The sequence below is a fragment of the Hibiscus syriacus genome, unplaced genomic scaffold, assembly GCF_006381635.1.
Source record: "Hibiscus syriacus cultivar Baekdansim isolate YM2019G1 unplaced genomic scaffold, ASM638163v2 tig00003398_pilon, whole genome shotgun sequence".
NCBI lineage: Eukaryota > Viridiplantae > Streptophyta > Magnoliopsida > Malvales > Malvaceae > Hibiscus > Hibiscus syriacus.
The window spans coordinates 1999944-2072032 of NW_024061969.1; the positions used below are offsets into that span (position 1 = coordinate 1999944).

At 34.6% G+C, this 72089-nt stretch overlaps 1 pseudogene; it reads right to left on the bottom strand.

Moving 5' to 3' along the window:
* Window positions 1-15759: 15759 nt before the first annotated feature.
* LOC120176223 lies at window positions 15760-25759 on the bottom strand (annotated as a pseudogene).
* Between the last annotated feature and the right edge of the window lie 46330 nt (window positions 25760-72089).

Sequence of the window (72089 nt, forward strand, 5' to 3'; positions counted from 1 at the left end):
CACTCTGGTGGCCCTAATGTGACACCCAGATCAGATCGGGTTAGCCGTATCGATCTGAAGGGTTATATTTAGTGGTATCAGAGCATAGGTTTGAGTCAAAAATTTTCCAAATAGACCGGTAGGTCGAATTTCAAAAGATGTTTGATTAGTACATGCCCTGGTACTCTGAGCCGAAACTTCAAGGTCGAGTCCCTATTTGTAACGAGCAAACCTAAGTTTTCTATCCGTTAGGACTCTACTATTGCATAAAGGAATACCGGAAACGTCTGTCTAAATTCTGTAAAGTACCTCACGAGTAATGTGACAGATTACTCATCTGAAAAATTCTGTAAAGTACCTCACGAGTAATGTGACAGAAATGAAATTAGGATATGTTACTGCTCTATGAACCTATTCTCGTAAGCAAGGACAAATTGTTTCCATAAGGATAATTCTGTTCAGATTCTTTTATTGGGAATAAGGGAGAGTTTTGACAAGAATGTATACTTAGTTGTTTAAGGATTAGTAGGGGGCACATACTTCTGTAAAAGCTACTTGAAGATATGAAAGAACTGATGGAATTTTCATTTCTACAATTATATGACATGAATGAATTTCGAGGACGAAATTCTTTTAAGGATGGGAGAATTGTAACACCCCAATTTAGGGGTTAGATTTTAGAAATTATAAAGTAGTGAATTTAATTGAAATTTTTCTTTAGGTGAGAATTATAAACTCTCTAATCCGTTTGTTTTCCAGAGAGTTTTTCCCATTTCCCTCCCCCCATTCACGTTTCTTTGAACTCTGATCTCTTCACCAGCGTATTCGTTGTCAACCAAAGAATAAAACCTCTCGTCATGAATCAGTGTGGTTTGTCGTAAACCACCACCATTTTTGACACCTCCCACACCATCATGTTCCTTTCATTGTTCCGAGTCCACCGATGCCATTCTTGTCTCCAATGTCGTCGGTACGCGTGGGAGGTTAGGAAGTTTAAGTTTTCGATGTTTCGAAATCGAGCTCTCCACAGTTTAGAATATTTCAGGGCTCTCAGGCCACCGCACGCGCCCTAACGTCCCACACCTGCGTATGGGGAAAGTCCAACGCGTGGGGGATAGATTTGAACCGGTTTGACCCCATTTGATCGGTCCAACCCAACCCAACCCGATCCGATAACCCGACCCGACTGTGAGACCCGACCCGTTGACCCGCTGACCGACTGTTAACTGCGTTGATCGTTGACCACCTTTGACTGGTGTTGACTGGCCGTTGACCAACCATTGACTTTTTCCGGGTATATCTATCTTGGTGTTTTTTGATGTTTCGAGTTTGTTTTTAGGATTTGTTTTGCCAAATTCAAAGCTGATAAGCTGTTTTACTGATTTATCACCCGATTCGATCCATTTTTCGTAATTAAGCTCCGTTTTTGATGAAATTTCTATTGTTATGTATTTAAGGAATTATTGGAAGTTGAATTAAAGATCGAGGGTGTTCGAATGGAATTTAAATGGTCAATCAGTATGACACAAACATCGATATAATACATTACTACCTTTTCATGCTTTATGGAACATGTTGGTATTGGTAAATGCATGAATGAAAATTTTTGGTCTCATCTTTGTAATTAATTAAGTTCTACACTAGATTCAAATACGGTAAAAAATCAGTAACTGAATATGGATCAGATGACTAATATAAGAAATTGAAGGACAATTTGAATTCAATTACAAGTTATGGGATTAAGTGATATATGAATCAACACTGGATATGTAATTTATAATTTATCTCATTAAAGGTACTTGGATGATAAAGTATGAAAATACTTCGATTAGGTAAAATTAAAAAAATACCCTTATGTTGTAAAAAGACAATAATTAACCCTGGAAGTTGGATGAGAAGTTTTTTAAAGACATTGATATGATGAAACTACCGATGTGTATAGAAAATACTAGTTTTGCTTAAAAAATCTGGATAACCGATTTCTAAACCCAAGAAGGCTTGTACAAATTCCTCTAAGTTCAGAGATTATCCAGGAAAGCAATTAACCTTAGGATCTTTAAATTATATTTATCCTTGTTAAGAGTTTAACATCGAAATTATCTGGTTATGAAATTATGAAAATGCCCTTTAGTGGTATAAAAAGTCCGAGTTGACCATGAATGAGTAAATATCTGAAAAATAATTTATTGAAGGTGATCCTTTATTAGAATTGTTCAAAAAGACTGAAGTAAATGATAAGTTTGAATTAAATGATAAGTTTGACGGAAGGAAATGATTGAAATACCCCTAAAATGGAAATGACCCAAGAATATCACCAAACCCATGAATGAATGGATATCCTCAAGATTTGAAATGATTGGAATAACATAGAGCACCAAAATGACCAAAATACCCTTATGGACTAGACTAAGAGAATGTATTGGAAAAATTAAGGAATCTAAATAAACATGGGTGTTGTACTACCCTTAAAAGTTTTGGAACACAACTTAAGTGAGCCGATCAATCCCAATGATATGTCAGTACCTGAACGACATATATATCACTTGAATGTGTGTTCATATTCTCAAGTTTGGCTCGATGATAATTTTTGAAGTATTCAGCTCAGCTCAACTCTAGATTGTATTTTGGTATTAAGAAGTGGATATTCGTTAGACAAATCAACCACAAAGACCAAATTGAGTTGAACGAAAGTACAATATGTATCCGAAATTCAGAAACGTCCGAATTACTCTGGAAAACTCTGGAGTAACCTGGATAGACTTGACTACTAAATAAATTAAGTAACCCTAATGAAGGAGAATTTAGTAGGTGTTTGGAAGAGTCTAGTAACACAAATGAACTTGTATGATGTATGGTCCCTATGGATTATGAACCAAGAATCAAATACGTCGACAATTCTTGATATTGTTGCAATGTGGAAAGGAAGTAAAGATTGTTGGGATATATGTTCAATTCCTTAAGGTATATTCAGCGATGATTTTGAAGATGATTTATGGACAAGAATTGTTGGTATTAAAGAGTGAATACCCAAGAAGGGCAATGATTTGATCGATCGATAGACATTAGTTTTAAGAGTTATTCATCTCAAGTTGTTCGATAATCCGATCGATTGACATGGATGTTAAGTACCCTGAATCTTCGTTTCTCCTTTATTAGCTCAAATTACTTCGGTCATTCCTGAACATTTTCCTGATGCACATGAAAATATAGTGGGATTCTAAAGTATCAACCTTAAATGTCTGATTAGATCGATTAGTAATCGATTCTCTTTAATAGTACCTTGTTCCTAGAATCTGATCAAATTGCACAAGTTTCATGTTATCTATACTGATAACTACAAAGTGCCTCTAAAAAATACCCGGATTCTCTAGTGTGTTTCACATGTACTACATGATGGTTTTATATGTTTTGAAATGAGTTTTAACGAAAGTATTAATTTACTGGTTTATGAACTAAGACAACATGGTATGTGATATCCAATTATGGTTTTCACCGAAACTATGAATTGTTTATAGATTTATGGAATCATGAAAACTACTGTTTATGAATTATGGTTTTATGTTTCACTGGTTATACCCGAACTGCTTTATTAGGATATTATATGGGTAGACTAGAGGTACAGCTCTGATCAAGCTGGAAATTTCTTACTGACCTAAGGGGATCCTTGGGTAGGCTCTCAGGCCCCAAGGTACTCCCTTGGGTTTGACTACTTATGGTGTACAGGTGAAAATTGGTTATACGATTTATTTCATTATCACTATTATGACATATTACTGGATCACGATCGAGGCATTACGATTTACAGATAAACCGATTTCTACTGAATTTTTATATGGATAGGATTCTGAAGTATGAAGGCACTGCTCTGATCCAGCTGGTAAGACCTTACGGACCTAAGAGTACCCTTTGGTAGGCCCATAGGCCCCTAGGCATATCCTTAGGTTGGTTCTCTTTGCTGTATGCTTAGGGTAACCCTACGGATCTAAGGATACCCTTGGGTAGGCCCATAGGCCCCAAGGAATATCCTTAGGTTGGCTCCCTTTTGCTATGTGCTTAGGGTAAGCCCTATGGACGCAATTCTGGGGAACTGCATAATGGAGTTTGGTTGGGGGTTCAACTATGGTTTTAAAAAGATTTATATCTTATCACTGGTTTTCATTGGAACACACTAGACATCCTATTCGATATCCTGAAAATGTCGTACTATGAATGCTTCCTATGACCTAAGATCTTCATGGCTTTTACTCATTGAACTACCAGTGGAACCCTAGATTATCCCGAAAATTGGTATACGTCCGATTTAATAAGGAAATTATATGGCTTTTCATTTATCTGCATGTCCTGTAGCATCATCTGGTAGTTCTGTATTATTGAGCGTTCTGAAGCTCACTCTATTACTTATCATTGCAGGTTAAAATAATTGTACCAGTACAGCTATCAACATCAATATGGTTGTTCTTCCGGCGTTGCTTGCAGAGTATGGTACATGTGATTAGGGGCATGTAGGTTGTACTTTGTTTTAAATATGAGTCTGAAAATCTGGTTTATTTTTTAATATTGATAAATCATTTTATTGGTTTACATGTTTAATAAAAGTTTTAAAGTTTCCACTATTTTTACTGTGGGTCGCTCCGGTGGCCCTAATGTGACACCTCAGATCGGATTAGGTTACCCGTATCAGTTTGAGGGGGTTACATACATAGTAGAGAAGCCTTTAGAAATGGTCTTACCCTTGCACATAGCAAAGGAGCCTTCAGAAATGGTAAGGTCTTACACTTACACATAGCAAAGGAGCCTTCAAAAACTCCCTCCAAGAATACACCTAATGACAGTAATAAACATGTATGTATTCAAGTGAAAACGATAATTAATCCATTATAACATGAAATTATTTCATGATTGGAACTCATATACAAAAATACAGTAATCAGAAATCAAATCAGTAATATACAGTAAATCATATGTTGGATAAGCAGTATTTAGAAATCAGGTATTATGTCGTAAAATTATTCAGAATTATCACAAATTAGAAACAATTGAAATGGATAGTTTAAACAACAATGTGACACCATCAGGAAACACCCCTGTATCTGTCTGAGTAGTCTGATAAGGAAGCCCAATACTAAGTCTATCGATCACGATCAGCTACATCTCTAGATCCTACGAATCAAAAAATCCATATAAGAATACTAATATGAATAATATTAACCTTTATTTAAATAATTTATGGAAACATATGGGTAACTTTTGTAGAATGCGAATCGAGCGGGTTTGACTGACAAGAAACACCAGACCTAACTAACCCTCGGTCAGGTGAAACATGAATACCTTCATAAAAATTCTTATATGATCAATTCCATAACCAAATATCAAATAAATAAGCAAAAATGCTAAAAATACGAAGTAGTTTTTGGTTACAAGCCTGATTCGGGGCTTTTGGGTTAGAATTTGGAAAATCAGACTTCAGAATCAAATTTAGGACGCCGAAAAACATAAAATATGACTTTTTGTTCAAAGTCAACAGTCAATGGTCGGTCAACATTAGACCGGGTCGGGCAGGCTAGTCAGATTAGTGGATCAGGTCAGCAGGTCTAGTCGAACACGGGTAGGGTCGGTTGGGGTCAGATCAGCCCACTTTCAAACAGTCCACCAGGCAGTGGACTTTCCCCACTCTCATGAGTGGCTCGTAGGGGCGTGTACAGGGCCGTAGAAGGTCGAAAAAAAATTCCTAAACGTGTGTTTAAGGGGTTTTGAGACACATACCAAACTCGATTCACAACGGTGAATGAAAGAGAGTTCGATTCTGAAACATTAAAAACTTGACTTTCTTCACCCCCTCACACGCCGACGACAACTGAGATAAGAAGGATATCAGTAGACTCGGGACGACACAAGGAACACAATGGTGCTGGAGTTGTCGAAAATGGAGCAAAGGTTGATGATGAATTGACGATCAAATGTTTCCTTCTAAAAAAGTAAAAATTTGGTGGGAGAGAAATTAATTAAAATTTCCCCCATATTTGGGGTTATATAAACCCTTAAAAAGAAAAATGGCAAAATCATACCATATGTCCTCTATCTTTAATTAGTTTATGAATTTGTATCTAAATTTAATCAAAATTTCACTTCGGTCCTTGAATTCAATTAAAATTCAATTTAATCCTCAAAATTTACATCACCCAAATAGAATCCTTTTTAAAGGAGTCTGAGAAAGACCAATAACGAAGTCCATCGTAATGTGCTCCCATTTCTACTCAGGAATCTTAATTGACTGTTATAATCCAGACAAAAGTTGGTGTTCTACCTTAACATGCTGACAAGTTAGACACCTCACCATAAAATCTGAAATATTTTTCTTTATACCAGTCCAAAAGTAGCACTCCTTGAGATTCTTGTACATTTTATCCCCGACAGGATGCATAGCATAAGGACTACTATAAGCCTCCTGAATAATAGCTCGTCTTAAGTTATCATCTTTAGGGACGCAGTAATGACCGTGAAAGCACAAAATACCATACTGATCAAAAGTATACTCTGAACTCGATCCCTGCTCCACTTGTTTAATAATGGGAAGCAAATATCTATCAAGGAGTTGTTTGGCCTTAATCTCCTTAGCCAAAGTGGGTTTAACTTGCAACTCTACTAATAAACTGTTTTCATCAAATAAACTAAAGCTGGCGAACAAGGCTCTTAGATCAGATATCGCCTTACAACTCAAGGCGTTGGCCACCATTGATAAGCACTTAATTTAGTTAATATTTTTATTTTAAATTACTCCTTAATGATTGGTTTTTGTGGCTTAATTGCTCGTTTTGATTCATTTTCTGTGTAAGACGACAGATTCTGGAAATTACACAAAAAGGATAGAATTATGCAGTTTTGTTTATTTTCGGAAACAAAGCTAGATTAGTGGGCATGAAACATATGATGAGGTGATGACGGCACCTTCTAGATCTATTCAGCGTTTCTAGAAGCAAGAATGGATTGGCCGCACATTTCTGGAATTCGGATTTGGATTAAACTCAAGTTTTAGGATAATATTTTAAACATTATATTTTATCTTTGTTTTAGGTATTTTAGTTTAAATAGGTTTTAGTATTTTAATTAAGTTTTATGATATTATTTTTATATTTTATCTATGTTTTAGGTATTTTAGTTTAAATAGGTTTAAGTATTTTAATTAGGATTTAGAATATTATCTTAAATAGTATTTTTGTTTTAGGTATTTTAGTTTAAATAGTTTTAAGTGTTTTAATTAGGATTTAAGATGTTTTAGCTTGTTTTAGGAATTTGAAGGCTATAAATCCCTCTCAGGGTAAGCCTAGAAACATATATCTCTCATCTGAGAATAAAATCTTCTTTTTCTCTCTAGCTTTCTCTTAATTTTCGCATACTCCTTTATTTTTATTTAAATTTCATTTTCAAGAATTGCTAAATATGACTTTGGTCATGATTAGCTAATTTTCTTTCAAGCCCAGGGCTAAAGCGAAGTCTCAATTCCAAATGTGATAATTATAAGGTACTTAAATCGCTTCGAATTTCTCTCTCTGTTTTTTGAGCTTACTTTTCAAATATAAACGATTTCGACATTGGTCCGGATGTTGTTATGATTAATGTTTGAAGAAGGATTTGCTTATTGAAGCATACTCGACTTCACAAGAACACACTTAGTAAGATTGTTTGCTAGGAGGAAACTGAGATCAGAATCAGTTATTGTTGAAACGACACAATTCGAGTTGACAGCAAAGAATTGTCCTTGTAAGCCGACGTAAATCTTGAAGTAAAAATATGTTTCGATGATCCGAGGAATTTGAGACAAAGTTGAAGTATGAGGTTACTTTCACAATTCTTATCTTTTATTTTGAAAAACATATTTTAAAACCCCTTTTTTAACTTTACTATTATTATTTTCCCTTTTTATTTATTATTATTTATATTATTATTATTTTTTCTAAAAATTATTATTTTTTATTTTATTTTATTATATCTTTTTAACTTCATCTGGAATTTTACCCTCCTCTAAATCAAAGAGTTTTATTAAATCACAAAAACCATAGTCCTGGTGGATCTACCCTACTTCTCAATACTACATTTTCCTTTCTATTTATTAAAAGCCGAAATTATTTTGATAGCAAAACAAAGGTTATCAAATTGACACCATTGCCGGGGACTAACGGCAAATACTGATTTATTTTTCTAGTTTTTGATTTATGACCAGAAGAAACCTAGGTGAATTAGTAGATCTCGATCCGGAGATCGAAGCACGAGCATGAAGAATCCACACACAAACGCTTCGAGAGAAAAGAAAAAGACAAGAAGAACAACCAATACCTCATCCTCAATAGCAAATACAAAAACCTTAATTGGAGGAACTCATAGGAAAGTTTGCAATTTCAAAATAAAAGTTCATTGCATCCAAGGAAAAATTCCAAAGTCGAACCGATACACATCTTCAAGAGTTAGATAACCAAGTAAGCCGACTAGCTCAAACTGTGGGAAAATTAGAATCACAATGAAGACTACCTTCTCAAATGGAGTTAAATCTGAGAGAGAATGTTAGTGCCATCACACTCCGAAGTGGAACAGTTATATCACCTGAAGTTCCAGTAGAAAAAGTCGTACATCAGAAAGAACAAGAGGACACACCACCTTCAGAAATATAAGGTACGTCTGACTCAAATCCTTCTTTTTCTTCTCATGAAATCACGCCACTACCTTTCCCATCAAGGTTGATGAAGCATGATAAAAGAGCTGAAGAAAAGGAGATCTTAAAGGTGTTCCAAAAAGTTCAAGCTAACATACCACTTCTTGAAGTAATTTGACAAGTGCCAAGGAATTCTCGATTTTTAAAAGAACTTTGCACTAAAAAGAGAAAAATAATGGGGCACGAAAAGGTAAATTTCAGAGAACATGTTTATGCAACTTTTCAAGGAAAGCTCCCACCAAAGATGAAGGATCAAGGTATGTTCGTTATACCTTGTAAAATAGGTAATTTTAAAATTAAACGTGCAATGTATGACTTTGGAGAATCAATCAATGTTATGCCATTTTCTATTTATAAAATGATTACTAAAGAGCCTTTGAAGGAAACAGGAATAACCATACAGTTGGATGATCGATCCGTTATCTATCCAGTGGGAGCAATGGAAAATGTCATAGTGAAGGTCGATGTATTATTTTTTCCTGCAGATTTCTATGTAATTGACATGGAACATGATAGATCGGATTCTTATTCGGAAGTACTCTTAGGCAGACCCTTCCTAAGCACTGCACATACAAAGATCGATGTTAGAAGTGGTATACTAACAATGGAATTTGACGGTGATATCATTGAATTTGATGTTTACAAAGAAATGAGATACCCTGATCACGTTGAAAGAATCAATTCTATTGATATTTTAGATCATTTAATTGATAAATATATTGAATCTAATCTTTCCATGGATCCTGAACTTTGCCACAAAGAGGAAAAAGGGAAGTTTGAAAATATTTTTTCAATCAATTATGATTTATTTTACCTTCCTCGAAAACTAAAATTTTATCTTCTATTTTGCAGGCCCCTGAGGTAGAATTGAAACAATTATGAAACACTTAAAGAATGCATTTTTAGGAGAAAATGATACTTCATCGATTATTATTTCACATAAGCATTCAAAGATAAAAATATCCGAAGGAAAGCCTATGAGAAAGCCAAAATCTATAAGAAAAAAATAAAATAATTATATGATCGTAGAATTTCTCATAAGGATGTTCTTTGTTGGAAAAAGCGTATAAAGTGGAGGAAGTATTTCTCTCGAAACCTATAGCTTGAATCAGGTCATCAAGCTAACGGCGTTAAACAAAGGTGCTTCATGGGATGCAACCCATTAATATTTTTATTTTCCTTTTTTCAATTTTTATTTTTATTTTCAATTTTATTTTTCTGATTTATTTGTGTTTTCTTTAAATTTTCTAGGTACCCCATTATTCCTACTTGAATTTTAGGCAAGATATAATCAAGAATTATTAAAAATGAAAGCCAAAAAATGGCGAAAACCCGACCCCAAGGCGTGAAGAGATCATGTGGTAGCAAACAAAGGAAGAATAATTCGAAAAAAGTAAAAATTTTAATATATCTTCTGGTAGCTTCTCGATTGAACATTCCACTCTACAACAACTCGTCTCGATGTGGCCTTGGCTGCGATTGCCATTAGATTGGGGAGTATTCTTTTTCCCTCTTTTTGTTTTTCAATTTAATATATGTTTTGGGGCAAAACGAAATAAGTTAGGCGGGAAGGATAAGCATGTCATCAAATTTTTTCCTTGAATTGTTTGATTGTTTGAAATTAAGTTGTTCTGATAATGATATGTTAGGATCGTTAGTTGCTAGTCTTGAATTCTACTTTATACTCTTACTTCCTTTTGGATTGTGATCATGTTTTGATCGAATTTAATTTGCATGATTGGTGATTAGCTAGTGAATATTTTGTTGAGTATTGATATTTCATGCTTATGTCGATAGAGATGAGCTTGACTCAATGCACATAAACTTTTCTTGTGAGATTTGGGCCTAACGAACATATATTTTCTTTCTTCCTCATTGTTTGACTTGTGTGTGCCGAACTAATTAGGATGTTCTAGAACTTGTAATAACAAAGCATATCGAGACTACATGTTGAACGTAATGTTTTAATGTAATAGGGGCACCTAGGATAAACCCACTTTTCCCAAAAACCCTACCGTTTATATATTCACTACTGAACCATACTTGAGCTTATTTTCCTTTCCTTGTTTTACACCTCATAATTAAACCCGAAGCCTTTCTTTTCATTTTTCTCTCTTTTCACACCCTTACCGAGACTTGAGATCTTGTATCACTCTTGTTCCACGAATAAAGAAAAAAACAATTTTTTTTATTGTTTCAAAAAATATAAAAACACAAGTTGTTCACTGTTTCGAACAGTAAAAAAAACTTATATTTTTTCGAAAAAAGGGAAGAAAAAATCGATCGTTTCAATTGTCTTTCATCTATTCTTTTTTCCTTGTTTTGTTCTTCATTATACTTCATGTTAATTCATGGATTTTTCTTATTTATTTTGATCTCTTGTTTCGGTATTTTAAACTTTTTTTTGGACATTTTCCCAACCCTAACCTATGCCCCGTTACACCTTGTTTAAAGACCCCTTGATTATTGCATTATGTTCATATTTTGTAGTGGAGTCTTGATTGGATTCTATGTCTATGGTAATGTTTTGGTTAGTTTCGGTTTGAGTGATTTTATTTACCCCATACACTTTGAGCAGATATGTATAAATCATTGTGAGGTATTGAGTCATGTTTCATTGAAGTTGACGATTAATTGTGATATCTTGCTTACTTTAAATTTTCTTGGTTGTATCTTTTCTTGATTGTAACTTGAATTCAACAAATATCATTAACTTAGTTTGATTGGAAGTTTGAGAAATAAGTTGAAATTCAAGATGACAAGTTATGATTTTGATATGTTAATTGATAAATGCTTGAGGACAAGCATTGAATAAGTGAGGGGGAATTTGATAAGTGCTTAATTTAGTTAATATTTTCTTTTAAATTACTCCTTAATCATTGGTTTTTGTGGCTTAATTTTTCGTTTTGATTCATTTTATGTGAAGGACGTCAGATTCTGGAAATTGCACAAAAAGACAGAATTCTACAGTTTTTTATTTTTGGAATCAAAGCTGGATTAGTGGGTATGAATTTGGACATGAAACATCTGTCGAGGTGATGATGTCAACACCTTCTAGAACCAGTCAACATTTCTAGAAGCACGAATGGATTGGTCGCACATTTCTAGAATTCAGATTTGGGTTAAACTCAAGTTTTAGGGTAATATTTTAAACATTATATTTTATCTTTGTTTTAGGTATTTTAGTTTCATTAGGATTTAGAATATTATTTTAAATATTATTTTTGTTTCATGTATTTTATTTTAAATAATATTAAGTGTTTTATTTAGGATTTAAGATATTTAGCTTGCTTTTAGGAATTTGAAGGCTATAAATACCCTCTCAGGGTAATCCTAGAAACATATCTCTCTCATTTGAGAATAAAATCTTCTTTTCTCTCTAGCTTTCTCTATATTTTCGCATACTCTTTTATTTTTCTTTAAATTTAGTTTTCAACAATTTCTAAGTATGACTTTGGTCATGCTTATCTAATTTTCTTTCAAGCCAAGGGCTAAAGCGAAGCCTCAATTCCAAATATGAGAATTGTAAGGTACTTAAATCGCTTCGGATTTCTTTCTCTATTTTCTGAGCTTAGTTTTCAAATAAAAACGATTTTGACATTGGTCTGGATGTTGTTATGATTAACGTTTGAAGAAGGATTTGCTTATTGAAGCATACTCGACTTAATAAGAAGAGACTTAGTAAGATTGTTTGCTAAGAGGAAACTGAGATCGAAATCAGTTATTGTTGAAATGGCATAATCTAAGTTGGCAGCGAAGAATTGTCCTTGTAAGCCGATGCAAATCTTGAAATAAAAATCAGTTTTGATGATCTGAGGAATTTTAGGCGAAGCTGAAGTCTGAGGATGCTTTCACTATAAGTTTCTCTTTATCTCAATCTCTTTAATTTGTTTATTTAATTATTTTCCTTATTTAATTCTTATATTTTATTTAAAAAAACTTCTAAAACCCCTTTTTATCTTTACTACTATTATTTATTATTTTATTATTTCCCTTTTTATTTATTATTATTTATTTTATTATTATTTTTTAAATTATAATTTTTATTTTATTATATCTTTTCAACTTCATATGGAATTCTACCCTCATCTAAATCAAAGAGTTTTATTAAATCACAAAACTAGTAGTCCGTGTGCACCGAACCTACTTCTTTATACTACATTTTTCTTTTTATTTATTAAGAAGCCGAAATTATTTTGATAGCAAAACGACGATTATCAACCACATTAGCCTTCCCTAGATGATACTCTATCTCACAATCATAGTCCTTTAGAAGCTCCAACCAACGACGTTATCTCAAATTCAATTCTTTCTGAGTAAGGAAATACTTCAGACTCTTATGATCAATATAGAGATAACACTTTTCTCCATAGAGATAGTGTCTCCAGATCTTCAAAACAAAAACCATGAATACTAACTCTAGATCGTGAGTAGGATAGATGCGCTCATGCGGCTTTAACTGACGTGATGCATAAGCGATAACCTTACCATCTTGCATCAAAGCACATCCTAATCCAAAGTGAGAAGCATCACTATAGATAGAAAAATCTTTCCCATACTCAGGCTGAATCAGCACTGGGGCTTGAGTTAGAACAGTCTTCAATTTCTCAAAGCTAGCTTATTTGTTCTCAGACCAAACAAATAAAACATATTTCCTCAATAGTTTCGTTAGGGGAGCTACAATAATTGAGAACCCCTCAATTAAACGAAGGTAGTAACCAGCTAAGCCCAAGAAACTACGGATCTCAGAGACGTTCTTGGGTTGTTTTGAGTTTAAAATAGCTTCCACTTTACTCGGATCCACCTGTATACCCTTAGCATAAACGATATGTCGAATAAAAGTCACTTCGCTAAGCCAGAACTCAGACTTGCTCAATTTGGCATATAACTTATTTTCCCTTAAAGTCTGCAAAACAATCCTTAAATGCTCATCATGTTCTGGTTCAGTTCGAGAATTCACCAGTATATCATCAATGAACACACTACAAACTGGTCTAGATATGGTCGAAACACCTGTTCATCAGATCCATGAAGGCAACATGGGAATTAGTTAACCCAAATGATATCACTAAAAACTCGTAATGCCCAAGCCTAGTACGAAAAACAATCTTTGTCACATCAGAATCTTTCAACTCAAGTTGATAATAACCAGACCTGAAGTCTATCTTCGAAAATATAGAATCCCCTCAAAATTGGTCAAACAGATCATCAATCATGGGCAAAGGATATTTTTTTTAACCGTGAGCTTGTTCATTTTCCTATAATCAATAAAGAGTCTCAATGTCCCACCTTTCTTCTTGAAAAAGAGAACTGGGGCTCCCCATGGTGATACACTGGGTCGAATAAATCCTCTATCTAACAACTGTTGGAGTTGGACTTTCAGTTCCTTAAGCTACGGTAAGGAGCCATCGAAACAGGGGTATAATTGGAAAAAACTTCTATCTCAAACTCAACTTCTCTATCTGGCGGTAATCTATGCAACTCTTCAAGAAAAACATCGGGAAATACCTTAACAATATTCCAGATGCCTTCAATATCAGATCAAGAACTACTAGTGTCCAAAATATAAGTAAGAAATACCTCAGAACTCTTCCTGGTCATCCTCTCAGCTACCAATGTAGACACACCATTTGTTATGAATCTACAATGTTCCCCGATCATCAAAATCTTTCGATTATCCAGGGTCTTCAAAACAACTATCTTGGTCTCACAATGAATATTAACTCGATTCTTGATCAACAAATACATGCCAAGAATCAAATCAAACTCCTCCAAAGGTAACTCCATCAGGTCGGCCAGAAATATCTCCCCATTGATCTCTATATGACATCCTCTAAAAATACGATATAACTCTATGAACTGACCAACGGGACTTTAAACTATCACCAAAGTATCAGCATTCTCAACAGGAATATTAAGACCCCCAGAAATGGAATGTGATACATACGAATGGGTAGAACCATTATCAAACAATGCAAAGTAGGGAACTTAATGAATAGTATCAGTACCTGTAATCACATCAGGTCAATCGCAGTCCTGTTAACGTCTAACAGTGTAAACTAACGTAGACTGTCTGGCCTCAGATTTAACTAGACCCCTACACTAAGATGTTTGGCCTCTACTAGCCAATCCCGATGTTCTATCTTGAGTACGACTTACTGCAGGAGTCCGAATTGTACTCTGAGTACGAGCGGGAGTATGAGTTGGGGTCTGAACTATAGGAGTTGGCTCTGGACAATCTCTCAAGGGATGATCACCAGAACCACATCTTAAATAGATACTTAATTTCCTCATGCATTCCCCAACATGACGTTTCCTACAATGCTCACATGGTTGCAAAGGATGCAACTTAGAAGAACCACCATGTCTAGAATATGGAACAACTAAAGAACCTGATGCCACAGGCCTGACACTCGTACTGTCTTTCTGAAAATACTCACCCTGGCCTCTCTTACTGGGGTGTACAGAAGAATCAATGGAACCAGAAGGCTTTCTTATCGGTCTCGATCTCGATCTCTCTTACGCTCTATACCCACTCGCTTGATCTCCTCGACAGTCTTGGCTGTCTCAACCAAAGAATCAAAGTCCTTTTCCCGGTAGGTAGCAACTCGACTCTTGATCTCATACCTGAGTCCATTCTCGAACCTCAATAACGATCTGATTTAGTGTCAACAAGTCCAGTAGCATAGCGGCTCAGTTTGATGAACTCAATCACATAGTCCATAACAGACATATCACCATGCTCCAAATTCTGAAACTCCTGACGTCACTCATGTAGATATCTCTCTATGATGTAACGACTCCTAAAACGTGTCTTGAATAGATCCCAAGTTAACTGATTTCCCATAATACTAACGAAAATTGATTTCCACCACCAAAAACTCTCATTCTTCAGCATAGCCAGGGCCCCCTTTAACTTTTGCTCAGGACTCAATCCATCTTATCCATAATCCTCTCTGTATCCTCCAACCAATACTCAGCGTCAGTCGGAGGTCCACCAGTAATGCCTTCGAATGAACTACTCTAGTAGTTACCAAAGACTTCGAAATCTCAACAGTAGACATATTATCATGGACTTAAGCAGTTCTCCTGAACATGCGCAATATAGCTCTATTAATTGCGCCCTCATCCATACCAGTGTCCTCATCCTCAGTGATGGGAGGGTCTCTCGCAGCAGTAACCAGGTCATCTCTAGAAATATACAGATCTATGTGTGGGACAGAAGGATCTCGAGGTGACATTAGATTATCTATATTAACAGAAGGTCGAGTCACTCGCCCTCGTCCACGACCACGCCCTGGCCTACGACCACGCCCTGGCCTACGACCTCTAGTAGCACTCATCAGATAAATCTATAAGGCTCTATAGAAAGATTTTGAACCTAAATTAGAATAGCATCAGGGATTTGAAATATATTTAAAAATCATAAAATAATGTGACATTTATATGATAAACATATATGTATACATATGTCAAAAACTGTATAAAACATATACATATCAAAATACCATAGAAAACCGTATAAAACATTTACAGAACATTATATCGGTAATGTAGATATATCAAGATATAACTGAAAGGCATATAGAGATATACAGTAGTACAAAAGTAGGAGTAGTTAATCCTTCTGATGCCAAGTCTGCTAGCCTAGTCTGTTATTATCTAAAAATGTTAAAATTTACAGAATGAACTAAAAAGCTCAGTGTGCTCCTTACGGTGTATAAAAATATACAAATGAAATATTTCTGTAAAATCAATTTATCAGACATGTTCTAAAAACATAAACACTACCCCCGTCTGATCACCAGAATGTGTAGGTTCTCAATAACCATACACCCACATGTACACCCAGTAAGGACTTACCCTATACACAAAACAGAGGAGACTATAGAAAGCGGTAAGGTCTTACCCTTGCACATAATAGAGGAGCCTTTAGAAATGGTAAGGTCTTACCCTTGAACATAGCAAATGAGCCTTCAGAAATGGTAAGGTCTTACCCTTGCACATAGCAAAGGAGCCTTCATAAATGGAAAGGTCTTACCCTTGCACATAGTAAAGGAGCCTTCAGAAACTTCCTCCAATAATACCCCCAATGATAGTAATAAACATGTATGTATTCGAGGGAAAACGATAATTAATCCATTAAAACATGAAAATGTTTCATGCTTGGAAATCATATACAGAAATACGGTAATCAGAAATTAAATCAGTAATATACGATAAATTAGATGTCTGATAAGCAATATTAAGAAATCAAGTATTATGTCGTAAGAATATTCAGAATTATCACAAATCAGAAACAATTCAAATGGATAGTTTAAAATAGTAATGTAACACCATCAGGAAACACACTTGTATCGGTCTAAGTAGTATAATAAGGAAGCCTACTACTTAGTGTACCAATCACGATCAGCTTCAACACTAGATCCTACCAATCAAAAAATACATATCATAATCCTAATATGAATAATATTAAGTTTTATTTAAATAATTTACGAAAACCTACGAGTAATTTTCGTAGAACGCGGATCGATAGGGTCTAATAGACAAGAAACACCAAACCTAACTGACCCTCGGTCAGGTGAAACACGAGTACCTTCATAAAAATATCTTATTGGATCAATTTCATAACCAAATCTCAAATAAATAAGTAAAAATGCTAAAAATGCTAAGCAATTTCTGGTTAACGAGCTCGATTCAGGGCTTTCGGGTCATAATTTGGAAAAAAAGACTTCAAAATCGGACTTAGGATGTCGAAAAACATAAAATATGACTTTTCAAAAATTTTGACTTTTTGTTCAAAGTCAACGATCAATGATCAATCAATGGTCAACAATCAGTCAATTTTAGACCGAGTCGGATTGGGTTGGGCATGCGGATTGGATTAACGGGTCGGGTCATACGCGGGTCGGATCAGCCCACTTTCAAACAGTCCACCAGGGGGTGGACTTTCCCCACTCTCAAGGGTGGCGCATGCAGGGCCGTAGAGGTTTGGAAAAATTACGAAAAAATTCCTAAACTTGTTTTAAGGGGTTTGAGACAATTACCAAAGTCAGTTCATAACGGTGAACGATGAAGAGCTCGATTCCGAAATGTCAAAAACTTGATATTCCTCTCCCCGTCATATGCCGGTGACAACAGAGATAAGAAGGATACTGGTGGACTCGAGACGACGCAAGGAACATGATAGTGCAGGAGGTGTTGAAAAACGGAGCAACAGTTGACGATGAATGGGCGATCAAATGTTTCCTTCTAAAATAGTAAAATTTTGGAGTAAGAGAAATTCATTAAATTTCCCCCAGATCTAGGGTTATATAAACCCTTAAAAAGGAAAATGGAAAAATCATGTCATAGGTCCTCCATCTTTAATTACTTTCTTAATTTGGATCCAAATTTAATCAAAATTTCACTTTGATCCCCAAATTCAATTAAAATTCAATTTAATCATAAAAAACATTTAAGATAAATTTAGGCCTTATTTTGGGGTGTGACATATTTTGACTAATTGTATTTGTTACCATATTTGTTAGAACAACCTTGTCATGTAAAGTATATTGTGACAAAATTCTGTTTGTTACCATTTTATAGTATTTATTGTAACAATGAAATTTTGTTACTATAATTAACTTATCGTAATAAAAATATGTTTCAAAATCAATTAATCATTTCGTCACGAAAACTACATTTTTTCATAACTAACTTATATTTTAACATCAAATATAAAGAATTTTTGTGCCGAAAATAAATACGGTAACAAAAATTATTTGTCACAGTTTCTATTTCATCACAAAATGTAAAATATAGAGACAAAATATTTCTTAAATTAAAATATTTATTTTATCACAAAAAGTAAATTTTGTCACAATTAACTTAAATTATGACATCAAATTAAAAAGTTTTCGTGATAAAAAGACATGTTACAACAAAATTTAATTTCTCACTACTTTTTTTTTCGTCACTAAATATTTTCTATAATTTTTTTTGTGACTAAATAATTTTGTTACAATTTGTTATTGTGAAAGTCACAATTTTTTATATTGAGAAATTAATATTTGTTATAAAGTTTTATTTTTGATTAAATAAATTTGCACAATTTTTATTTTTACAAAATATTATGATGAAGTAAATTTGACATAGCTTTTTATTTTGACTAAATTTAGTGTGTTATTGTAACTAAATAAATTTGTTATAATTTATTAGAGTGATACTGAAAGAATGTTATTTGTCATAATTTTTTATATTGAGAAATTAATATTTGTTATAAATTGTTATCATGACTAAACAAATTTTGTCAAAAAATAACATAATTTTTATTTTGAGAAAATATTATGACGAAATAAATTTAACATAAAATTTTATTTTTATTAAATTTAATATATTTTTTTATTAAATTTAGTATGTTATTGTGACTAAAATCACCACTTTTTATCCATATATACATTAAAAAGAAAAGAAATCCAATACAAATTTGGGCCATTTAAATCCCACTAATAGTCCCAACAATGACTCATGAGCAACCCCAACTACTAAGCAACACACCAACAATCTTCCTCTCATTGCCATGCATGCAAAATCAGTCCTTATCTGCCTTAAGAGCAGGTGCATCCCATGCCGGTTCCCATGCCCTTTACTGCTAGTGACCATGCTCTCCCCGTACCTGTTAGCAAGTTTCTCACAAGCAAACTAGAAAAGAGCAGAACAAAGAGAATCAAATCAGAGGAAGAAAAAAAAGATTTTTCATTTCATTATTTGATTTTTTTATAATATAGAGGGGCTCCAAAAAACTTCCTCCGAAACGCATGCAAAAGGAGTAGGCTCTCCCTTGATGAAAAAAGAAAGGAATACAAACAACCATATATGATGGAAGTAAACCTATGAATGTACTTGAAAAAACCCAATACCTCTTCAATCATGATGTCCCCAACTTTAGTTGACTTGGATGATCTTCCATGTACTATTACCTTCCTAAGATAATCTGCTAGTATAACATCAAATAATAGAAATAAACTACGAATCAAAACTGTACCGCACCACAAAATCCTTCAAAATCTCTTCTTTGATATTTAAGAAATTCAAAATAAACCAAATTATAATCTTAGCAGAGCAAAAAGAATTTGATGGGCGCCCTACATTTTTTATATGCAATGCTCAAGAAAAGGGCAGTATGTGATTGTTTGACATGAAAGAACTAGAAGAAAAATCTACGCCGAAGTTGATAATTGCATTCAATGGCAAAGGTGAAGGGTGACATTGGGATGGAACAACCTAACTATCAACATGTTTTAGCTCATAGGTAATAAAATCTACTTCAATCTTACAGAACTTAGTTTTGCTTGATTCAGATCAACAAATATGCGACAAATAACACAAAAGTCCTAGCATAAGTATACTAAATCCATCATTCGTTCAAAATTTAAAATCTTGTCTCCAAATTGATTTTATCAAGATGTACTAGTTAACTACCTCGCTCTGTGAAGATATCAGCAATTGATTTATGCTCTCCAGGTTTTACCACCACCAGGGAACCAACATTGTGTTGAGTCATCTGAGAAAGATTGAACTCAATAAACATGTAAATCAAGTATTCTATGAAGAAGCCGATAATCTACGAAAATTGTAAAGACACATACCGACTTCACGGCATCGTAAACAGTGTCATCTGTAATTCACCAAAGCCAGGAGCCATCTCTAACTTTACCTTTGTCTTTCAAAACGTATGAAATAGTTGTGCTTTCAAAACATCTAATGAAGTTGTATTAGAATAGACACCTCGAATGGGAAAAAAGGTTTAGACTATTGTTAATGTGATCAATGTCGATGATGTTAGTAATTTGAATGTAGATAAGTAAATCCGAAAGTATAGTCTTGGCGAACATATATACCTTATGCACTAAAAAATAGGGCTAATGGCTTCTGTTAGTTCATTTCTTTATTAGAAAATTTTGATTTCCTTATGCATAAAAAATAAGTTCTAAAACAGATACCTTGGTGGAGCCTTTGATGTGGAGTCTCTTGTGGAGAATCTTATGGGGCAACTTGCTGGAAATCAAGCGATTCTAGTGTATGTATATGACATTACTAACTCTTCTGATCACATTATCGTGTATGGTCACCAAGATCAAGGTGGTGACTTGGCTCTGTTGTATGAACGAAAGCTCGATTTTAGAGATCCGTTCAGAAAGCATACAATGATATGTAGGTGAGTACAAAACTGGCTACTTATTCACACGGTTTACGAAATGAAAACTGTTGATTTTATAAGCTCTTAGTCGTAGGCTTTTTCGAGCAGATATCATCAGAAGGCACCGACTTCGTGGACAGTGCTGTCCACTACATTCTTATTCTTTGTGATCTGCTTATTAGTTTGTGTTAACGAAAACGGGTAAAGAAAACAAAAGAACACGAGAATTTTACGAGGTTCGGCAATGTGCTTACGTCCTCGGTGCCTAGGCGGCGCTAGAAGTTTTTATTCAATGATATTTTAGGTCTAGGTTACATCTCTATTTATAATAGAAAACCCTGGTACATAATTACAAAATTAACCCTGTCCTCTTTACTGGTATATTTATGAGCCATACCTAACAAATCTCCACCTTGGCGAATATCCTGCCTCTTGAAAATTCAATGTGGGTTGGGTTACCTTGATTCTTTAACAACTCGAAACATTCAACAAGTCCAAGCAATGCTTGAACTTGTCTGTCGTAACTGGCTTAGTGAACATATCAGCGGCATTTTCATCAGTATGTACCTTCTGAAACAAAACCTCTCCAGATGCTTGAACAAGTCAATATGTTTAGTTCTAGCATGATACACCTGATTCTTAGCCAAGTGAATAGCACTTTGATTATCACAAAGCAACTGAACTCCACCTTGTTGAACACCCAACTCCTTCACTAAACCAGTAAGCCATAAAGCTTCTTTTGCAGCTTCAGCCGCTGCCATGTACTCAGCTTCAGTTGTAGATAGAGCCACAATAGATTGAACAGTAGACTTCCAACAAATAGGCCCTCCACCAAGAGTAAAGACATACCCTGTCGTAGATCTTCTATTATCCAAGTCACCTACATAGTCTGAATCCACATATCCTACAACCAAAGGATTATCCCGCTGACTCCCAAAAACAATTCCATGTCCCACAGTACCCTTTAAGTACCGAAAGATCCACTTGACTGCTTCCCAATGTTGCTTACCAGGTTTAGACATGTACTTACAAACTTGACTAACATCATGAGCTAAATCAGGACGAGTACATACCATCGCATACATCAAGCAGCCAACATCATTAGAATACGGAACCTTTGCCATATCTTCAGCTTCCTTATCTGTCTTGGGGCACTGTTCTGATGAGAGCTTAAAGTGATTCGCCAATGGAGTGCTAACTGGTTTTGCGCTGCTCATCGCAAACCTTTCTAGCATTTCTCAACATAACCCCGTTGAGATAGCCGCAGTTTCCTTGAGTCTCTGTCCCTGCAAATTTCCATTCCAAGAATTTTCTTTGCAGCACCTAAATCTTTCATATCAAATTCCTGACTCAAAAAAGTTTTCAAACCGATAACATCATCCATGTTCTTCGCAGCAATCAACATATCATCAACATACAGTAATAGAAAAATAAAAGAACCATCATCAAGGCTCTTAACATAGACACAACAATCATACTCACATCGGTTGTAGCCAATCTGATCATATAGGAGTCAAACCGTTTATACCACTGTCTCGGAGACTGTTTCAACCCGTACAAAGATTTCTTCAATCTGCAAACTAAATGCTCGTTTCCAGGTTGAGTGAAACCTTCAGGTTGCCGCATGTAGATCTGCTCCTCTAAATCACCATGCAAAAAAGCAGTTTTAACATCCATCTGCTCTAAATGCAAATCCCAACTAGCCACCAATGCAAGTACTGCTCGGATTGAAGTGTGCCTGACCACAGGAGAAAAGATTTCATCATAATCAACTCCTTTCTGCTGTGAAAAACCCTTCGCTACCAAACGAGCCTTGAACTTCTCCCCCTCTTTTTCTGTTACTACTGGTTTCTTCTTATACACCCATTTGCAACCAATCAGCTTCTTACCCTCAGGAAGGGGAACTAACTCCCATGTGCGATTGTGATTCAAAGACTCCATCTCCTCAACCATGGCTGCCATCCACTTGTCGTTTTCCTGACTAGTAATGGCATCATGAAAAGTAATCGGATCATCGCTGCTAACAATAAGTGCAAAAGATACCAAGTCTTCAAAACCCAATCTGTTCGGAGGCTTTATATTCGTCCGTCTCACCCTGTCTCTGGCGAGACTATAATCCTGCAAGTCATCCGTAGTGGAACCACCAGAAGTCGGTTGAGAAGTTTCTGGTTTCTCAACTGGAAACTGCTCGAAATCCACCACTGTCGTGTCTTGCTTCTGCTGCAACATGGATTGTTCATCAAAAACGATATCTCTACTAATCACAACTTTCTTCGCAACTGGATCCCAGAACTTGAATCCTTTGACACCTTTCTTGTAACCCAGAAAAATGCACTCCTTCGATTTTGCATCAAGTTTGGATCTCTCATCAGCAGGTACATGCACATAAGCAAGACAACCAAAAATCCGTAAGTTATCAAAACTAACATCATGACCAGTCCATACCTCTTCTGCAACTTTCCCAGCCAGCGATGCCCTTGGCGATCTGTTGATAAGGTAACACGCCATGTTAACAGCCTCAGCCCAGAAGTGTTTGGGAAGCCCCGCATTCAACCGCAAACATCTGGCTCTTTCATTCAACGACCTATTCATTCGTTCCGCAACACCATTCTGTTGTGGTGTCTTGCGCACTGTAAAATGCCTCTGAATCCCATGCTCCTTACAGAATTGTAGGAACTGTGAATCTGTGTACTCCGTACCATTGTCAGACCGCAAACACTTGATTTTTCGTCCTGTTTGGTTTTCTACCTCAGCTTTCCACAGCTTGAACTTCTCAAAAACTTCAGATTTCTGTTTCAAAAAATACACCCAAACTTTCCGTGAAAAATCATCAATAAAAGTAACATAGTACCTAGATCCACCCAAAGACGATGTCGTGGAAGGCCCCCATACATCAGAATGCACATAATCAAGAATCCCTTGAGTTGTGTGCTTCGCAGTCTTGAAACAGACTTTAGTCTGTTTACCAAGAACACAATACTTGCAAAAATCGAGCTTACAGCTTTTGACACCATGCAACAAGTTTCTCTTGTGTAATTCTGCCATACCACGTTCACTAAGATGAGCAAGGCGCATATGCCACAATTTTGTCGTATCATCACAGGACTCAACAGAGTGAACTCCACCTGCAACGGTACTCCCTAACAATCTGTAGATATTCCCTGCAGTCATCTTGCCTTTCATCACAGTCAATGCTCCTTTAACAATCCGAATGGTTTCCCTATCCTCGTCAGCCTTAGGGATAAAACCATTCTTGTGCAAAGTGCCCAAGGAAATCAAATTCTTCTTCAAGTCTGGGATATGTCGAACACCACTCAACGTCCGAACGGAGCCATCGTGCATCTTAATTCTGACATCACCAATACCAACAATATTGCAACATCGATCATCACCCAAATAAACCGAACCAGAATTAACCGGCCTGTATGTCGAAAACCATTCCCTATTTGGCGTGATGTGATAAGAACATCCAGAATCAAGAATCCAAGCATCCGTCAATTGTGTCGTTGAAATAGAAAGCATATCACCCTCACGCAATCAGAATTATCATCCTCGACCACGTTCACAGACTTGGATGAGCCATCACGCTTCTCATCAGTCTGCTTTTTCAACTTCGGACAGTCTCGCTTCATATGTCCCGCCTCCTTGCACTTGTAACAGTGAATCGTCTTCTTATCCCTGGATTTGGATCTGGAATTCCGCTTCCCGGACCCTGCCTTCTCTGGCTTCCGTCCACGATCTCGATTACCCTTGACATATAAGCTATCGGCTTGAGAGCTTTCCCCTGTATTCTGCTTCCGCTGGTTGTGAGCCAACAAGGCTACAGTAATCTCCTCAACATTGATAGTCTCTTTCCCATATGTAAGAGTAGTCACCATGTGTTCGTAAGAGGGAGGCAACGAACACAACAGAATCATCGCTCTGTCTTCATCCTCAATTTTCACATCAAGCCGAGCCAGATCAGAAACGATTTGATTGAAGACATTCACGTGTTGCGCCAAATCGTGATCATCCTGCATCTTCAGCCCATACAGCCGCTGCTTCAGATACAGTTTTGTCGTTAAGGATTTGGACATAAACTGACTTTCCAACTTCCTCCAAATTTCGTCTGGAGATGATAGATGCATGACGTGATACATGACCTCGTCCGCCAAGCATAATCGTATGGTTCCTGCCGCTCGCTGCTGCAATTCTTCCCAATCTTCCTCATCCATCGACGCCGGCTTTGTAGATCGCAAAGCCTTCAAGATCCCTTGCTGCGCCAATAGATCCTTCACCCTCGTTTGCCATAATCCGAAGTTACCCTGACCATCGAATTTCGCGACTTCGAATTTTGCTCCTGACATCTGATACCAATTGTTGACGAAAACGGGTAAAGAAAACAAAAGAACACGAGAATTTTACGAGGTTCGGCAATGTGCTTACGTCCTCGGTGCCTAGGCGGCGCTAGAAGTTTTTATTCAATGATATTTTAGGTCTAGGTTACATCTCTATTTATAATAGAAAACCCTGGTACATAATTACAAAATTAACCCTGTACCGTACCTAACAGTTTGCTATATCCTATATGGTGCAGCTATACACATTGTTAAAGTTGAAGATGATTTTCATGAAATGCAAGAACTGAAGGTTCGAGCCGAAACTGCTGATGTTACCAAATCACAAGTATGCTTTTCATGATATATCTTTAAACAAATTGTTGATTACCGATTTATGAGCTAAAACTAATAGCAATGTGTTCTTGTTGCAGTTTTTAGCAACAACTTTACCTTTGGCTTTCAAAACATCTGGAAAACATAACGGGTCGCATAATCGGATTGACAACCCGAATGTGATGCAATATCGCATTTTTCAGTGTTTACATGCACCGAAAAAGCTTGAACCTATCGCTGCATTCTACCTATTACAACTGACGTTCTAATCTTTTTAGGCGTTAGGGTTTATAAATGATAAAAAAGAAAAAAAGAGGGGAGGATAGAGATGCGTCGCACAAAGATGAGAAATGGCCAAGTGTAAACAACACGCGTGAAAGGCTAGGGTTTTTGTGTTCTCCTAAAAGTTTTGGTCTAATTAGGAAACGGTTCCTTGTATTATCACATATTTTCATATGTCGTCCCTTGTTTTCCTTTCTTCAAATTTGGTTACTGAATATTTCTTTACTATTTTTGATCATGGCTCAGTGTTTGTTTTAGTACAATTTAGTCATCATTTTTTGTTATTATGTTTTATTTTTAATTAACTATTTATTTTTGTTTTATTACATTTTAATCCCTTTTTTTGCATTTAATTTTGTTGGATAATTTATATTCATTTCAATGTAGTCATAGAATCTTAATTTTTGATACAATCCTTAGGTTTAGATTTCTCTTAAATAAATCCCTACTAGAGTAATTAGACATAATATAAAAGAAAAAACTATTTGTTTTATTTTTTCCTTCACGATGAAAGAATAAATATAAAGTTAGAATAATAGCCTGACACAGTTAAATTGAGGGTTTTAAAAACGTATTTATAAAATAAATACAAATAAATTTCTCTAAAACCCAGTTTTCCTTTAAAAATCAATTTCCTTTAAAATAAAATAGAGGGAAATTTCCCTCCTAAATAAAACCTAGGTACCTATATTTTCAGGTCATCGATACCTGATTAATATTTATTTAATTTATATTAATTTAAAAAAAGATGCCTAAGGCTCTTGTACATTTTAAAAAAAAAATCAATTTGGCCATCAAATTACTGTTGCATTCAATGCAACCCTCAAACTTAGAAAAAAAACAATTAACATGACCCTTTAACCAACAACTTCTATTATTAACCATTATGAAACTATATAATAAAAAATATTAAAAATAGTTATACAACTAAGAAGAGTATTGTATATAATATAACATGATAAACTTAAGTAAACTTTACCTAAACTTAATGTAAAAAAATTTAATAGGAAATTTGCCCAACTATGGTTAATATATATTATTCATGACTTACACGGACCGCCTTACCTGAAGGCTTAAGTTAGCTTGTTCATTCCCAATTCAATATATATATATATATATATATTATCAGAAAAAATTAAATTTTTACTATTTTTACTATTTTATTTTTTGTGTATTTTAGATTTTAAATTTAGAATAATGATTTTTTAATAAATAAACAAGCCCTGAACTTTTTGATAATATATTTTTGTTATTATATTTTTTTTTGAAAATACCATTTAATTATATATATATTATCACAAAAAATTAAATTTTTTGAACATTTTTTTATAATAATAATTATATATTATCATTATAATTAAACATGTAACAGAAAACATATTTTTTTATAAAAACTTGAATCTTTTACTAATTTAAAAAATGAAATTTTTGTTATGATAATTTTTCTATAACAATAACTATTACATATAGTTACAAAACTTGTCACTATATAACATTTTTGCACTAAAAAATAGGGAGAAATATTTCTAATAGTATAAGTTTTCATAATGATTAAAATATACAACTACAAAAATAATTAATTAAAAAAAACTTAAATTATATTAATTACAATATATTTTGTGACTATATAACATTTTTCACACTAAAAAATAGGGAGAAATAGTTCTGATAGTATAATTTTTCACAATGATTAAAATATATAAGTACAAAATAATTTATTACAAAAAACTTGAATTTTATTATTTGATGTGATAATTTTTTCTATAATAACAACTATAAATTATAATTATAGAAATTGTCAATATAACTTTTTGAAACAAAGAAGTGGAGAAAAATATTTATGACAATTAATATATGCTACCACTATAGTTAAAATTTATAACTACAAATATAATTTGTCACAAAAACCTGAATATCATTATTTTCTGTGATAATGTTTTTTGCAATAATTATTAACACTTATAGTTACAAAATTTGTCACAATATGACTTTTTTGGTGCAAAACAATATGGAGGGAAATCTTTGTGACAATATATTTTGTCACTATAATTAAAACATATAACGAAAAACATTGCTTTTTTTACTAAAAACTTGTATCTTATTATTTGTTGTGACAATTTTTTTGTAACAATAAATATATCTTATAGTTACAAAACATGTCACTATATTATTTTATTTTTATACCGAAAATTGGAGATAATCATTTGTATCTATACATTTTGTCACTATAATTAAAATATATAATTACAAACAAAATTTGTCACAACAAATCTAAATCTCATTATTTGTTGTGACAATTTTTCTGTCATAGTTACTAAAATTTTTAATTACAAAAGTTGACACTATATGCCTTCAATTTGACACTAAAATTTATTTTGTTATCATATGTTACACATGTTTGCTAATTGTGACAAATTATTATGGCGATTTTAGCTTTTGTTGTAGTTGTATATCTTTTTTAATTTAATGTGACGATTATTTATTTTTTTCACAAAAAAAACTACTAATTGTGACAAAATTAATTTTGACAAAATTAAATTTGTCATAGTAGTAGAACATTTTTGTAGTGAGTACTGAACTTTGATACATGAATGTACCAAAGCTGAACTGATAATTGGACATTGATACACGAATATACCAAAGATGAACTGATAAGTACTCTTTTAATTCCATGCCAAATGTACATACGACTCTCAATGCAACATACAATGAGCTTATATATTTATCATCACATAATAATTTATTAATTTGTATCTGATAACTGTAAAATATATGATATTTGTAATTATATGAAAACTAGAAAAACCATATAATAACTGTAAACATTTAGAATTCATCATTGTAAATATCATACTTGGCCAGTTCATACCCAAAATCATTCATAGAGCTTGATGAAAAATTTTATAGAAATATTCCATACTAAAAATTTATAAATCATACTGGAAAATAAAATGAGGTTGACTTATCGTAAGTCGTCATCGACTATAATAAACTAATAAACAAATTGTACTCACTTTAACACTTTATTTTTATTATCTTTAAATCAAAATATAAGCGTCACTAAGTTTTAGATTTAAATCATTTGGCATACACTACTTTTGATATACAATTTATCAAAATTCTATATTCTGACAGTTTGCATTACCTTCAAACAAATATCATTATGTATTAATTAATATACTGAAAATTTATTCTACTTGCACTAATAAAAACTAGACTTGAATACAAATCTAACCATATAAGGCACTCTGTCTAGTTTCTCTTGTACAATTTATAACAAGATTTCAAAGTTTACTGATAGAAGTTGTTTCGGCAGAATCGACTACCCTGTTTTCTGACCTATCACAAATTAAAATTTCATATCTTTTTTGTACAGCTCGAAATCAGTCACCGTCTATTTTAAATGAAGCTAGACTTATATACGAATTTAACGATATAGAGATCATTATCTAATCAATTCTGTATAATTTATGGTGAATTTCTAAATTAACAATTCGAATTCTAAGTTCTAGACAACATTCCTTAATTCGCATACTTAGCTTAATTTCATAATTATGTAAGCTAAATAAATGAACATTTAGGCTAGAATCATAATTCACATAACATTAGGATTCATTTCTTACCGTAGTAACTCCATCACTGGCTCGTCGCAAGCCAATGTTTGTACGATAATACAAACACGAATTAAATGTACTCACCATTGCCTCGCTATCGAACCTTCTCCACGATAGTCTTCTCGATCCCATAATTTTTACTTCCCTTCAAGCTACTTGAATCACTAAATTTACTTGATCTGACGACATTATATATTAACATAAAATTTTCAAACTATATGCTAGCATCAAACTAACATAATCTAAACTTAAATATAAAATTCGATAGAAATAAATTCGATACTAAAATCGATATAAAACTAAATTGTACTTCTATCGGAATTTTCGAATTTCTCAAAATATTTCCTTAAATTCCAAATATATATATATTTATATTATTAACCCTTAAACTTTTTCTAATTGCACAATCAACCCACTAATTATGATTTTTTCTAGAATTCACCTTAACTTCCCATTAAATTCATAATAGCCTTTCACTATTATGGTAATGTCACATTAATCACATGAACTTTCCATTACCTTAAAAAAATATTCAAATCAAAAATTGAATATTTAAAAACTTGCAATTTCATACTTAACTTTCTAAAACTTTTCAATTTCAACCACCCAACTTGATAAACTTGGAATTCGATCCCAACTCAACATTTTAGCTAAAAAATCAGCACATAAATAAAATTTCAAGCAATTTATTATTTTACCCAAATGGTACTTTCACAATTAAATACTTGAAATCAAGTCCCTATATTTCTTAGACTTTTCAAATTCCACCCCTAACTTTTACCTACCTTGAAATTTGGTTCCAACCAACTTTGCAACTTAATTTTCCAACATCTTAATACTAAATATTATCATTGAATACTCCAAATCTTCCATTTATACAATAATGTCCCAAAATCCTTGAAACTTTTAAACTAGCCCTTTTTCTCTTTGAAGGTTCCAAATTGATCTCTAAGTCACTTATAACACTTTTAATATAAATTCTAAAACATAGGGATTTTTTTAATATTTTCCCCTAATTATCCCCTTTAGTCGAATATTCTTATTCTTTTCAAAATAATCTCTAAACTTGATCCAAGCTCAATTTCATCATTCACACAACATTTACAACCAATTCAACTCTTTTCCATATCAAATGTAAATCAAACAAAATATTTTCCTAAACATAGCGCTATGGTCGAACCATAAATATAGTCTTACTCTTGATTTTTAACAACTTTCATGTTTGATTTCAACTTCACAACACTTCTAGCATGAATAATCAAACTTAAATCATAAGAATCACACCTCCCCTTCGCCCACTTCTCACCAACTTAAACATAAAACTTGAAGATTTTTATTCCAAATGAAAGAGAATTTCAAGTAGGTTATTTTATCCTTAATAACCTAATGAAAATATTAATAAAATGGACCAAAAATAAATAAAAAAACAAACACACCTTTGGCTATGGAGGTTCGGAAACTTGCTAGAAGAAAGATGTTGATTTCTTGAAAATTCTAAGCAATTATCTCCTAACTTTGACTTTTAAAAGCGAATTAAATTGAATTTAAACCAAAAGTCTAAACTGGTCTTAATGAATCCCTATTTTTAGCTCCATGCCACTCCTTTCATTCAATTTTAATATTCTTAAATGGATTTAAAAATCTCATCTCCCAATTTCCCTTTCTGACATCAAATTTTATAAAATTTCATTTTAGCCACTAAAATTCCACTGTTCGGTCAAATCTAAAAAGATTACACTATTATGATTCCATTCGATTATCCGATTTCAATACTAAACTTTATCGCTTTATAGCTTTTACCACAAATCCCGTACTGAAAATATGATTCCCACAAAAAACCTCGTTTTAGGCCAAACATTTCATTTACGAGCTAAATCTATCACTTTTCAAAATTATATTTTTGGTCCCTAAACTTTTATAAAGTTTATACTTAAGTCCTTAAACTTTTAAAACTTATATTTTAGTCACTAATCAAATTTTGTGGTATTACAGGTTATGAGGTGGAATAGGTTATGCTCCACTAATGGTGTTAAGGTAATATGGGGCACAATAGTTTGTCACAACCACCTTTGGCCTGAGTAAGTTTGAAATTTTTACATGGATATCACTATAAGAAAACAACTCGTTTAATGTAATATGCTTGGAAGTTAACCTTTTGAATTGATGAGTTAGCAGCAAATGTCATGTTAACACTATACTATGTGGTTTGGAGAGATGTTAGGAAGAGTGACATTATTCCCTTATCTAACCGTGATCGAGCTATTCCTTTATAAGAGAAATTCATATATGTTCCATTTGAGTTAGAAATCTTGAGATGTGAATATGAAGCCAAAATTTCAAAAAAGAAAAAGAAAAAGAGTGTTAAGATCTTAGACGAGAAAATTTCATGTTGGACCTCGATGTTGGATTTCATGCAAACAATTTGAGCTCATGCTAAAGAGGAACGACGAAGTTGAGGCTGATTTCACGAACCTGCAGAAAGATTTTCAAAAGATTAATCTAGCTTGGAAAATTGCTGGATTAGGAAAAACTTCATAACAGTGGAAGTTGGAACTTAAGGCTGAAAAATACCATCAAATTAAGGACGTCAGAGATGAAAGAGAACGCAAGGTTAGAGAGTTAGATACACAAAAAAGAAGATAGATCAAGAGCTCGAATGAGAGAAGAAGACATGAACTTATGCACTGAGTGGTGAATGAAAAGACGCCAAAGAATTGAGACAAAGGCACACCTTCAGCAAGAAGCGAGAAGAGAAGCTCACTTTTGAAATGCAAGGGTTGCAAGCTAAGATTGAGGAGATTAAAGCTGAAAATTAAGGCGGGGTAAGTGAGCTAGAAGGGGAAAAGCAAAGAGTTATAAAGTTAGAATTTGAGAAAAGTAATATGTTCGAAGGGTTCAAAATGGAGGTAAATAACATGTTAAATGAGCTTGAAATTAGAGGACAAAAAATAGATGAACTTGAAGCTAAAAAGAGGCAAAGCATTGAGGAATTTAAATTATAAAGACAATATCGAGATCATGTACTCCAAGGCAAACAAGATGAGGTATTCCTTTGGATACAACGATGTGGAGTGAAGAATGAGAGAATAGAGGTCCTCAATCAAGAGAAACAATAGATGAAAGAAATGCACGAGGAAGAGTTAGCTCATCCAAGCTAAGAATGAAGAGACAATGCTTAAATTTTGCAGCTCAAAATTCCCTGTTTTTGAAGAACGCTTAGCATGGACTGACAGATTTAAGGATCAGTATCGAGGAGAATGCCACTTTCCAAAGAAAGGTTCATGACTTAGAAAAGGCACTGCAAAGTTTTCAAGCGAAGATCATTGGGCTTGCATGCACTATCCGAAGCACCAAACGATAATGTCATAATGTGAATGATTATTATGAGGATTGGAAAGCAAATGTGAATTTTGTGATAATCAAAACCATGAATCAGTTGAGTGGCGTTAGTAAGAAGCTAGGGGAAATGGATATCCAAGAAAGAGTCATCCAGTGCTACACAAATCCAGCGTCAGATTTCGAAAGAAGGGTCACTTGACTTGTCAATGAGATAATGGAGCTGAATACTAGAGCTAGGCCTTTTTTGTAATGCGTTTGTCTTGTAATGATGATATTTTTTCCCTTAAACGAAAGTTGTTCTAAGACTAATCACCTTTTATGAATTAATGCCTTTTGACATGCATTTTCATTTTATTTACCTTTCATGTTTTATTTTCTGCATTTTACTTGCACTTTTACAATTATTTGTGTTTAGCATTTCATTTCCATCAATTTATATTCATCATCAAACCATCAAAATTAATAATAAAGGGTACACTACAAACTACTAGAAACTTCCAAGCACCCGTATAATATTAGGATAAAGGTAATGGATGAGAGAATAGCCCAAATTGAGAAAATCTAGCTAGAAATACAAGAGAATATGAGGAAGGCTCAAGAAGAGATGTGTGAACAAATACTGAAATCTTAAAATGATATGATGAAGAAACTTGGAAACATGTTACAGGGAAGATATACAGATTGAGAAGAAACTCCAGCTATCAATGCTATTGCCGAATAACCTTTTTACCCCCATGTTTCGTACCGTGAACGGATTGTGGAAAGGCTCTAACTATTGGTGTTACCACTGAAGAACCCCTTTACCCTCATACTTTATACCACCTCATATTAGAGCACAACAAGGAACAATTAATCAGCCAGGAATAGCGCACATAAACTTACCTAGTACATCTGTAAACCCGCACCAAGCAGAAGACGTCCCAGATTTTGGTGATGAGGGAAGATAAGAGAAAAGAAAACAACTAGAAGAGAAATGAAAACAACTGGAAAATGAAATTAGGGCTATGAAAAAGGACACAAACATGTACGGGTCGATGCCAAGGAGCTGAGTCTGGTTCTTGATTTGGTGCTACCTCCCATGTTTAAAGTTTCGAATTTTGAAAAGTTTGATGGAACGAGATGCCCCTATGCTCACATCACTATGTTATGCAGAAAAATAACTGGCTACGTTGGTTATGATCAACTGTTGATTCATTACTTCCAAGAGATCTTAGTAGGTTCCGCTATTCGATGGTATAACCACTTGAGCAAGGTTCACATCAGGTCATGGAAGGATCTAGCCAAATCTCTTCTTGAGCAATATAAGAATGTAAAGGAGGTGAAGGGATATCATTGTACAAGTACACCAACCACTGGAACAAGAAAAAACCAACATGCTCTTCATAAATACTTTGAGAGATCCTTTCATTGGACACCGATTGGGGAATTCGTCCAAGAGTTTTATTGATTTAGTTAATACAAGAGAGATGATCGAAATGGCAATCAAAAGTGGGAGCCTTTATGGAGGTAAACCTAGCAAGAAACCGCTAACGAAAAAAAGGGATAATGAAGTCAACAACATAAGGAAATATGACTCCAATAACATCACTGTGTCTCGACCTCAGGCTACAGGATCATCTGCATAAAATTATACAAGAAAAGGAACAAGAGAGTCGAGACAGGAGAGGGAGAAGCTTTAGTTTGACCCAATCCCTATGTCTTACAAGGAATTATTCCATGTCTTGTATGATAGACATATGGTTTCTCCTTACCATGTCTCACATTTGTAACTACCATATCCCAAATGGTACGATGATAATGTCCAATGTGAGTATCATGCAGGTGTTCCTGGACACTAAATAGAGAACTGCACTTCCTTTAAAAAGATCATCCAAAGATTGAGGCAAAATAACATCATAAACTTTGGTGATAGTGAGAAACCAAACGTGGCTCAGAAGACACTTCTAAGCAATGTAGGTTCATGAGTCAATTCCGTTGTTGAGGAAAAGAGGAAGAAGATTATGACAAGTATGAGTCAGGTAAAATACCAATGCGCTGGATATGGAGTCAGATAATCAAGGTAGGCTTTTTGGTTTCTAGCCCAAAAATTGAACAAGTGGAATAAAACCTTGTATACTAATATCATAATTATGTGGGCACAATATACAAAATTGCTCTAAATTTTAAGCTTTGTTTCAAAGAATGATTGACGATAAAAAGATGGAATTTTACAAAGAAGTTGTGGAAAAAAAGAAGAAGGAGAGCTTTGTGCATCTAAAAGTTCATCTAGGGGAGTTTACTATGCCAATTGCCCTCTAGTCATCACACCAGAAACATATGTGGCTGAGAACGTAACTCCTAAGATGATCATTACACCTCATCTCCATTCTCTTACAAGGATAAAAAACAAGTCCCTTGATATATAAGTGTAAGATGGATAATGTATGGGCATCAGATATTGCTGAAGAAGAAGTGGGTGAAGTAGGTCATATAATATGAGTGGGAGATGCTAGTCCCTAGATCAACCCAAAGGACGTGAGAAAAGATCTTCCGCAAATAAAGAGAAGAAGGTTGACTTACTATTGAAAGAGGATTATCCAGTCATTAATGAACCTATGACTGAGAATGATGCTATGTAGTTATTGAAATTCTTAAAACACAACGAACATAGCATTATTGAATAGTTGCACAAGCAACTTGCTCGTATCTCAGTCTTTGCCCTTCTATTGAGCTCTGAGGTGCACCGAGACGCATTGTTGAAGGTTTTGAATTAGACTTTTGTGCCAAAGGATGTACCTGTAGACAAGATGAATAGGTTTGTTGCAAATATCCAAGCAGACAATTTTATTTATTTTTCTAATGATGAGATCCCTTCGGGAATGATTGCCAACCAGAAAGCTCTACATATCAATGTTAGGTGAAAAATCCATGTTCTATCTCGAGTGTTAGTTGACAATGGCTCTACTCTAAACGTGATACCCTTGGTAACCTTGAATAAGTTTTCTGTCGATAGTATACACATGAGGAATTGCTAAAGCATTGTTCAAGCCTTTATTGGAACAAAGAGAGAAGCGCTAGGGAAGATTGACATCCCCTAACCATTGGCCCATCTACATATAAATTCGATTTCCTTGTGATGAATATCATGCCTACTTGCAATTGTTTGCTGGGAAGACCTTGGATTAACCAAGCAGGGGCAGTTCCATCTACACTATAACAAAAGCTGAAATTTATGATTAATGGGAGGTTGTTATGCATAAATGTCAAAGAGGACATTTTTGCTGCTGTCTCCACCACTTCCCCATATATGGAAATAGATGAAAAATATGTTGAATGTTCCTTCAAATTGATGCAAGAACATTTTCACATATAAAGGGAATATTCTTGAACATTTCTATGTTATATTTATTTTATATTAGTTTGATCATATAAGCTATTATAATACATATCATGTTAAGGTTACTAGTTATGTAGCTAACAAATAACTTAGAATGTACACATCTTTAAAATTGATACATAATGTTATTTAAGTATCTTAAGAATGTTAGAATAGTCTTGCATTCGTATTAAGCATGATTCATTACATTTATAAAATAAAAACATGCTTATCATTCATTTGTTAGCTCATGTGCACTCATTTAGCTCTTAAACCTTATACATTAGCTTACATATATTATATGATGATATACTTAGCTCGTGTCATGCATTCATATCTCACAAGGCCATGATCATGCACAACAGCAAGGTAATTAGCTCATACAAGCTCAATGCCATTGAATTAGCTTGTTTTCTTTGCACATGTAGGTACATTAGAGCATGGCACACAGTGGGAAAGCTTGGTGAAGTATTTGGAAGCCATATGCAGGTCACAATCAGCTGACAAACATCATGACAGCTTGTGGAACACTAAGGAAAGCTCAACTCAGCTGGAGGAGCTTAAGGCTAGCTAATCTCAACTAGTTGGACTATTTGAAGATAGGTTCCTAAAGGTGACATCAATTGTAACTGAATATAGTTGAATGTGATGCTATGAAGCTTGGGAGGTCACGGCTAAGGAGTTCATTCACCACCATCCTTTACATTGTTAGCTAGCTACGCACATGCAAGCTTGAAGGTAGCGCAACTCATGCCCAAGGCTGCTGCCCATGCTTAATCTTCATCTTATGCATAAGGTTGCACCACAAACATCCTAAAGAGCCTTGTGGACGCATTGTGACCAGCCAAGCCATGTGTTATGCGTGTGACTCCATTTAGTTGCCAAGATGAATGGCCACATAACCATACGGACAAACATCATTCCTCCTCCAATCTAATTCCAACTTGAAGGGCTTCAAGTGCTATTCGGCCATAAGACATGCCCCTCTAATCCAACCAAACCAACACCTAATTTTTCATGTTATTTATTAATTAATTATGTCATTATAGAGAGACACAAGGGTTGGTTGAACCACCATGTACCCATTCGGCCATGTCCCTTCAAAAACTATAAATAGGCTACTCCTATTTCATTTGTACTGACACATTTCTTATCAATTAAAGTGACATTATTCTCTTTTCTTAAGTCCTTATGACTTTTATCGACTTATCAAGTAATTTATATACATGTGGTGTCAACCCCTCTTCATTGATACTTGTGGTTCCTATCTCCATATAGATAGTGGGTCCAAGTCCTTTATTACCACCCCTTAAAAGATTTCTAAGGCTGGGTCTTTGCTCTCTATAGCATTGGTTCTTCCTTGGTCATTTCTAAGATACTATCCTCACCAACCTCCATTGTTTCATCACCCATACCATAGCCATAACAACATACTTCCGCTACAATTTCTCCTAACATAAATAGCCTACCATTTTACCTTCACATCTACCACCAAACACTCTATTTGAGCCATTCACTTATGCAGGTTGTTTTTCTTCCATTCCTAGATCCACAATCAATTAAAAGGTAGGAGTACCTTACATCAAACGGTATCAGAGCTTTCGTGGAAAAGCAACGTGCAACAACAACATCAAAAATACAAAAAAAAAGAAGTGCAAGTGAATTGCAAGTACAAGAAATAAAAATTTAGTAAAGAAAATTGCAAGCACTCAAAAGAAGAAAATAAAAAGAAGAAAAAAAGAAAAGAAAAGAAAAGAAAAGTTGATAGCACACAACAACAAGTCCTATCACCAAGCCATTCAAGTAAGCCTTTAAAATTGATTGTGGTGATAGAAGGGTTGTGAAGTGACTTTGTGTAAGTAACCCCTGTATTCTCTTCTTTCTATTTTTAAATCACCCTTTCATTATAATTTTCTATCCATTCCTACTAACCCTTTTGTAGTTGACAAATAACAAGTAAATTTTACTTGGTACAGTTTTGAGTAAAGTTACTTAGAACTTGAGATAAAGAGATTGCGAGGAAAAAAGGTTGAGCGTGTGAGATTAGAAAAAGACTAGTAAAAGCCTTGAAGTCCTAGAGTGAAAACACGAGCGGATTGAGTGACATTCAAGTTTTCTTGGAGTGAACTCGTGAAGCTTTATAAGAGTATTATCTGGTAAGGTCTTTTAAACATTTTATTTTCTTGTTTCACTAATCATGTCTCAGAGTCCAGGACGAACCCATGAAAGAGAAGCCACTAACTTAAAAACTCAATCAATTATGCATGAGATGGCAAGATTGTTGAAACTAGAGTTTGAGCCTTTGCATGATCGAATGGATCAATTTGAAGCATCTTTGGCCAACCGAAGGATAATTCTCCCTAGAATGGAAGAAGAAATTGAGGAGGAGGCTGAAGTAACCCCAGAAGCAAGAAGAGATATCCATAGAAATCAAAATGATAACTTCACCAACATTGAGGTAGCCATTCCACCATTTCAAGGACAAACTGATCCCGAAGCCTATCTTGACTGGGTAATCAAGATCGAACATATTTTTGAATGCCAAAACTACACTGAGAAAAAGAAAGTAAGGCTTGCTGCTATGGAATTTCTGGACTACGCCATAGTTTGGTGGGATCAATTAGTAAGTTCAAGAAGAAGAAATGGTGAATGCCCAATCAATACTTGGGAAGAAACGAATGCCAATATGAGGAGAAGGTTCTTGCCTAGTCACTATCACCGAGATCTTTATCATAAGCTTCAAAATCTCAAACAAGGAAACCAGAGCGTTGAAGATTCTTTCAAGGAGATGGAGATAGCCATGATTCGAGCCAATGTTGATGACGATAAGGAAGCAACCATGGCAAGGTTTTTACCTAACTTAAATCCTGAAATTGCTAACCTTGTTGAACTGCAGCATTACTCAGAGATTGAGGAGATGGTACATATGGTCATGAAAATCGAATGACAATTTAAAAGGAAGGTCTTCAACCGGAGTAGCCCAAATTCAACAACCAAATGGAAACAAAAGCCTAATACTTTTCGGAAGCCAACCCAAGTCCAAGCAAAGGATCATGTTGAGGTAACAAAAACTATACAAGTGGGTGAATCTAGTAAGGGTAAAGAAAAACAAACCAACACTTTTGAGAGGTCCAGAGACATCAAATTTTTTAAGTGTTTTAGAAAAGGACATGTTGCCAGCCAATGTCCCAACCAAAATACTATGATATTACTCGATAATGGAGATATTGTCTCAGATTCTGAAGAACCTATCTATGATGAGGAACCCAAAGCAATCCAAGAAGAAGAACCAAAAGAGAATGTAGATCATGGAGAAATGCTTGTTTTAAAGAGGTTCCTCCAGTTACAATCATCCAAAGAGGATTTGCAAAGAAACAACATTTTTCATACAAGATGTCATATCAAGGACAAAGTTCGCACAATGAGTATTGATGGAGGGAGTTGCACAAACATCGCCAACACTATTATGGTTGAAAAACTCAGTTTGACAACATCAAAACATCCAACTCCATATAAACACCATTGGCTCAATGAAGGAGGTGAGTTAAACATTACTAAACAGGTTCTAATTCCTTTTTCAGTTGGTAGGTACAAGGATGAGGTACTTTGCGACATTGTCCCTATGCATGCTAGCTACATTCTACTTGGTAGGCCATGGCAGTATGACAGAAGAGCCATTCATGATTGTTATCACAACTAATATTCCTTTAAGCATGGAGGACGCATGGTAATTTTGGAGCCTTTGATGCCTAAATAAGTTCAATAAGATCAATTGCATATGCGAAAAATTGTCCAAGCCTGGCGAAACGACACACTACCAATGAAAAATGAAGATGGACGGAACATGAAACCAAACTTCTTCATAAAGAAACATGATGGTTCATTGCTGGAAATTTGAGGGGCTCCTACGGAAAATGGTGATGGTGGGGATTCAAAGTCATAACTATTCACCAAGGGTTTTGATCTTCAAAAGGTAAGTACCCCTTCATTTGAAACCTCAGATCTCTTCACTTTTCAGGACCAACCAAATGAAAGATAACTTGCAAAAGACATATCCTTAGAAGAAGATCATTCCCAAAAGGCACCGTTTGGTAATTTATATTCCAAAGAAAAGGCCTAAAAGGATATCTTGTGAAAGGATACTTATTGGAAGAACACATTCAATCAAAGGATGCTTTCTTTTAGCAAAGGGACATGAAGCTATGAAATGACAGAATGATAAACACTTTAAAGGTTTCGATTTGAGGACAAATCGCCCTAAAGAAAGGGGGATTATGCAATCATGTTTTCACATATAAAGGGAATATTCTTGAATATTTCTATGTTATATTTATTTTATATTAGTTTGACCATATATGTTATTATAATACATATCATGTTAAGGTTACTAGTTATGTAGCTAACAAATAACTTAGCATGGACACAACTTTACAATTGATGCACATTGTTTTTTAAGTATGTTAAGCATGTTAGAATAGTCTTGCATTCATATTAAGCATGATTCATTACATTTATAAAATGGTAGCATGTTTATCATTCATTTGTTAGCTCATGTGCATTCATTTAGCTCTTAAACCTTATACATTAGCTTACATATATTATATGATGATATACTTAGATCATGTCATGCATTCACATTTCATAAGACCATGATCATATGCGACAGAAAGGTAATTAGCTCATACAAGCTCAATGTCATTGAATTACCATGTTTTCTTTGCACATGTAGGTACATTGGAGCATGACACATAGTGGGACAACTTGGTGAAGTATTTGGAAGCCATATACAACTCACAATCAGCTCACAAACATCATGGCAGCTCGTGGAACACTAAGGAAATCTCAACTCAACTGGAGGAGCTCAAGGGTAGCTAATCTCAGCTAGTTGGACTATTTGAAGATAGGTTTCTAAAGGTGACATCAATTGTAGCTAAATATGATGCTATGAAGCTTAGGAGGTCACGACTAAGGAGTTCATCACCACCAGCCTTTACATTGTTAGCTAGCTAATCAAATGCAAGCTTGAAGGAAGCTCAACTCATGCCCAAGGCTGTTGTCCATACTTTTTCTTCATCCTATGCATAAGGTTGCACCAAAAACATCCTAGAGGGCCATATGCAAGCCTCGTGACCAGCTAAGCCATTTGCTATGTGTGTGACTCCATTTATGTGCCAAGATGAATGGCTACATAACCAATCAGCCAAACATCATTCCTCCTCTAATTTGACGCCAACTTGAAGGGCTTCAAGTGCTATTCGGCCATGAGACATGCCCCTCTATTCCAACTGAACCAACTCCTATTATCCATGTTATTTATTAATTAATTATGTCATTATAGAGAGACAAAAAGGTTGGCCGAACCACTATGTACCTATTCAGCCAAGTCTCATCAAAAGCTATAAATAGGCTAGTCCTATTTCCTTTGTACTGACACATTTCTTATCAATTAAAGTGACATTATTCTCTTTTCTTAAATCCTTGTGACTTTTATCGACTTATCAAGTAATTTATTTACTTATGGCATCAAACTCTCTTCATTGATACTTGCGGTTCATATCTCCGTATAGATAGTGGGTCCAAGTCCTTTATTACCACCCCTTAGAAAGATTTGTAAGGCTGGGTCTTTGCTCTCTATAGCACTAGTTCTTCCTTGGTCATTTCTATGATACTATCCTCACCAACCTCCATTGTTTCATCACCCATACCATAGCCATAGCAACATACTTCTGCTACAATTTCTCCTAACATAAATAGCCTACCATTTTACCTTTACATCTACCACCAAACCCTCTATTTGAGCCATTCACTTATGCAGGTTGTTTTTCTTCCTTCCTAGATCCACAATCAATTAAAAGGTAGGAGTACCTTACATCAAACGGTATCAGAGCTTTCGTGGAAAAGCAACGTGCAACAACAACATCAAAAATACAAAAAAAAAAGAAGTGCAAGTGAAGTGCAAGTACAAGAAATAAAAATTTAGTAAAGAAAATTGCAAGCACTCAAAAGAAGAAAACAAAAAGAAGAAAACAAGAAAAGAAAAGAAAGAAAAGTTGATTGCACACAACAACAAGTCCTATCACCAAGCCATTCAAGTAAGCCTTTAAAATTGATTGTGGTGATAGAAGGGTTGTGAAGTGACTTTGTGTAAGTAACCCCTGTATTCTCTTCTTTCTATTTCTAAATCACCCTTTCATTATAATTTGCTATCCATTCCTACTAACCCTTTTGTAGTCGACAAATAACAAGTAAATTTTACTTGGTACAGTTTTGAGTAAAGTTACTTAGAACATGAGATAAAGATATTGAGAGGAAAAAAGGTTGAGCGTGTGAGATTAGAAAAAGACTAGTAAAAGCCTTGAAGTCCTAGAGTGAAAACACGAGCGGATTGAGTGACATTTAAGTTTTCTTGGAGTGAACTCGTGAGGCTTTATGAGAGTATTATCTGGTAAGGTCTTTTAAACATTTTGTTTTCTTATTTCACTAATCATGTCTCAGAGTCCAGGACGAACCCCTGAAAGTGAAGCCACTAACTTAAAAACTCAATCAATTATGCATGAGATGGTAAGATTGTTGAAACTAGAGTTTGAGCCTTTGCGTGATCTAATGGATCAATTTGAAGCAACTTTGGCCAACCCAAGGATAATTCTCCCTAGAATGGAAGAAGAAATTGAGGAGGAGGCTGAAGTAACCCCAGAAGCAATAAGAGATATCCATAGAAATCAAAATGATAACTTCAGCAACATCAAGGTAACCATTCCTCCATTTCAAGGACAAACTGATCCCGAAGCATATCTTGACTGGGTAATCAAGATTAAACATATTTTTGAATGCCAAAACTACACTGAGCAAAAGAAAGTAAGGCTTGCTGCTATGGAATTTCTTGACTACGCCATAGTTTGGTGGGATCAATTAGTAAGTTCAAGAAGAAGAAATGGTGAACGCTCAAATCAATACTTGGGAAGAAATGAATGCCATTATGAGGAGAAGGTTCTTGCCTACTCACTATCACCGAGATCTTTATCATAAGCTTCAAAATCTCAAACAAGGAAACCAGAGCGTTGAAGATTCTTTCAAGGAGATGGAGATAGCCATGATTCGAGCCAATGTTGATGACGATAGGGAAGCAACCATGGCAAGGTTTTTACCTAGGTTAAATCCAGAAATTGCTAACCTTGTTGAACTGCAACATTACTCAGAGATTGAGGAGATGGTACATATGGCCATGAAAATCGAACGACAATTTAAAAGGAAGGTCTTCAACCGGAGTAGCCCAAATTCAACAACCAAATGGAAACAATAGCCTAATACTTTTCGGAAGCCAACTCATGTCCAAGCAAAGGATCATGTTGAGGTAACAAAAACTATACAAGTGGGTGAATCTAGTAAGGGTAAAGAAAAACAAACCAACACTTTTGAGAGGTCCAGAGACATCAAAATTTTTAAGTGTTTTAGAAAAGGACATGTTGCCAGCCAATGTCCCAACCAAAATACTATGATATTACTCGATAACGGAGATATTGTCTCAGATTCTGAATAACCTATCTATGATGAGGAACCCGAAGCAATCCAAGAAGAAGAACCAAAAGAGAATGTAGATCATGGAGAAATGCTTGTTTTAAAGAGGTTCCTCCAGTTACAATCATCCAAAGAGGATTTGCAAAGAAACAACATTTTTCATACAAGATGTCATGTCAAGGATAAAGTTCGCACAATGAGTATTGATGGAGGGAGTTGCACAAACGTCGCCAACACTATTATGGTTGAAAAACTCAGTTTGACAACATCAAAACATCCCACTCCATATAAACACCATTGGCTCAATGAAGGAGGTGAGTTAAACATTACTAAACAGGTTCTAATTCCTTTTTCAGTTGGTAGGTACAAGGATGAGGTACTTTGCGACATTGTCCCTATGCATGCTAGCTACATTCTACTTGGTAGGCCATGGCAGTATGACAGATGGGCCATTCATGATTGTTATCACAACTAATATTCCTTTAAGCATGGAGGACGCATGGTAATTTTGGTGCCTTTGATGCCTAAATAAGTTCAATAAGATCAATTGCATATGCGAAAAACTGTCCAAGCCTGGCGAAACGATAAACTACCAATGAAAAATGAAGATGGACGGAACATGAAACCAAACTTCTTCATAAAGAAACATGATGGTTCATTGCTGGAAAATTGAGGGGCTCCTACGGAAAATGGTGATGGTGGGGATTCAAAGTCGTAACTATTCACCAAGGGTTTTGATCTTCAAAAGATAAGTACCCCTTCATTTGAAACCTCAGATCTCCTCACTTTTCAGGACCAACCAAATGAAAGGTAACTTGCAAAAGACATATCCTTAGAAGAAGATCATTCCCAAAAGGCACCGTTTGGTAATTTATATTCCAAAGAAAAGGCCTAAAGGAGATCTTGTGAAAGGATACTTATTGGAAGAACACATTCAATCAAAGGATGCTTTCTTTTAGCAAAGGGATGTGAAACTATGAAAGGACAGAATGATAAACACTTTAAAGGTTTTGATTTGAGGACAAATCGCCCTAAAGAAAGGGAGATTATGCAATCATGTTTTCACATATAAAGGGAATATTCTTGAATATTTCTATGTTATATTTATTTTATATTAGTTTGACCATATATGTTATTATAATACATATCATGTTAAGGTTACTAGTTATGTAGCTAACAAATAACTTAGCATGGACACAACTTTACAATTGATGCACATTGTTATTTAAGTATGTTAAGCATGTTAGAATAGTATTGCATTCATATTAAGCATGATTCATTACATTTATAAAATGGTAGCATGTTTATCATTCATTTGTTAGCTCATGTGCATTCATTTAGCTCTTAAACCTTATACATTAGCTTACATATATTATATGATGATATACTTAGATCATGTCATGCATTCACAGTTTATAAGACCATGATCATATGCGACAGAAAGGTAATTAGCTCATACAAGCTCAATGTCATTGAATTACCAGGTTTTCTTTGCACATGTAGGTACATTGGAGCATGATACACAGTGGGACAACTTGGTGAAGTATTTGGAAGCCATATACAGCTCACAATCAACTCACAAACATCATGGCAACTCGTGGAACACTAAAGAAAGCTCAACTCAACTGGAGGAGCTCAAGGGTAGCTAATCTCATCTAGTTGGACTATTTGAAGATAGGTTGCTAAAGGTGACATCAATTGTAGCTAAATGTGATGCTATGAAGCTTGGGAGGTCACGGCTAAGGAGTTCATCACCACCAGCCTTTACATTGTTAGCTAGCTAATCAAATGCAAGCTTGAAGGAAGCTCAACTCATGCCCAAGGCTGTTGTCCATACTTTTTCTTCATCCTATGCATAAGGTTGCACCAAAAACATCCTAGAGGGCCATGTGCAAGCCTCGCGACCAGCCAAGCCATTTGCTATGTGTGTGACTCCATTTATGTGCCGAGATGAATGGCTACATAACCAATTAGCCAAACATTATTCCACCTCTAATTTGACGCCAACTTGAAGGGCTTCAAGTGCTATTCGGCCATGAGACATGCCCCTCCATTCCAACTGAACCAACTCCTATTTTTTCATGTTATTTATTAATTAATTATGTCATTATAGAGAGACAAAAAGGTTGGTCGAACCACTATGTACCTATTCGGCCAAGTCTCTTCAAAAACTATAAATAGGATAGTCCTATTTCATTTGTACTGACACATTTCTTATCAATTAAAGTGATATTATTCCCTTTGCTTAAGTCCTTATGACTTTTATCGACTTATCAAGTAATTTATTTACTTATGGCATCAAACTCTCTTCATTGATACTTGCGGTTCATATCTCCGTATAGATAGTGGGTCCAAGTCCTTTATTACCACCCCTTAGAAAGATTTGTAAGGCTGGGTCTTTGCTCTCTATAGCACTGGTTCTTCCTTGGTAATTTCTAAGATAGTATCCTCACCAACCTTTAATTGTTTCATCAACCATACCATAGCCATAACAACATACTTCCGCTACCATTTCTCATAACATGAATAGCCTACCATTTTACCTTTACATCTACCACCAAACTATCTATTTGAGTCATTCACTTATGCAGGTTGTTTTGCTTACTTCCTAGATCCACAATCAAATAAAAGGTAGGAGCTTCTTACATCATAAATCCCTTGAGTTTGTTAATTCCATACTCATGGTTGAGGGAAAGAAGATACCCAATCCCAGACTATCTAACTACACTAGAATGAAACTCCAGCTGACCATGGGTAGGGGACCCAAAAGTGGAAAAGGGCTAGAGAGCCACCTACTAAGACCCGTTAATCCCTTCTTTTCTATTCACTGAGAGAGATTAATTTAGCTTGAGATATCAGCCGACTCTGAGAGATAAACTGAAGGGCATCAAAAAGAGTCAAGAGATGAGGAAAGCGAGGTTAACTGGAGAGGACCTCACCTGGGAGCTGACGATCTTACCACTATTGCATGACACTTTTATGTCTGGAGGACATATATTTCAAGGGATTTAGGGAGACAAGAAGGCAATTATTGATAATGCACTGAAAGACCTAGGCATCAATGTGATACTCAATGATGAAACTAATGAATGAATGGTTCTAGGCATCTATTCTGCTCCACCAAGATTCATATTGGATAATTGGACCGTTGAAAAATTGCATGTGTTTTACAAATTTGTTTCATAGTAATACACGAAAACTTTCCCTTTTGTCAAAACATGGGTAGCAGGTGATCTTATGTAAAGGGTTAACTTATGTATTTTAATTTTTCATGAAAGATGCGTTTATATAAATTCACACAGTGGCAAAGATTCTCCCATGCATTTCTTTATTCTTTATTATTTAAATATTATTATTTCCTTCTATTTATCTTGACATGGGATATATTTTCTTTTATTTGTATATGTATATATATCTTCTCGTTCGTTATTCTTTTATGACCTCACATATCAATAATATGAATGCCGATGACACTAACCTATAGATTGATTTTGAGTTGTCTATATGTTAGTGGAAATCGAGGATTGTGATATTGGTAAGGAATATGACTTACATTTTGAACTGCTAAAAATTATGGAAAGGGAAGATAATCATATTCTGCCTCATGAAGAGCCTATTTAAACTCTGAATGTGGGATCATATGAAGATATGAAAGAAATAAAGATTGGCACGACCTTATCTGTTGAGGGATAACATAATTTGATTAAATTAATTTGGGAGTATAAAAATGTATTTGGTTGGTCATATGAAGACATGTTTATTTTGGACACAAAATTGGTGGTACACAAATTATCGATAAAGCGAGAATGTAGACCTGTACAAGAGAAACTTAGAAGGATGAGACCTATGATGCTGTTAAAAATTAAAGAAGAGGTAAAAAAGCAATTCGATGTTGGATTCCTCAAAGTGGCTAAGTATCCTGAGTGCGTTAGCTAAAGAGATCTCAATAGAGCCAGTTCGAAGGATAATTTCCCTTTGCCACACATAGACACGCTGGTGGATAATACTGCTGGAAATTTGTTGTTTTCATTCATGGATGAGTTCTCTGGCTACAATCAAATAAAGATGCAATCTGAGGATATGGAAAAGACTACATTTTTCACTGTGTAGGGAACATTTTGCTACAAGGTTATATCGTTTCGGTTAAATGATACATGGACAACATAGTAGAAAGCCATGGTAACGTTGTTTCATGACATGATGCATAAAGAAATAGAAGTTTACGTTGATGATATGATTGTAAAGGCTAAAACAGAGGAAGAACATGTTAAGAATTTGAGAAAACTTTTCCATAGATTAAGGAAAAGCCAACTGAAACTTAATCCAAGTAAGTATACCTTCGAGGTAACATTTGGGAAGATCTTAGGCTTTGCAGTGAGCAGGAAGGGGATTGAAATAGATCCAGGCAAATTCAAGGCCATTCAAAATTTTCCACTCCCACAAACACAAAAATAAATTTGAGGATTTATAGGGAGATTAAATTACATCGCTCGATTTATCTCAAAATTGACCTAGAAATGTGACCCTATTTTTCGCCTTATCCGTAAAAGTAACATAGAGGTATAGAGTGATAATTGCCAAGAAGCTTTTGAAGCAATTAAATAATACTTTTCAAATACCCAGTATTAGTGCCACTTATCTCAGCCAAACCCATACTCCTCTACTTTTCGATCTTTGAGAACTCAATGGATGTGTATTAGGGCAACATGATCAAACTGAGAGGAAAGAGAGCAATTTACTATCCCAGCAAAACATTTACTAATTATGAAACAAGATACTCACCGATCGAGAAATTGTGTTGTGCTTTGGTTTGGGCTACTCGAAGGTATAGACAGTTTATGTTGTTTCACACCATTTGGTTGATCTCCAGACTTGACCCTTTGAAATACCAGATTAGTGTACCTACCCTATCTGAAAGATTAGCTCATTGGCAGATCATATTGTTAGAGTTTGACATTCAATACGTAATTCAAAAAGCAGTTAAAGAGATCCCCATAGCAAATTTTATTACAGGTAGTGCTACTGAGGAATATGAGCCACTGAATTTTAATTTCCCAGATGAAGATCTAATGGTTATTTCAGCACATGAAGCAGTTACGTCTACCAGTGAACGTTAGAAATTGAAATTTGATGGTGCTTTAAATGCCTTGGGATAATCTTGGTCTCATCAAATGGAGAACATTATACTTTCACCAGTCAGTTGAATTTTTGTTGCACAAATAATATGGTCGAGTACGAAGCTTATGTCTTGGGTCTCAGAGCTTCCATTGAACATAAAGTAAAATTACTCAAAGTATATGGGGATTTAGCCCTAGTAATTTATCAACTCAGGGGAGAGTGGGAGACAAAAGATCCCAAGCTAATGGAATACCATAAATTAGTCATGAAACTAATCGAAGAATTTGAAGAAGTGACATTCAATTACATCCCCAGAGTAGATAATCAAATGGTAGATGCCTTGGCTACTTTGGTATCAACATTTAATGTAAATGAACACTCAAATATGATGCCTATTAAGATGCATGCTTATGAGTATCCAACCCATTTATATAGCATATAAGAATAGGAAGATGGAAATCCATGGTACTATGATATATTGCAATACATCAAATATCAAAGTTATCCTCAGCAGCAAAAGAAATTTTAGAAGGATAGTTGGAGGCTATATGATTTATGGTGATATCTTGTATAAGAAAAGTCCAGATAAGATTATATTAAGATATGTGGATAACAAAGAGGTTAAAACAATCATCGAGGAAGTACATGAGCGAGTGTGTGGTACCCGTGCCAATAAACATGCAATGACTAAACAAATAATGAGATTTGGGTATTATTGGTCAACAATGGAAACTGATTGCATCCGTTATGCCATAAAATATCACAAGTGCCAGATTCATGGATATAAAGTCCATACCCCTCCCCATCTGTTGCACGTAATGACAGCCATGTGGTCATTCTCTATTTGAAGCATGAACGTCATTGGACAAATTTTTCCTAAGGCTTCAAATTGTCATCGTTTCATTTTGGTAGTAATAGACCACTTCAGTAAATGGGTAGATCCTACGTAAATACCACTCAATTAACAGTCTGCAAGTTCTTAAAGAAAAAGATCATGTGTTGTTATGGTCTAGCAGAAAGAATCATCTCTAACAATGACTTGAACTTAAACAAGAAGATGATGGAATCAATCTGTAAGCAGTTCAAGATAAAATATCATAATTCCACCACTTATCGCCCAAAGATAAATGGGCCAGTAGAAGCAACTAATAAGAATATCAAGGCTTCTAGAAAAGATGACCGAGACTTATAAAAATTGGCATAAGATATTATCGTTTTCTCCGTTTTCTTATCGAACTTCAATATGAATGTCAAGTGGGGAAACTCCATTTCCTTTAGCCTATTATATGGAATATGTGTTACCCATTTAGGTAGAAATTCCCTCACTTTGAGTTTTGTCAGAAGTGAAGCTAGATGAGGCAGAATTATTACAAACTAGATATGACTAATTAAATTTGATCAAAGAAAAGACATTGAAAGCTATTTGTCATGGTCAGATGTAACAGAGGCGCATGATATAAGCACATAACAAAAAAATTCATCCCCAAGAGTTTCACGAGGGATATCTAGTGCTTAGAAAGATCCTTCCTATTCAAAAAAAATATGAGGAAAATGGATGCCAAATTAGGAAGGACCTTATGTTGTGAAGAAAGCCTTTTATGAAGAAGCCTTGATCCTCACAGAGACAGGTGGACAAGAGTTACCTAATCCTGTGAACTCTGACGCTGTCAAAAAAATATTTTGCCTAAAGAAAGAAAGAAAGAAAAAGAAGAAGAAAATGAAAAATTAAATAAAAATAAGAAGAAGAAAATAATAATTATGAAAAAAAGAAAAGAAATAAGAAAAAAATCAAAAAAGGGGGTACAAGATGAAAATCCGTAAAGGGCGTCTTGAAATGGAAGGATGCCTCAAGTTGAAAACCCATAAAGGGTGGCTTGAGTCTTGTTGAAATTCGATATTTGTGCATGGTAGAGATCCTGAATTGATAGTGAAGTTGAAAAGGCTTTGGGTTTAAGCAGTAACGTCAAATGATGGTCAGAGTTCAGACTAAAGACTGAAAAAGTCCAGTTTGAAACAACCAAACAAGAAGTTGAATGCATACGAGATTCAATACTAGTTTATGGTATTTAGTATCTGGAGATTTGGTAGTCTAGAGGGAACTTCACACCTTTACGCCTTGTTATAATTCTCGGGATCCCTTTAACAGAAACTACACTTGAGTCGCTCTGTGGAGTACCAGTTCAAAAGCATTCGTACTATTGAAATATGGGGACACCTACTTCATTTTCGTGTACTTTTCTAGTTAAAACTTTGATATGTATTTACCCAAAAAAATCTTTACATTTATATAAACAAAAAGAGGTATTTTTCATGTTAACAACCTTTTGCAAGATTCCTATATTGAAATAAAATACAAATAATTTAACTTGAAAAACATAAGGTCATCGTGTATTATTATGCAAAAAGTTCTAGAAAAGTGCATGTGATTTGAAGCTGAAAATGGTTTTAGCATGAGGCTTGCATAATGATGGGCTACATGAAATTAAAACCTTGGGGTACATAGAAAGTTTCACTAAGTCAAGGCTAATCCAAGACGTTTGTCACTGATCAAGCAGTTGGTCATGAATACTATCAGGTTTCAAGAATGAAGAAAATCAAGTCCATGTACAGTCACAGTGTATCTAATCAAGATTTTAAGCTATAGTGAATTGATCGTGATTTCTATACTCAAGATTGGACCGAGTCATAAGACAGCCAAACGAGAGAGGGTTCTCCTTAAAAAAAGAAAAAAAAACTAAAATTACATAATTGTCAACATTTTAGGCATAAATAGGATCACGACATTCATAAAATGCATGATGATGATAAATGAAATTGAGAACTTACAGATCTTCCAAAGAAAGCTGAAGGTTGAAGAAGTTGAAACCTCAAGATAAAAGTAACCAATTCAAAGTTCCAAAAGGGAGAGATTCAAATGATACTTGAGTCGAGGAAGATTCTCATATTTGGTGGATGTGAGACAAGTTTCATAAGAGAAATTGATTTTCAAATATTCTCCCAAAGTCCAAACCTTCGAGTATGATGTTTCAAAATTCTCAAACATACACTAACAATCGATAGTGTTAAATTTTCATATTCGATCTTATTGAAGTCAAAAGAAGCGGATCGATCCTGATTCAGTTATTACAAAAGAGTGGTGGAGTGAATCAAATTTCTTTAAAAGATCTAGTTTTCCCTAAAGAGTAGTAGAGCATATCAACATTTTTCTTAGATCTGCCTGAATAGTAGGGAAGCAAATCAAGTTCAATTCAATCATCCCTAAAGATCAATGAAGTTGATCAAAGTTTTTCAAGTCTGATCTCCCCTAAAGAGTAGTGGAGCAGATCATTCTTCTTTTAGATTTTGTCTTCCTGAATAGCAGTGAAGTAAATCAAGTTTGATTTGATCTTCCCTAAAGAGCAGCAAAGTGGATCAAAGTTTTTCGAGTCTGATCTCCCTAAAGAGTAGTGGAGCAGGTCATCTTTCTTTCATAATTGATCTTCCTGAAGAGCAATGAAGCAAATCAATTTCGATTCAATCTTCCCTGAAGAGCAGCAAAGTGAATCAAATTCTTTTTCGTGATCCGATTACCCAAAAAAGTGGAGCAGATCAAGTCCGACCTATCCTGAAGTTACAGTGAAGCATATTAACCTTTTAATTTCCTCATAATCAGACAAATATGACCACCCTTTGATCTTTACTATATTCTCATTGCACGAGAACGAGCAAGGAGGGGAAGGTGCAGATGCTCATTTTGTTCGGAGGAGGTTTCATTCAAGTTTTGTTTGGGTTATACAAACTTATATATATATTTAGTTATATATGGTCATAATTATATGGGTTCATCATTATATTAAGTCATGCATATGGCTATATATATATTATTAGGGGTTTACATGATTATTAGAATACACAAATAAATAAATATAATAAATAATTAAATTGAATATATATAATGCACTAAATTTTATTTTATTTTTACAGGCCCAAACAGTAACCAAAACCCAAACACGAAGTGGTCCAACCGAAGCAGGCCTGAACCAAAAGTAGCCCAGAAGTTTAAGGTTTGGAAAACCCTAGCTACATCAAGCCTTCAACAAGATTTGATAGACCAGATTAATAGTAGATTAGGGTTTTGACCCTTAACCTATGTGCAATTGACTACCAACCGTTAGATCTAATTTTAGATCAACGGTCTGGATGTTAAGGATATTAGGGTTTACCCTAATGTATCCAATAATTATGCCAAATCTCGACCATTAATCTACCCTACGTCTGAGATGCACAGTCAGCTTTCAATACACGCGCGTGTCCCTCCACCTCCCATACGTACACCAAATTGGTCCCACAAAGGCCCCAACCGTGTTGTGATATGATCGTAAGAGATTCGAGGCATTAAATACCCAGATGGTGGCCACAGGTCTGACTCATGCTGCCACCACCACGCCTGACCTCTGCACTTGCAGCGACTGATTGTCCCCCTTCTTCTGACATGATAGATTGCCAAAAATTACAATAATTCCTCATTTTTCTCACATGCAAACCGAAAACAAAAAAAAATTAGAAAATAGAAAATATAGTCTCCCCTCAGCAAAGATCAAACTAGGCAGAGCTAGAAAGAGGAAAAATCCTCCTTTTCCAATGATATATAGTAACACAACAAAATATCAAGAATCCTTTTTTCTACACAGTAACCTAACCGAGAACCCAAAAAGAGAGGACTTTTTGAAAACTAAAAAAAGGGAGAGAGAGAGATAGAACAACAACCAAAGAAGAGAAAAGAGAGGAAATGAAGCAGAAAGGAGAAGCTTAACTCGTTTGTAATCGAAAAGTCTAAACATGGACTGAAGGTGGAGTTCTACGAAGGTAAATCCTTAGCTCTAGGGTGTTTAATGATTTTTAGGCTTAAAGTGGTTCGTATTTGGGTTTAGGTGAGATAAATGATGGTTTTGGGGAAGTTTTCTCAAGCTGCAATTGTCGTGTGCGGTGGCAGAGCAGTCCAATGACTAGTGGCCGTAGGCTTTCGTCATCCCCTGGCTAATAGTGGGGAAAGAGAGAGGGCAGAAGAAAAAAATTACCCTATTTGGGAAAAGAGTAAAAATGAAACAAATGAGAATTTAGGCCATTGTTTGCCATAGTTTCGGGGTTATATACGCCATGCTACACGACGTCGTTGTGGGAGGGAAGAATGCGCGTTTAACGCGTGGGTAAATCCCTTACTAATTCCTTCTATCTTTGTAAATTTTTTATTTATTCACTAAATGAAGTTGCATTTCTTCTTATTTCAGCACCGTATATTAACATATTTTATTTTAGTCCCTTTCCGTTTTTTATTTCATTTTATGTTTATTTTATATTAAGTATCCTATTTTAACAATTTCCATTGTAGTCTTGAATGTTAATGATGGTTTTATTATGATTCCAATGTTTAGATTATATGTTTTTTTTGTTTATAGGCATGATTTTTGTTGGTTTTACAGTTTAACCCTTAAAGTTATTATCTTTTTACTCTAGTTATCCATTTACATATTCGTTTAATTTCCTATTATTTGTATTTAAACTTTCTATATTTATGGAATTTTGTTTAAGTCCTCGTTGGGTTCTCTCTATTGTAATGGCACATTGTATTGAGATAACATGTACGAGGAATTTATGGAAATGTACCTTAACTAACAAGGAGTTCGTTCTCAAGAATTGTTCGTATAAAATAGTATATATATATGTTTTTAAGTTCCAATGATATATATGTATATATATTAAATATACGTATTCTCACTAGAAAAATTGAATAAATATTATTTTGTATGATAAATTTATGTAAACGCGCCTTTACTAACAAGGAATGTGTTTTCAATAATCATTCATGCAAAATAATACCCTTTTTTATATACTCAATTGATTTCTTTACTTTATTTTATTTACTTTATTTATAGATTAAATATATAATTTGATAAAAAAACATAGTAATGATATTTTGAATGGAGAATCCATAAAAAACGCGCCTTAACTAACAAGGAGTGTGTTTTTAAGGATTGTTTGTACAAGATAATGTCTTTCTCGAATTTTTTAGTATCGTAATTTAAATGTATATTCACATTTGCAAATTTCAATATTTAGATGACGTATAATTGCTTAGGTACCGATTTTGGGCGCTGTGGGGATGCTCACCCTTCCCCACAGTAATCGACTCCGAACCCTTTTCAAAAAGAGTTTCTGGTTAAACGCTGATCATTTTTTGTTTTTTAAAATTAGTTTTCTTAAAATTATTTTAAAGGATATTTTTAGGTATTTGACCTACCTAATTAAAAGGTCGATGATAACTCCAAATTTATATATTTGTACATTTATTAAAAAAACCAATATTTTCAAAAATTAAGTTGGATAGTTTCCTCGTCATAGCCCTAAAAAGATTAAGAACTATTTCAACAATTTTCTCAATTCATTCGATTTTGATTTTAATTAAAGATTGATCCTAAATTACAATATCAATCGTCAACACCAAAGAGAGCATTTCTTAAAACGAGACTTCAACATACTCTCATACAAGATTCACTAAACCTTTATAACATCGACTAGTTGAATCCACTGAGGTATCTGATTAAGAATCAGAACGATCATAGCTGCACTTTGACCCCCAATTTAGAAGAATAGAAAAGAGCTTCTCTCACTTAACAGGGAAGCTAAAGCCATCACATAAGAGCGATACATTTCTCTCAATAAAATTCATATGATTAAGTTTACTAGTAAGGTAGACAACAACTGTAGAAGGTGATCGATTGGTAGTTTTTATGGTGGCTCTAGAGGTTTTGGTAGAATCGATTTGGGTTTTTGGTAGAGAAGATCGTAAGTTCATTGACTCTCTATTGCATTGTTATCTATAGTTCCTTGGATAGGTGTTATTTAGGAGTTATCGTGGTATTGATGTTGATTGGACATTCTAGGAAGTGATAGTATATACTAATTAGTCATCACAAACACCATTTGAATCAACACGTGACCGCTGGTGGTAGGGGCAGAACTTAGTGAGCGTCCAAAAGGGCCTTTGCCCCTGTTAAAATTTGTATATTTGATATAATATTGGTCTAATAGTATTTTGGTTTATGTAAAAAATATTTAAATTAAAAAAATATAAGATTTTATTAAATATCTAATAAGTAAGGATCTAACTAAAGAACGATGACCCCATATTCTCAACATTTTGGTCTATTAATAATTTAGGTCATTGTAAGTTTAAATATTAGACAAATTAGATGTTATCTTGTGAAATTTGAGGGTTTTTTTTATTTTAAATCTAGGGTGGATACAATGTAATATCTGTACAAAGATTCTAAATTATTTGACAATGAACGCTCATATCCTAACATATGCAGTGCTCGAACTCGAGACCTTAAGGATAACAATAATCTCTTAATCACTATGGTTGCTTGGTTCGTGTTGAATTTTGAGTTTAAATACCTATTAAGTGTTATATATATTTTTAAATAATCTAATACTTCGGTCCCTGTCAATATTTAGTTCTGGCTCTGTCCTTGGCTTGTGGTCATACGACTGGTATGCTCATTAACATTATTTTATTGTAACGTTCTCTATTATTGTTGTTATTACTCAGATATAATATACATTTGTTTAGGTTTTTGTTTATTTTAGTGAATTTATGAGATTCATTCCTAGAAAACAGCTTAGATGTTGAATATATGAACTATTATCATCATCATTATAATTTGAAGATTTGTTTTTAATGGTATGAGATGTTTATAAGATAATATATGTTGATAATGTTTTTAGACTATTTGCCCAACTTCTCAAACCCGAATCATTTAGGGAGAACAATATTACTAAAGGTCAGTTAATTTGAATGACATTTGGAGTTGAATATAGGAACTATTCGTTTATAAAAAACTTTCTTTGATAATTAAAGATCTTGATCAAGTTCCTTCTATTTTTGAAGCTCTTGCTCAATTTTCTTCAATTTCGTTTTCCCTCAAAACTTCAAAATAGTTGAGCAATAGACCAACATATCATCTGAAGATGAGTTTGAATCATCATAATTATTGGAGTCATAGAATCCGTATAAATCATTTGACATTTTTTTATAAATGCATTTCATCAACCTCAATTCTCTTTTTTTTCCTCTTATCATATAAATACCTAAACGATATCTCCTATTTATGCGTAAAAAATTGAAAAATAACTCAATATGCCTGTTGTTACTCGTCATGTCAGAATATTGAGTTCCAATTTAAAAAATATATATACATCAACAATCACATTCCAACTATTCTTTTTTTAATCCAACGATTATATTTGAAGGAACTCATCATTCAAATATGATAGTTCCTTAAAAAAAATTACTTTTTTAAAAAATATAATAATAATATTAACAACTGTTAAAAAGCTGTTTAAAATTAATAGATGAAACAAATGGATATGACTAATTTAAAAAATATATATATATAAAATAAATCATAAAACTCGTTGTACCCTAAACGATATAATACAATTAATATTTTAAAAAATTCTAGCTATACTGTAAAAATCACATAGATATCAAAATAATTTGTATGTCTTATAGGCGTAGGGACAATTAATTTGGACGAATGGATTATGAGTTCATTTTGTCCTCCCATTCTCCTTTTCTTGTCAAACAAAATAAATAATTAAAAGGGTAAACTACATCATTGGTAACTTATATTTAAACAAGTTTTTGTTTTTCCAATGAAGTTTCAAAAGTAACAAATTGATCACTAACTTTAATGATTAGTAACAAAATGATCATCTCACCATCATCCACTAAAGTTTCAGTGGATGTTAGATGGATTAGATGAAGAAGGTTGTTTTGAAGGATTATCGGTCGGTAATGGTGGCAACATGAAGAAGATACGACTAAATGTAGATCAAGAGAAGACGTTAGAGAAGAATTTCGAAACCGAAAACAAGCTCCAACCCGACAGGAAAATGAAACTCACTCAAAAACTCGGTTTGCAACCACGAGAAGTTGTTGTCTGGTTCCATAACCCACACGCTAGATGGAAAACCAAGCAATTGGAGAGAGATTAGTATGTTCTCAAAACCAGTTATGAATCTCTTAAGCTCAATTACAATACCCTCGTCCATGTAAATGAAACTATTCTCAAACAGGTAATTGATAATAATCGATTGATTTATCATAGTAATCTTGGGAATTTATGGGTTTAATTTGTATCCAAAGTTAAAAGTTTGAAAATGATACAGATTAATGAACTGAAGGAAAATATTCACGAGTTGACGTCGATTTCACCTTTGGATACCTCATATGTGCTAACGGAATCGACAGACGGAAACAATGAAAAGACAGATAGCCGGGTAGTGATCCAAAATTCAGTTAAAAAATTTTAACATACGGATAATCAGATTTACAAATAATTTATTCAAATTTAATCCAATTATTAGAAAATATTTTATTAAAATATAATTTAAAATCGAGACTACGATCGTTCAGATGTCGATCCGATCCTAAAATCATGGAATATCTAAAAGAGAAACAAAGAGGGTGCGGTACGGCCAAGATGTACAGATAAACAAAGTATTAAAAAACATACACAACTAGCTCAAAAATACAGACAAACCAACAGGCAAACACGAGATAATAAGCTCCTAACTACCCAATATGCTAAGCTTCACAGGAGTTCTCCAAAACTCGTAATCAACAGAACGCCAAACAAGATGCGATGAATCGCGTAAACAGGAGGACTAGTGACATCTAACATTCAGAAAATGGTTTGTGGAAATTGTATAACGGATACACCACCAAGTGCAATAATCAGCTAAAACAGGAGCAGTAAACCACTAAGCTTCCTCCTTCACATCCTAACCCATGAAACCAAACATGCCTGACACAATTATACAGATTATAGGACAATGCAAGGCATGTGGTACAAAAAATCAAAGTAGTTTCAAGAGCATTCATAAATACGAATAGTAAGGGAACATATCGTTCAGACAATTATAATTTAGAAACATGTTATGCAGATAGTCACAGGTAAGAGAACATATAGTTTAGACATCTCACAGTTATTTCAAAAACATATTTGATAACCAATCATTAAATTGTGCAGTTCATAACACAAATCATAGTAACAAAAAAAACACACACACAGATTCAAATATAACACCAAAACATCGATCCACATTTAATTATTTTCATATACAATAAAAAATTACTAAACGGAATTTAAAATAATTGTAACACATTAAGACACACACTTTTAATAATTGGTCGAAAATAATAAAATTTCACTTCCTTGTCGCTTCATCTTTAAGACAATCGAATATCAACTGCATTCTAATCTCTCTCTAATGCAATAGACTTGAAGAACAACGTGATATTTATTCAAACACAACATAGAATTTTCTTTCATTTGGAAAATTTAATCACCATTTTTTTTATCGAAACAAGCCTCCACGTCAGTAGCTCCACTCGTGGTCTCCCCTGCTCCATGTCCATGGCCTCATCACAAAGCAATGCAAAGAAGATGACAAAACATCAGCAACAGTTTTTTTATTTACTTTTACAAATGTAAAAAAGCTATTATAAAACCCAAGAGCAAGGAATGAAAGGGGGCTTCACCCTTTTTTACCCTGGAGAAAAATTGTAACAATTCAAGGAAACAATACAAGCAAAAATTTTCTTCTCATCAAGGTATTCATTTTCTTTGAGTAACCATTTTTATTTCTAAAAACCTAATCATCAAAACAATAAGGAGAGAAAATAGAGGGCTCGGTTACCTTATTTGGTCGGTCTTTGTTCACCGGAGTTGCATCGTCGTGGTTGGACCGTCGGGGTTGTGGGTTTTGTTTCGGTCTTCGATGGGCCGAAATGGCCACCATAAGATTTGTTGGTTTCTGTAAAGAGGAAAGGGAGAAAGTTAAGAGATAGAGGGTGAGGTTTCAGTCTTGTCGGGTGTTATGTCACCTGTGCCAACCGGAGTAGTGAACGACCACTAAGTGTAGTGGTCGGCGTAGTCCTCAGTTTTGTGAGAGGAAGCCGGTTGTGTGATGGAGAAGAGGGGGAGTTGTTCATTTTAGTTTCGGGTTGAGTTTGGTTTCCGAAGTTGACACTGGTTAGAGCTTCATTTGGTCACCGATGAGTGGAGTGTGAGTAGCGGTGGCCATGGAGGCCTTTGGGGCGTCGTTCGCATGGTTAGAGAGGGACAGCTCGTGAGGAAGAACATAAAGATGGGGTGTAGGTGATGACGTTACACACCGTATAAAGGCGGGATGGAAAAAGTGGAGGGCAACTACTGGAGTTTTATGTGACAAGAAGGTGCCTCTAAAACTTAAGGGAAAATTTTATAGAATGGTAATAAGACCAGCGCTGTTGTATGGATTAGAATGTTGGGCAATCAAGAAGGATCACGTAAGGAGAATGGTGGCCGCAGAAATGAGAATGCTTCGATGGGCATGTGGTAGGACTCTGTGGGATATGCTACCAAACTCTGCAATTAGAATGTCCTTGGGGGTGATGCATGTATCCGAAAAATTGAGGGAGGGAAGATTTCGATGGTTTGGACATGTCCTTAGGCGACAAACAGCAGATACGGTCAGGAGGGCAGATTCGATTACAGTCGACGATGCTAGAAGTAGAGGACGACCAATGAGGAAATGGGTAAACTACTTGAGATCTAATTTGAAGGATTTAGCCCTTACCGAGGACATGATCTCTGATAGGAAATTATGGAGACTTAAGACCAGGGTAGCCGAGTAGTGTGGGTCACAACCATAGGGTGTAGCATCTCTGTCTTCTTTTTAATGCCTTTGTAGTAATTTCCTTGACTTCTACTTTTTATACGTTTCTGTCATGGGAATCTATGAAGGATTAGAACTAGGGTAGCGGAGTAGTGTTGCCTTAGTTTAGGTTTTAACCCATTTGACTTTGTTCCTTTATCGTAGCTTGCAACCGTTGACTTACGTGTATCCTTCTCTTCATGTTTCCTCTTTTAAATTTAGCCGGGACTTACGTTTTTGTCTATATGCAGAGATTTTTACGCAGAGATTTATTTGCAGGGATTACTTCACATTAAAGACGCGCATATGAAGATTGTTCATCTATTTATTAATTAATTAATTTATTTATACATGCATTTTATTTTATCTTTATTTTAATTTTCTGACTGCCGGAGATCTTCCACGGAAGCTGCTCTCAACCTGGCGTTGGGGGCAGCCTACTACCCTACCTCCCCCTAGCCCCATTGCATATGTGAATAGGGTTTTGTTGTTGTTGTAATTAGGATTATTTTTAGATTTGTTGGGTTATTTTCGCTTTAGCCATCCAACATTCACTGTGTTTTAACATTTAAGTCACTGGTTTTAGGGTCAAATCACCTTTAGGTCCCCACACTTTAATGCTTTCTTTCACTATGGTCATTGGTTGTCTCATAATTGGTTAAATTTCAAATTTCATGAATAACTTTCTGTTCATTTCTATTTTAATCACCACATATGTTTTTTTGTTTATTTTAAATTAGCTGGCTGATTTTATTTTATTTTGGTCATCCGTTTACATTTTTATTTTGATATGATGCCTTTGTTTATTTATATTTTTGGCCATTTTATTTACATTTTGTTCATTTTTGCTCGGATGCACCGTTTCATTTATTTACAATATGGTCACTTACATATGCTTTTTTATTTCAAATTAACCACTGACTTATTATTTTATTGCATTTTACCCACTGTTTAATAAATTTATTTTGTTGTAAATGTTTGATTCGATCTTGCGGTGACTAGATCCAGGGTATTACTCACAATATTACGATATGGACTTTTACTAATTTCTAACTCTAACATTTTTATTAATTTCTTCGAATTATTAATCGACCATGTGGTGACCAGATATGTGGTACGATCCACATTATTATGGCATGGGCACTTTTAACTATTAACTTTTAACCGCTAACTTTTTTATTTATTTATTTATTTATTTATGTATTTTATTTTATGTTCGAATCATGTACGACCTTACGACCACCCACCCCGGGGTACGATTCACATTATTTATGATCCGGGTTAAAAATTAAAATTAACGATAACACTTTATTTTTTATTGCACTTTTAACTTCTGATATTTAATTTTATGCACCTTTAAATTTATACTTTTTATTTTTCTTTACTTAATTTTAGTCCTTACATTTTATTTGCTTTAATTTTCTAATTTTTTTTATTTTGTATCTTATTTTTTTGACAATTTAATTTCAGTCCTTTAATTATTGCACTTTAGTTTATGTTTATTTTATTTACGTCCTGTGAATATGTATGCATGTTTCATTTTTTATTGAGTGCATTATTTTTCTTGCATTTTGGTCTTAATTTAGATTACCATATCTTTAAGTTTACCTTTTAAATTTAGATTCCTTTTAATTTAGTCCCTATAGCTTTTAATTTATTCAGATCGCCTAATTAATATAATTAATTAGGATTAATATTAGATCCTCCATCTAAAGCCTAATTTCATCCTTAATCATTAAAATAAGAGAACTCTTAATTTTATTCTCACTTTTTCTCGAGGTTCCCAATTAATTATTTGAATCCTGAAATTTATTAAAATTAATTTAAGTTAATGTTAGAGCCTATATTTTAAGGTTTGGGCCTATAGGTTCTTTAATTATTCATAATTTGACACTTTAAGATAGAGGAAGCCTTGATCTATTCTTAGTTTAATTAGGGTTAATAAAAAATGTTTATTTGCATTATGTTAAAAAAATAAGGTAATGTTCACTTATTAGGGAGTCAATAATATATCTCCCGCAAGTATGCTTAGGGATGACTACTGGTGATTCCCGAAATAGGTCGACACCCTTTTCTAAATCACATCATGATGTCTAAAATATAGAGGCAATGTCCACTTACTGGGCAGAACATCTAATCTCCCGCATTCATGCTGGGGACGAATGTTATCGGCTTTAATAAACAAATATCCTTTTCAACTTTGCATCCATAGTGAATATTCGATTAAATAATGTTCCAACTCAAGATTTCCAAGTTCTTAAATTAGGGAAATTGACTAGGTACCAATTTTTGGGCGTTGTGGGGGTATTGATCCTTCTCCACGAATAACTGACTCCCGAACTCGTTTTTTGGTTTTTGAAGACCCTAAACTTCATTATTTTTATAAAATAAAATGTTTTATTAAAATTTCCCAATTTTTATAGTGTCCCGATTGCACCTTAAAAAGATTGGTGGCGACTCCCCACATTTCAAAACATTTTCAAAGAAAAATACCTAAGTCGGTACTTTTTTTTCGCCACCCGAGTGAAAAACAGTGTCGACAACTTGCCGACTCCGCTGGGGACGTTTTATTTTTTAAAACAATGTGAGAGTCAAGCCACGAGTTGGTTACCCTATATTTAGGATTCTAGAAATTATGAGTTCGATCTTATTTATTTTACAGTTCATTATGTTATATAAAAAAATTCTCTCTGGTTAATGCTTACACTTCTATGAAAATATTTATGACTACTGCATATCATAACTCTAAACCCGAACTCAATCATAATTTATTTAAGTAGTGGAAACGCCACACCTCATGGGGATTAGTTGGCTCCTCATGTGAGCCTAAAACATTACCACTGAAAAGCATCCTAAGTTGTCTATCCGGATATTAGTTTCGAGATATGCTTTTGGTGGTGTGATCTCCTGAGTTGAATCTGATTCGTAAGTTTGTAATGGGCCAGAATCAGAGTCAACCCTAGCAAGTTGTAAAGATGGCTTAAGAACCCTTTGCTAGAACCCAACCTCATATAAATAATTTATTAAACCTACCCTACTAGAGCCATATGGATAGCATATGAGAACTAGAATGCATGCAGTTATTGTTTCTACTAACTTTATTTCCTTTTGTCTTGTCTTGTGCTTTTGTATTGATCCTTGGAATAACTGATATTTTAGAAGATTCTTGAAAAACAATTCCCACAACAATGCATTTAATTGGGTTTGATAGAATTTTGAAGATTCTCTACGTAGATCGAGTAGTGTCAAGATATAGTCTACCTACTAAGGAGACAAGTCAGACACCTATTTGCTGAGGTAACAAGTTGGATTCAAGAAGATTCAAGTCTAAAGCCAATGTTGAAAGAACTAGACAACTTGAAGATGGACCACATTTTCACTTCACCAGTGTACCGAGACATTTTCAGTTTTTAAAGAATTATTCAAGTAATAATTATTTTTTGGATCAATTCCTTTGTTTTATTTACATTTTGCATTTTGCATTCCTATTTTTGCATATTTGCATTTACATGTGCATCTTTGCATTAACATCTATACATTGTACATTACATGATATATATTTCATCTCAAAGCGTGTTAATGACGAATCCTATTAGTAACTCGCAAAGAATCTTATGATAAAAGTTTTGAGGTAAATTGAAGTTACCCATCCATACATAAAAAAAGATGGAGAGCTATGAATGTGATGTTAGCATTGTATGAAATTTGAGGAACAACATTGAAATATGTGGGGCACCGAAGAGCAGGGTCCAAATTTATTTGACCAAGGGGTATTAACCTTTAACGTATAATGAGACATTTTGGTGCCAATAAGAAGAAAGTTCTTTCATCCACCGTGAAACCTTATTGCACTGGCTTTGTCCTGTTTGAATGTGTTTTTGTTCTTTCTTTGTATACTTAGTAAATATTTTGTTGATTGAACTTATGTCGTTTTCCAAGGTTAAGAGCAATAAAATAAAGTTTTAATCTAATAATTCTTTGAATATCGAATGAATTAAAGATTCTTTTACTACTCCATTAATTATGTACTTTTTACATGTGGCAAGATTAGACCTTTCATACCCCATCCAAAGCTGAAATAACCATTACATGGCTCCTTACCCGAAATAACATATATTTACTAAAACATCAAACTTTGACATCACTTCCCTCTGAAACAATAAATTCATTCGCTTATCCTCCACAAGGAACCAAAATTCGTACTTTTACCTTTCCAGATAGAGTTAACCTGTCCATAACATTACCTTTTCCAGAATTACTACTTTAAAGTCACACATTTCCCTTCCTATACAAAACCAACATTTATTTCTCAACATCAATAAAACCTAGAGGCATAAAGTACAAGATGTATGTGTGTACGAGGATCATTCCTGCAAGAAAGATAAGATAGAGTGTTACGGATTAAGTTTTTACAAGAGAATCCGAATAATTGGGGCATACTAGGAGCAACGTGAAGTGGAAATTAAGGTAATCATTGAAATAATTTTTATCATGCATTAATTACATTATTTTCATGTAAATATTGTTAATCCTAAATACTCGTCCCCCTGCGGATACCTCTTGTACAAGTACTTTCGTGTATGAGATGATGAACGACTTTGTTTCATTTATCCCTTCAATAAAAGAAAGAGAAATAAAAAGAAAATATATCCCTTGTTGTCCCCATTTGAGCCTGAAATATTTTCTTCTCATTTAACCCTAACCAAGGATCACCTTCCATATCAAGGGACAAAGTGAAGGAAATCTGCTTACAGAGGCTAGTTATGTGAAATAAAGTGAAATAACAAGATACAACAAGGTAAACCAAATACATAGTGCTTGAAGGTCAAGTACTTCAAGACGAGTGAGTCATCAAACTTTAAGTCATAAGGTTGACCAAGTATAATTGGTTCAATGATCTATAATCAATTCACTAGAAGATCGTGGAACACCAAAAGAAAATAAAAGACACAGAAGCATATTGAAATTAAGTAAGACAAGATTAAAGACATCAGAACGAATTGATTCTTGGTTCGATCACCCTTAAACACTTGTTTGGGCATATTTATCATTTTCTTTCATAACTGTGAACCCTAGCCTACAATACGTGCCTGAAAAGTCCCTTCTAATAATATATGGATTTCTATGTTGAGAAACTATCTTCAGATTTTCATTCCGTCCCTCATGGTTAATTTTATTTGAAAAAAGTAGTTTTTAAAATATTTAATGAATGATAGGGAAAAATAATAAAAGAAGGGTTTAGGACGTAAAATTTTATATGAAGTCTTGAAACCAAAGGATAATTCTAGTTAAAAACCTGAGAATGCAGCCCGAATACGAAGATTTTCAACTACTGCACAGAAGACGATCTTATCATCTACTGATGAAATAATGCACAATCCAAAGGCTCTCACGAGGGCTGGGAACCAGTGAACATTTCAAGAAAAGAAGTATAACAACTACTTCATCATATCAATAAATACCAAAATCAAGGATGTAAGATTTTAACAAAACAAATCAACCCGAAACACATTACTCCCTAAATTAACATAAAACACTCTACCTTCCTAACATCCTAAGCCTCATATCAACATTAATCTTTACACTTGGAAAATGTGTATAATTTTAAAGGATTAAAAGAAACATTGATTTATTTGATATTCAATGAGCTATTGTTTTATAATTTGTTTTGATTGTGAGCTTGCAGAAAATGATAGATTTTATGAAACTCATCAAAAAAAATTTCACATTTTTAAAATTGAAAGAGGAAGAAAATATTTTCATACAGGACAATGTCAAGTGAAAAATGTCATTGAAGCTGGCGAGGCTCATTCAACCTCAATCGGAAAAAAAGAAAAAAACAATGCCTGAATAATAAAGCATTTCAAACTTCCTTGTGACGTTGTCGATAACCCGTCAAGAAGTAAATGATCGCCTTATTCGAAAAGGGTCCATATCCCAGCTCATAGCAAAAATGCAAGACATTTTTGTTAGAAGATTTTATCACTTCTTAAGTGTCCATGGTATCATGAAGAGAATCCCTCAAGCTATTCAATAACATTGTTGTTTAGTAAAACTAGAATGAGGTTATTCGAGATTAATATTTTGGAACAGAGAGAGCCATGAGTACCCACATTGGAGCATTACCCAAAACCAACTATTTTTGAGATAACAAGATTCAAATAAAGCTGACAAAATGAATGACCCTTGCTGCTTGGAGTGCAAGGGTCAAAAGATTAAAACAAAAAGAGCTTACCTTGAGAAATAGACCATTCATGCTTTAGTTGAAATACCTATCCTGAGAAACAAATTTGATTGAGCGGTCGAGTAAGGGACATAAATGGCTTCAAGGCCATATACCTGGTTATAACAAGAATTACAGAGAGAAAGCATTTCCTCCAAAATGAAGACAAAAAACAAAGACCACAAGATGACCAGGTTCATCCCTGGAATATTGAAAACATGAGCTGGCAATTCATTGAGGCAGGATCAATTCGAAGATGATCAAGAGAAGTAAGATTAACTTCTCCACTTAGAAGGCAGAAGAAGAATTGATGATAACCATTTTTTTATTCAACATCCTCATGCATTACATATAGATACATATATATTGTATTCACATTTCATGCATCAAGACAAAATTTACGGATTATTCAAAGAAAGAAGAGAGTGAAGAAATAGTATAATTCAAGCCTCAAATGGATGGGATTTTGTTCAAAGTGGATAAGCTTCAAGGATCGAGTAGCCCAATCAAGAAGAATCATTACTTTGATGTGGGGGAACGTTACCCAAACAATGTAAAGTTTTCAAATGAGATTTTTGAAGAAACTAGGCCTGATTTTTAAGAGTTTCATGATGCTTTCAAATGGATTTGGAAAGAAACTAAGCCTAAGTGCCAGAGGTTTCTACAGTGGTTAGTTCTAGATAATGGATGTTGATTTTCCATCAAAAGGTAGTGGTGATTACACGGCCTCCAAATCTTGAAATGATAGTTTCTCTTCTCAAAACCTTATGGTAAAGATGAAATATCTATTAGATTTCCATAGAAGTTAAGGTGGGAGAAGCCAAATTTATCAAGGACTAAAATTTATTGGGGCAAGATGCGCCCGTTCACTATTTCAAGCTTCGTAAGAATGTACCCAGGTGCGACAGATAAAGAAGACAAACAAACCAAGAAGAGAGTGAAGACTGCTCTTGAACCATTCCAGTAGATCAAGAAAACATGCATTCATACATAATACATGAATTTTCATCTTTGCATCATATATTTCATCATTTTGTAAACATGATAAATTTTGATTTCCCTCTCATGAGGATGCATGTAAAGTATATTTCAAGAAAATATTTTTTCCTTCTTTGGATCATTTTTAGAAAATTCTTTGAGTCATTCTGTCACACCCTAATTTTAATATTAAATTTATTAAATAAATTATTTGTTTTTATAGACTAAACTACAAATTTTGAAAACTTTTGGGCTAGTTTAGAAAATATGGGAAGTGCAGAGACTTAGCCCCGAAGTAACCCATTATTCTAGTCAGTTGAAAAAATGCGGATTTGGTGGCTGAAGGGGATTGAACCCGTGACCCTAGGGTCATGGGTGCCCATGCCCTACCCACTAGATTAGGTTTCTATTTGTAATTTAATTAATAAAATATAAGTTTTATTTAAAATTTTCTATTTGTTAACCCAAAACCGGAAACCTTATTTTCCTCAGTGTGTGTTATTGAACCTCATGATATCCTAAACCCCAAACCAAGCCATCCCCATCACTCAGCATGCCGTAACCGTTGTTCGACTCACCAGATGCTGATGACCAAACCCCTTAACCCTCGTTCCCGAATCAATTACCAAATATTACGGAAAAACCATAGAAACTCCATCAAATCCCTAGCCTTGTCGCTCGATTTTTCGATGATTATAGGCGTCTCGATCGTTATCTCACCTCACTGTTGGTATAACTAAACTCCACGTTGCAGTGGGCTAAAAACCTAACCGAAGTTGTTGTCCACCATCTCCGTTCTTGTCGTCTGCTATGTGTAAGCCTACAAACACTTAAATTAGGTAAATGATTATGTTTTTTGGCTGATTATTGAGTTGAATGGTGTTGTAATGTTAATTGGATGATCATGGAGAAATCGACCAATCACCCCGACCTCATCATCACCACCGCGTGCCTATGGTGCTCTCCTCCAGTCGTGGTCTCTTCTAGAAACGATCCAAGGGGACCGAACCGACCCGAACCGATTTGAACCAGTCCGAGTCAAACTGAACAGACCCGAGTTAACCCGAACTAGTATGACCCATTGACATTAACCCAAATCGTTAACTTTGACCAGACTGTTGACCTGTTCATTGACTGTTGACTAGACCCATTTACTTTGACTTTGACCAATTTAACCGTTGACTTTGACAAAAAGACAAATTTTCCAAAAAGTCATGTTTTTTTGTTTTTCGACGTCCTGGGTCCGAATATGAAGTCTGTATTTCTAGATTCAAACCCGGAAGCCTCTGAATTTACCCATGAACTTGAGCATGAATATGTAAATTAATTGTTTAGTTTAGTGCATCAAATTTAACTGAAGGGTCAAGGACTAATTAATGTTATCATATATTTAAGGTACACGTGGATCTCCTGATTGTTCGACTGCTCGACCCAATTTTTCTTGATCCGCTCGTCCCCAAGAGCTTGTGAATACTTATATAGTTATGTAGCTATGTTAAAATTCAGTTTAGTATACTACTCTAGTAATAACTCTGTACTATTATGACATAGGTTCCCGTATCACTAAAGAGCATATTGAAGTCAGTGCTCAATAGATCTACCAGACCGATCCTTTTTGCTAGGTGTGTTCCTTGTGTGTCATATAACTTTTTAAATATATGTTTGAAATACCATGTGACTATCTGATTTGTAATGTGACTATCTGTTTGACTTATTTCTATATGATTTATCTAATTTAAAGTTTGATTTCTTATTTAAAAAGATTTAAGCCTTATTGTCTGACTCCTGTTCCCTGGTTAATATATTACTGACTTGATATTTCTAAACTCTGATTTCTCTGCTACCACTATTTAAAGTCGAAAAATTGTTTTCTTTAGGATTTAGTATAAAATCTCTACAGGTTAAGCTTCGATCAAAGTCGTAATTCCTTTATATAGGATGAGACCAATCAAACTGGTAATTCCTTATGGACCTAAGGTGACACTTGGGTGGGCTACTAGGCCTAATGGGCCTAGTTGTAAGACCATACAGACCCTAAGGTACTCATATTGGGTGGCACCTCTACTATGTACATTATGGTTAAGTCCTTATGGGCATGAGGGCCCCCCTCAGGTGTGCAATTATGCTTTAAATAGGGTAAGACCTTATGGACTGAAAGTGCTTCCTCAAGTTGGAACCTACACCCTTTGGGCCTAGGGTAAGTCCTTATAGATGCAATTTTGGGGAACTGCATATGGTGCTCAGTTAGACGGTGATTATGTATGTTTAAGCTAAAAACCTTTTTGATGTTTTCACAATTTGAAACTAATTTCGGAAACTTTACCAACGTTTATTGATTTTAATGGTTAACTGATTTTGAAACCTTGATTATATGTTTATTTCTGAACTGTTGGAACACAATGAGTTCCCTAGCTCACTCCCCCAAACTTCTCTTTTTCATATATTTTAGATAGGCATCCCGTACCTGGCACTTGGAGGAACGACCCATTAGTATAATGATATTTTGTTGTAATGTATTTATCTTCCGATTGATCATTATTTCTGGGTTACATATGCCTAACTATATTTTAAAAATACTTGTTTTATGAATTATATTTCCTTTGATACTAATATTGGAATATTTTATTTTTGTTTAGTCCTTAAGATGACTTTTATTTATAGGAATTGAATTGTAATATTATCGAATTTATTTTTAAAGATGATTATTCAAAATATGGTTTTAAATTATTCAAAATGCTATGGAAAACTTTATCGTAGTTTGTTGAATCTGGTCATAACGCATAGGTCGGATCTAGGGGTTACAATTTTGGTATAAAATTTTTGGTTTTTAAACCTCGAACTCTTAATGGGTATAAACTAAAAATATGATTTTAAAATGTTTTACAAAATAAGTCACGAAGGCCTTGTCACCAAGTTTTTACGAGTTTAGTTGTGTGTGGGACTCCAAGTGCCAACACTAATCTTAGACTTTTTTTTTATGTAGTGAATCTCGCGATCCATCAAGGTGAGTGCTAGATGTGGTCGTCAACCTAGTCATGGGTGAGGTCGAGCAACTAGGTTTGCTGACCCTACAGAAGATATGCATGTAGATCCCCTACCTTCATTAGATAATCCTGCTCTTACACCCTAATGGATCTGCCCCTGCCCCTGGAATAGTTTTGACCACCCAAATTAGAGGAGCAACCATTTATGAGATCGAGCCTACTAGAGTAGTGCTAGATGAGGATATTGATAGACAATTTCTCTAGTTAATTTAGGGAGCGATCAGAGTTGCAAGCATTGCACCTGAGGTTCCTATTTCTCAGACCCTTATTCCTAATGGAGCTGGGACCTTTGGAGGACCTATTGGAGGAGTTTAGACTATGGATGAGGATTGGATTTGTGATACTGAGCGATGCATGGATCAGTTAGGATTATATCCTCAACATCATTATTTGGGATCCGTTTCGATATTGGATGGGAAAACCTACACCTGGTGAGAGTATGTTGTCAGTAGTGTTATGGCCAATCGCTTAACTTGGAATTTTTTCAGAGAGTATTTTAGGATTCATTTCTTTGGAGACCGTTACCTCTCGCAGAGGCGATAATAGTTCCAGGATATGGTTTAGGGTAATGTGACAGTGTTGAGTACGAGATAGAGTTTCTGAAGTTGCTAAAGTATGGTTCCAGTTTGGTACCTACCGAGAGGGATAGGTGTCGAAAGTTTGCTTAGGGACTCAAATATGAGATGTGTGGATAGGTGGTTACTCATCAGGATGAGGTGTTCGATGTTATAGTAAGGAGAACGAAACATACTGAAGAAGTTGAGGCTTCTACTCTCGATAGAGTTAGGTTAGTTAGAGACCGATCTAGGAGATCTTCCAATCAGTATGAGCCTTTTGTACGCCCTGATAAGAGAACTCGTATTGCTTCTCATCAGAGGATTCATAGTTGTTCATGGAATACGTCACCTCCACCTACATATGTTAGTCCATACAATTCTTTAGGTTTCATTTCGATACCGATTTGCGAGCACTATGGAAATTGATATGGGGGAGGGTGTCGTAAGAAAATGGGTACCTGTTATCGCTGTGGTTCCTGTGAGAATTTTTTGAGAAATTACTGCATTCAAACTCTGTCGATCGGACCCCTGCTGAGACTCTTACACATTCACATGCTTCTGTTCAAATCCCCGCTAGGAGTCACAGTCAGGGTAGGACTTCCAGATCTGTTTATAGGGACAACTGTAGAGCTTGATCGCAGAGTTGGAGAGTAACAACTTCTGAGTCTCTACAGCCTGCCCTTGTCTATTCTACCTGATGTTCTGGTGTTCGAGATGAACCAGTAACTTCTACAGGTATATTTATTGTTATTTATGTTTCTTGCCATGCATTTCTAATAACGCCTTTCTATAATCGAGTTTCATAT